At 32.6% G+C, this 72,089-nt stretch overlaps 3 long non-coding RNA genes and 1 pseudogene across 3 annotated transcripts; 2 read left to right on the forward strand and 2 right to left on the reverse strand.

Moving 5' to 3' along the window:
* The first annotated feature begins 8,795 nt into the window (after positions 1–8,795).
* LOC140863659 (uncharacterized) lies at positions 8,796–16,425 on the forward strand (annotated as a pseudogene).
* A 3,382-nt stretch (positions 16,426–19,807) lies between these two features.
* On the reverse strand, positions 19,808–21,898 carry LOC140876303 (uncharacterized). Its single transcript, XR_012148737.1, has 3 exons — positions 21,782–21,898; positions 21,046–21,223; positions 19,808–19,977 (listed from the first exon to the last, which is right to left on the reverse strand). It is a non-coding gene; the product is annotated as an uncharacterized lncRNA (long non-coding RNA).
* An 11,468-nt stretch (positions 21,899–33,366) lies between these two features.
* On the reverse strand, positions 33,367–34,768 carry LOC140865243 (uncharacterized). Its single transcript, XR_012144521.1, has 3 exons — positions 34,633–34,768; positions 34,048–34,080; positions 33,367–33,583 (listed from the first exon to the last, which is right to left on the reverse strand). It is a non-coding gene; the product is annotated as an uncharacterized lncRNA (long non-coding RNA).
* A 32,554-nt stretch (positions 34,769–67,322) lies between these two features.
* Positions 67,323–68,715, forward strand: LOC140875053 (uncharacterized). Its single transcript, XR_012148307.1, has 3 exons — positions 67,323–67,454; positions 67,857–67,970; positions 68,612–68,715. It is a non-coding gene; the product is annotated as an uncharacterized lncRNA (long non-coding RNA).
* Positions 68,716–72,089: the final 3,374 nt, after the last annotated feature.

A 72,089-nucleotide genomic window follows, 5' to 3' on the forward strand; every position in this document is an offset into this window, starting at 1 on the left:
CTGAAACACCTCACCTATATTGTCCGGTCCTCAACATACTATTGAATCAAGAAAGGAAACTTTGATTTTTTATTCAAAACAGAGGCTCGAGACCCCTATTTATAGACTGAAATATGGCGGAGATCGGTAGTATCGAACTAGGTTCGGTAGTTTCGATCTCTGCATGCTCAACACGTTTCCGATCGTCGGAGATCGGACGTTCCGATCCCACCTTCGGTGGTTTTGATCTCCGCATTCATTTACACGCGTCCAGTTTCATTGCTTAGTCATCGTGAGACATCATCGAAAGCTCCGATCTGACACTTCGGATGTTCCGAACTATGCCACGTGTTAGTTCATCTAGTGACTACTCATGAAAAACTTAGTTGACTGGGTTCGGACGTTTCGATCATGAGTTCGGATGTTCCGAACTGCACCATTGTTTCCAAAGTTGACCATGTTGACTTCGTTGCTTCCGAAATGTATAATACCATCTCGGATCAACTCCGCTGGGTACATCCACGCACTTTTCGAGGATAACCATAGTGTCAGTCTCCATCATCACGACATCTCTCGGTGTCCAACAATACAACAAAAACGTAGGGCTGAGCGACCCTACTCAAATAGCTATCTCAAAGGAGATTTGGCACAACATGAGTATGCACACACAACATAATATACAAAACAGTGAAACATGGATCATGGCACATAAAATGAAACATATAATCATGCATGCTTGTTGAAAATCTCAGTCAGTACTTACGTAATTCATTAAGGCAGTCCTAGCAATACCAGCCTAGGGTCCAAGCATACAAGCCAACAATTATCAAATACTACAGCTGGTTTAAATATCTTAACTAAACTAATAGATACTCCCTATTACTACTAGGGATCTCGGACTATACATGCGTTCATCATCAGTCCATTTTCTATCGAAGGCCCCAACTCCTGAACACCGCTCTACAGCTCCTCCGAAAGGACCTCGCTACTGCCTGGGCCCGATTATAAGGCTCGAAATTACCCAAATAACTCAAGACAAGATAGGGAAGAAGTGTTAATGAGCAAAAAATCTGAATCTCAGATGCCATATTTATAGGCGGAATTCGGAAGCTCTGAACCTCCGATCGGAAGCTCCGATCTCTGCACGCAAGCCACATTCCGAACTTCACTGATCGAAGCTCCGATCTTCACTTCAGAAGCTTTGATCTCATGCATGAGATTGTGTGTCCAAACGCTGATGACACGTCACTTAGTGCTCATGGCCTAACCTTCGGAAGCTTCGATCTCCCGTTCGGTTGTTCCGATCTCACTCTTAGCTTCTGAACTATGCATATATAGTTCGGTGGTGCTGAACCCACTTCGGAAGTTCCAAACTCAACTATGGTTTCAAAGGCCATATCTAAAATTTTGATCCAATTAAAAATCTGGCTAATTAGAATAATGATTCTTTAATCATATTTTACCATTTACTCTTGTAAAATGGGGTACGGGTTACTACATTAATCTCTCGCATCAACTGTGCTAGCAATCTCACATGAGCACTCAAAAAAGTCTTATCCACCTTGCTCAAATCAACCTCCACTTATCAAGAAAAGTTATCAGATATTCATGAATCAACCAAGGGTTTTCAAGCTCCTCGACCACTTCATACATAAAGCCCAAGAAGAAGAGTTTGACATTTTAGATATGAGGATTCAAACAGTGTTATTGTGTCTGTGATAGTTTGATAAGAACTGCAATCTTATCTTGTGGTGTACTAGGAGTTCCGATTAGGCATTGGATAGGTACAGATATTGGAGTGGGCTGTTACAGTGTCTATAAAAAAAAACTCTTCTAGCGAATTCATTCTTTTGTGGAAGAAAGGGAGATGTCGAAGGATTCAGCCTTCGAACTTCCATATCTCTTGTGTTCTTTATGTTAGGATTGATGACGTGTGTGTCGGGGGGGGGGGGGGGGGGGTTTAATACACACTTTAGACTTTTCTACTTTTTCACAACTGAGTTCGGTTTGGTTGGAAACTGAACTGCTTCTTTCTCATTTGTCGATGTTAGTTGACTAAATGATAGTGCTGAACGAAGTCAACTGACAGATTTGAACTTTACAACAAGATGGTCGACTGAATGATAGCTATGTGAGTTGACTGGATGCAATACTTTGTAAGTTAATATGACAAATTTTGTTTATGGATGTTCAGAGACTCAACTGCTTCTACGTCACCTGTTGGGGATCATGTGACCGAACGTTTGAACTGCTTTCTTGAATGAAACTTCTTTTTTACTTGGTGCAAGTAGCTCAACTGCTCTAGTGTGTCTGTTGTTGGGCAGTTGAACTGTTGTTCCTTCAAGTATGAGTCCAATTGTGATTAGCAACCAAACTCTATTATTTCTCGTGTGTCAATGTTAATCAGCCAACAGGTAGTTGTGCGGAATGAGGCCAACCAATAGATTGAATAAATATCAAATGAATTTTCGGAAGAAAATAAATAACGCAAAATTATTTATGGATGTTTGGAGATTTAATTACTCATATGTCACCCCTTCTTCCTCACGGGAAGGATACACTAGAAGACTTTGGTTTATACAACTCACTCCAATCGTAGGATTTATCCCTTGCCTAGATCGGAACTCCTAGCACAACACAAGTTAAGATATCAAATCTTAACACTAAAACAACAGTAAGAAAAGTTTATGTGGTTTGAATGAATCCTAAGATTCAAACATGTGAGCAACTCTTCTTCAATGATTTGAAACACATAGTTGAGAGTTGACTTTTGGCCCTTCGTGATCCTGAATGATCAGATAGATGGCTATTATCGGCGAGCAATGTGAGCAAGTAAGATGTATATTTGCAAAGTGCTCGAAGGATGCTTTAAAGATTTGTAGATCGTTATGCGAGTTTCTTCTTCTTGTTGTCTTTTGGTTTGCATCCCTATATATAATCTTCTCGAGAAGTGTTCGAATGATATCTTCATTAAATGCTTGTCCCAATTGCTTTAACTCTTATGCATCCCTTCATAAATATGAAATGAGACTTTTGCCAAATATGGGCAAGAGCTGTGGTAGTAGCTGTTCTGCGGAGTTTGAAGTGAGATTCTTGCAGGTTCTATTTATGATAAGCTCCTAAACATTAAATGCTTTTGCATTGATGACTCTTAATTGTCTGGATTATTGAGACGTAAATTCTTGTGACTTATCATAGCTTTTATATGAAGATATCTTGGGAAAATCAATGGAACTTTCTTCGAAACAAATCTTCCGTGATTTGTAATCGTTTGAGCAGTAAAATATCTTTAGATTCGAGAAGCAGTTATCAATATAAATATTTTTCGTGACTGTTCATACTATTTTAGGATACCAGCCTTGATTTTCTTGTTTGACTGTCTTGATACACTTTAGCTTGGAGCATTTAGATATCCAGTTGAGTTTCTCTGAGCATTTCTCTTTAGCTGTCTAACTTCTTCGAGAAGTTAGATGTCTTTAAGAAGTTCCTTTGAGCAGTTGGGCTGCTTGAGCAGTCAAGATTTGTTGTGATGATCAGAACTGGTTCTGAAACTAGTTGATGGAAGATGCAAAGCTCCTTCGATTGGTTTGTTTTCCTTTGAATAATTTGGCACGGGCGTGAGTGCTTGAATCTAACTGTTTGGACTGATTCTTCTTTTCAGCTCGTGGTAAATCATTCTCGTTGATGTCTCAACTTAGTTTGTCAAACACCAAAACTATATACTAACATCACCCCTTCTTCCACACAGGGAAAAATCCACTAGAAGAATTTGAGTATTACAACCCTTGAAACACCTCACTATAGTTAGAAATTACCTCACTAACTAACTGAAAATCCTACACTTCAATTATACAAATCAGTCCTCTACTGATAGGTTACAACTTGACTAGTTAGTCCTCGACTGAATTTACAACACTGTTTTTACAACACTCAATTGTTCTATTACAAACAATGTGATTACAACTCAATTCTTCGCACAATTTGATCCTTCACTAGATCTAATATATCTTGTAGCGTGTTCTTGAATTATTTGGCTCAAAATGATTCTTCAATGTAAGCTTGAACTTTTCAAAAATGGCTTTCAGTTTCCTCGAAAAGATAACATAGTTCTTTGTGAGCCATCAGCTTTCTCAACTGATCTTGGTCTGCTATTTATAGAAGAAGATGCATCGGTTAAGTGATTCAAAAATCTTCTTACAAAAAATCCGTTACCTTGTCTTTTCTCAATGTATATAAACTCTGAAGTCCATACTAGAATTCTGCGTCTTCAGGTTCTGCTTTGCTATAGTTTACGGGAAACTCTATCCATAAGTTTTGGGAACAAGTGATTGTCATTTTCAACTGATTGTCTCTAAGGTAGACTGATTGTACTCTACCAGTTTCAGTCAAGCTTACTTTAGTTCTGATAAGAGTGTTTTCATGCATTATTTTGTGTTAGTTTTTGAGTCCATTTTGCATGCATTCATGTTGTGTTAGTGTCATTTAAGTTTAACTTTATTCTTATTCATGCATATTGTCTTCATTTCATGTTCTCTGTTTTATTTGTGGGTATAATGCAGGAATCAAGACTTTGGAGCAAAAAAGAGCCACAAGAAGGAATTACGAAGTAACAATTTTCCATAAATTATTTATGATGCTAGATTGAACCAAATCCGATCTCCACCGTTCAAAGTAAAGTTTAACATGTTATAAAGCTTTGTCCAAATTTTGACTCGATCCGATTGCTAGAACTTCAAATATGAATTTTTCATTAATGCTGCGCATTGGAATATAAGTTGAGCGCTCGAGCGGGAATTTCTTACCACTCGAGCGTGCTCGGGGAAAAATTTCGGAGCAAACACAAAATTTTGGCGCTCGAGCGGGCACTTTTAGCCACTCGAGTGCAATTGACGAGATTTGAAAGTATTTTGACAGAACTTTTGCGCTCGAGCAGGATCTTTTGCCCGCTCGAGCGCGATCATCGGATGAAGGTTTATATTTTTTGAACTCTTTTGAAAAGGAAAGAAAGTGTGAACCCGAGGAGGCGTATATATACCTATTTTGAAGAACGACGGCTAGGGATTGGAGAATTGGAGAGCTTTTGAAGAACACTTCTTCTTCTTTTTCTTCTTCTTCTTCTTCTTCTTCTTCTTCTTCTTCTTCTTCTTCTTCTTCTTCGTTCTTTTTCTTTTTTATGATTTAAACTAATTTTTGAATCTTGTTTTCATTTATTAAGTAGTTTTTCTTCAACCAAGACCACGAGATTGAGTCGAAACTAATTTATGTTTGAGACGTGGTTACATATTTGAGTTATTTTGGATATTTTCAATTATTGATTGATGTTAGTTTAATATTTCTTGTGAATAGCTTGATCACCTAATCACATGTGTCTAGATTAATCACGAATCGAAAGAGGATTGATTAAAGATAACATAAAAGATATCAATCAATATATTGTTAAATCGATTACAAATAGTAATCGTTTTCAGTATGCAGTTTTAGGTGAAAACTGAATTTTCATAAATATTTAATGCGTTTGAGTGTGATTAGAATTAATTAGAAATAATTGATCCGTCCAACTTGAATAGGTTTAGCAAGTCTAGAAATAGATTGTTAAATAAGATAGGAAAATTCATCGTTATTGGAATAAACATGATTTTCAGTTTGTGCCACGTTGATGCATAAATTAGTTCGATACCTTCGTGTGTCTTGGTTGTCTTGCTTTAATTAAACTTATCCTTCAGCTATTTTAATTCATGTTTTTTTAGTAATTGAATTTTTATTTAACTCATCGCACCCTTTTTATTATTTTCTCTAGATTAAGTAAAATAATTAAATCTTGAGCATTAATTACAGTCTCTGTGGGATCGATACTTGGACTCGTTGTCCATTTAATATTACTTGAACTAGTTCACTTTCTAGAATTATTAATAACCGAATTTTTCGGTCAAGTTCCTTGACTGGTTCAGTTCAGTTTTGGTCATTTATTTCAGTTGAGGTTCCATCAGTGTAGCTCATATTCAGTTGATCAGTTGTGAACTTCAGTTTAATTTTCTTATATATGGTCGATTGATTCAATTTTGCTCTGCTCAACTAAATCAGTTTGGCTTGACTAGTCTAGTCGATTTTTCATCCAGTTTAGCTGTGGACTAGTTAGCTCAGTTAAGTTGACTTTCATGTCCAATTGATGTCTTCAGTTGAGTATGTGGACGAAGTCAATTCAGTTAGGTTTGTCTAGTTGATCTACTTTACTGAATCATTTGATCTTTATCCAGTTGTGAGAGTCAAGTCGAGTAAATTATCCAGTTTCAGAACTCATCTAGTTCAGTTTCTCAGATCAGTTGAGTAATTTGGTTATGTCTGATTTTTGCCTTCAGATATTTTTTTAACACCAAAACTAAATAATTAATTTACCAAAAAATTTCTCCTTTTTGTTGTTTGACAAAACTAAGCTTTAAATCAATTTAGGCAAAAATGTGTCTTGTTACTGATTTAACATGATAGATCAGTTTCCCTTTTTTTTCATGAACGCATCAGTCGTCTGTATAGAAAATAAGAATGCTGAATTGTATTGTCATAACTTGATTGTTATTGATAGCAAGACTGAATGTACTCAAGATACAAGTATAGATAAAATAAGGAATAGTCTTCAGTCTTTGTTCTTTTTGCCCTGATCAGTTACTTGTTCCTCTTGTCCCTGATCTGGCTGTACTTCCCTCTTTTCTGCAATGCTAGGGGCATCATTATTTCAATAATACTCATCATTTTTTTCATTTGTGCCGAGAAGGGCTCATGAATGAAGTCAATATTTGCATCAACTGATCGGATACTTAAGCTTAGATGTTCATGTGAGTGAGCTAACTGAGATTGAGAAGCTGCACGAGATCTATCTTGAAGTATTACCATGTTAAAATTTGAATGACTCTTTTGGATTGTACACAAGCCGTTGCCACAAATAGCATCTTGTATCACGTGTCGCTGACAAATGTCCCGAAATAGTACTATCGATGGGTGTGCGGGAGACTGACAACTCACGGTTCTCTCCTCTTTTTCTCATTACCAAAAATATTCTGAGCATCTGATTTCGTTCTCTGAATGTGTGTTTATATAGAGTAAAAAATGGTTAGGACTTAAGAGTTGTATTGGCGAGAAATCGAAGAGGTTTGATAATTCAGTAAGCCAAGAGTTAGTAGTTTCGAGTACTTGAAAGGAGATGTCATGCCGATTGATACTAGTCATTTTTCTCAATTAGATCAATCGGCAAGGTTCCATTCGACTTTGGTCAATATTTTGTAAACCAAAATTTAATTGTCCATCAGGGTGAGACCATATAACTTTTATAATCCCATATTGTTGGAGTCATAACATATCATATTCCAAAATTCTTATACCGGCCACATAAAATTTGAATCGTAATGCCCAAGCGGATCACCTTGGAATTGTTCCATATTCTATGTCAATAATCAAAATGAAACTGAACGAAGAACCCTAGATTGGTTATTAATTATAAACGTCTCAACAAATCTCTACAATGAACCAGCTATCCACTATCCTAGAAAAAGAACACCGCCAAATTTATTTCTAAATCATTTATTTCTCAATGTAATTGTTTAGTGTTTAGAATTTAAAATTCTCGTGTATATATGAATACATGATATAAGGATCTTATTCATATATAAGGATATGTTTAGGATCTAGGATAGAGCTCCCCTCCAATTTGGAAAAGAACAAGAGAAGCGTATCCAAATTTAGAGCTTGTTTGGATACACAAGTTATTGGCTTAAAAAAACACTTAAATACGTCCAGCTTTTTAAAGTGTTTTTATTAAAAAAAAATCAGAAGCAGTTTTAGTGTTTGGATAAATCTTAAAAAAGTGATTTTTTAAATAAAAACATAAGCAGAAGCCAAAAAGCCAAAATTTCTGGCTTTAAAAAAACACTTATTTGGGCTTAAATAAGTGTTTTTTTTAAAACGGCTATTGTAACCAAACACATAACTTTTTTAAAAAAGCATTTTTTAAAAAAAATAAGTGTTTTTCCTAAACTATCTACTGTTCCCAAACGGACTCTAAATTTATAATGATAAATATATTAATTTGTACGTAAATAAGTTTTAAACTCATATATATATATATATACATATATATATATATATACACACACACACACACACACTAGTAACAAACACGTGCGTTGTATATGGATGACGAACTTAGTGGAATAAGAATGATTTTAATTTTTTTTGGAAAAAAATAATTATCGTTATTTTGCAAATGAATATATGTACATATAATTTATTTTATTTCTCATCCAATAACAATATTGTTCCATAATTTATTTATGATCACAAATAACCATGATTTTAAATGTTTTCATGCTTGATTTTCACCGGTTTCATTTCTTTTCATCGGGTTTTTTCATGCTTTTTTTGATCAATTTTCAAAATTCTTTCATCATATATCGCGGTTTCCTTGTCATAATTGAATTTAATGCTGATTATTCACTTTATTTGAGTTTGTTTTTCCCATGTTGTCTTCTTCTTTTGTTTATATGAACGTTGTTCAAGCGTCGTCATGTCTTCCTCCTTTTTATTTTCTCCTTATTTTAAGAGTCATTTGGTCCTTCAACAGTTATCGCAACCATTGACAACATATCATTTTTTTCTACCACTATTTTTTTTAAAAAAAATTGAATAGAAACTTGCGTAATTTCTTGATGGTTTATAAAGAATAGTTCTTTATTTCATCTAAATTTTTCTTGAATTTTTATAATCACGATTATATGTGTTGCAAGCATAAAATATATATCTAAAATTAATATATTTCAAAATATTTCAAATGTGGAGCATATCAAGGTATGTTGAATAAAAGTCACTGGTATTTTCAGAAAATATGAGTTGAACTTTCTTGTATTGCATTTGTTTCAGGATATGGCTTCCACGAGGATGGACTAAAGGTATGTATGCATATGATATGTTGAAAAGGCCACGCTATGTGAATTAATTATCTCTAGATCCACTACTGGTCCTCATGACCCAACTTCAATAAGGGGCACGACTCATGGTGGTGTAAAGAGAACCTACTCAAATCTTAATCCATCAATTTTTGAAAAATAAACACTTTATGCGAAAGTAAGAATGATAGTTTCAGCATACGGATTCAAAATCTGTCATTCAACCCAACAAAAATACCCCTAGATGCCTCTTTTAGTTCATGATTAACTACGAAAAGAAGGTACGAAGATAGAAAGTCTTAATTCCTTGTCAGAAACAAATAAAATTTACTGGAATTGTCTTGTGGATTAACTTTTCTTATTCTTAACTTGTCTGCAAAATCTCAAGTTTCCATATTAGTAAATGCAGCTAAACATTTTGAGCAATAATTCAACTCTAATCCTCACAGGCAGGTATACTAGCTGCAAATGGCTTGCTCAGAAAGAGTTACATTCTGAGAATAACCCCAAACACATGGTACCGTCTTGGCTAGAAACAGGAGCTCGTCTTCTTGTAACTAGGTTCCTCGATCATTTTATTGCTACGGGCTGCCTTATGTAAGTTTCTAATACAAAAAACTGTCTTTTATGTTTTTTGCTTGCTGTACAAACTTGATTGAGAAGTTGGGCATATTGGGTTATATACTGAGTGGGAATATAATTTAGAGATTTTAAGGTTCATCTGCGAAGAGACTGACAGTCACACGGATATCTTGAATCCATTATGTTGTGTTCCAAATTAAAGTCTTGTACCGTATTTGAAATGAAATCTAAATATTTCGTATTGAATTCATCTTCTTCGAGTCTATTTTTCACATCTCCTCCTATTTTTTTGCAAAACCCTTAAATTATCAATATTGAATGTATTCAATTGCCTTTAAAAAATGTCTATAGTCGTACCATGATTGCCGTGATCTCAACCTCTATTTCTTTTATGATTACTTCTGGTGCAAAATGTGCTTGCGTGATAGCTTATGGACCTCAACATTTGATAATCATCTACACTCATCACAAGAATATGTCGTATTTTTTGGTTTCCAAATTTGTAACTTTCTTTGTTCTAAATTTTTTATATTTATCGTGCAATAGGATAATAACCGCTCTTATAAATTGTTGTCATCGAACTTGGGGTGCAACAGATTATTGGAAGATGGTGGCACAATTTTTACCTTTGAAGGCACTAGGAAAAATAACATCTTTAAAGTTTCTCTGCGAGTTCACACTCCCCAGTTCTATTGGAAGGTAATAATTGGATACCCTAAATACTACCTTATATTTGACATTGTGTAAAAGTTTTTGCTACAATTACAGTTCTACTATATTACCTAAATATTCGTCACGAGTTCTATTTAGTGGTTGAAAGTGCACCATTAGTAGCATGGATTTAATTGGAATTTTCCTATATATGTATCCAATTCTTGCACGTATGCAGGTTGCAACTGAAGCAGATTTCGGCCTTGCTGATGCCTATATTAACGGATATTTTTCTTTTGTTGACAAGAATGAAGGTCTGCTCAACCTTTTCATGGTAAGAAAGTGGAGTTGTGTTCATTATTTGTTCCTGTTGTGAATGGATCACAAACTTGAATTGAATTCAAGGATATTGTTTTATCTAAAGAATACATAATATTTTTCCTTTCCAACCAATTTTTCAATTTTGAACTACACAACATTTGGGTTGGTTTTTTTTTTTTAGCTGTATGGCACTAGTTTATTATGTCTGGATTATCTTATTACTGATATTTAAAAAGTTTAGCATAAACATTTCATCTCTTACACGAATTTCAATCTTTACAATCACGAAGTAAAAATCTACTCCGTGTTTTTGTTGTTCGTTTAGTTCATATTTATGATTTTCATACTCTAATAATGGTCTTTCTCTATGTTTCCTATGCAGATCTTTGTTGCAAATAGAGATTTAAACACTGCTTCAAAGTTAAACAATAGAAGGTGAGGACTAGCAAACTTTTTTCCATCAAATTCACTCGAGATTCGTATAAATATGTGAAAGCATATCTTACATGTGTCTAGGGGATGGTGGACACCGTGGCTTTTCACTTCCGCTGTAGCATCTGCAAAATACTTCTATCAACACATTTCAAGACAAAATACACTAACACAAGCACGCCGAAACATCTCAAGGCACTATGACTTAGTAAGTGTATAAACTGATAAACAAGAGAGTCCACCCTTTGGCTCGTGGATTGAGATGATGTATGATGCATAATATAAAGATAATAAATCAACATACTTCGATGAAATAATGATGCATGACACTAATTAATCTTTTATAATACTTGAGCAAAACATTGGACAAAGTAAAGATGATTTATCTATAATTGTAGAATTTATCTTGCACAAGTGAAAGTTTCCATTTACCTTGATACATTGAACATTGAAAGTAGAGGATTATGTCATAATTTATGTGCATGATATTTGTTGTTCAGAGCAATGAACTATTCTCTCTATTCTTGGATGAGACAATGACATACTCTTGCGCAATATTTAAGGTTAGAGATCACAGTTTTAATGTTCTATTTTGCATAAAAGTTCTATGAAAAGTAATAAAACCACCATTATTTTCTTTCGAAGACTCAATGTGAAGACTTGAAGACTGCACAGCTAAGGAAAATATCTCTTTTGATTGAAAAGGTCTAAACCTTTTCTCTAGATGATGCATTAATTCAGTATCACCCTGAGGATTTTGTCCGGAAGCTGAATTTTTTGTTATTTTAAAGGCGAAAATCAGCAAGGAACATCACATTCTAGAGATCGGTAGCGGCTGGGGCACTTTAGCTATTGAAGCTGTTAAACAAACTGGATGCAAATATACGGGCATCACTCTATCAGAAAAGCAACTTCAGTATGCTGAACTGAAAGTAAAAGAAGTTGGTCTACAGGTGCGCGTATTATTTTGATGTGTTTGACTTGTAGTACAAATTCTCAAAAAACTGTTACGAGAAATTTTTTATGGTTTGTTGTAATATTGGATATAGAAGCAGATAGAGACATTCAAGCTATCACTTTTTAACATAGGCTAGCACGAAGAATGTGTCTGGCACGTAGATGTCCGTTATATATTATATAAACTAGAGAGATGCACGTGCGTTGCACGTGACAAATCATGAACGAGGAATTTTATAGAAGAAATATATATAAATATCGAATAATGTTTGAAGAATACAAATAATATTAAAAAACGTGATATTACATGTACGCTAATATCTGTATATAAATTTTTTACATCACAAAAAATTCAACACAAAATTTTCATTTGTCAAATCTTATATAAATTGAAAACAAAATCTGTGATATAATAGTAAAATCAAACGATATAATCGATGTACAAATATCAATGTACACGATATTGGATCTTGATCATATAAGTTACTTAAATACACAAATAGTATAGTTACACTGACGTCATATCCAATAAAACATTTTTTTGTTTCCAATTATACTTTATTTCTTTGTGAAATCAAACAATGACGTGACTTTTTTCAGCACATTTATTACATCTTAAATAAATGAAAACGTTAAGAGGTGGTTTGATAATCTTATCTTGATTTTTCAAACCAAGATATCCATGAATAGGGATCTTAATTGATGCATATAGATACAAATGGTCAAATTGGGGTAAGAATTTCCATGAAAATTTGGTATATTTCAGTTTCTATGAAAAATTACTGTTTTTAATAGTGTCAATTCAATTGATTATGTATTAATCAATATTCGATTGATTGGTTTGTGGCTATTGAAAAAAAGTATTTGTGTAATTCACTTTGTTTTTTTTATCCAAGTTAAATATTTTTTCCAAGTAATCTAAATTAATAATAACAGAACGATTATCTTTATTTTCACTCAGGTGAATGTAATCTCATTACATCTTTTGGAAGCCAAATTTAGTCACGATATTGTTAGTTTCTCTGGTAGTTCTGTAACGGGCTTACCTCGTTGGAATGTTAGCTCAAAACTCGAGTTAATATTTGCATAATTCAATTTGATGGTTTTGACAAGGGAATTATATACGATATAATCTTTATTTGTTTCTAATAATTATTGAAAATATGATTTATTATTTTTAGGAAAATAAATTAATGAATCAATAATGGGAGAGTCAACCAATGGTGACATTTAGAGTATAACGAGGTAATTAATTCAGATTCAGAATAACATACCACCATAATGAAAATCATCGTAAATCACGAGTATAAAATAAATTGATAAAAAATAGTATAAAACATCAAGTAAGAAACAAGTTTCATTTCTCGAATTGACTTCATTCAATGATTGGTGGATATGTACTTTGTAACTTTGCCGAAGAACAAGAACCTCAACTTATTTATTGTCCAATTTGAGTTGTCAGGGGTTCAAAACTTTTATTTCTAGCTTATAGTTGTAGCTGAAGAGGACAACAACGTAAAAATACAAAAAAACATATATATACATATTTTAAAGGGCACTTATGGACATTTTTTAAGTGTTTTTAATTTAATTTTTTAAATAAAAATAAATTAATTCACAATTCAAATCATATATTTATAGTAGTAACACTACAAAAAAATACCTCTTTTAGAAGCGGTTTTTTAAGAGCGGCTCCAACACCGCTCTTGAAAGTTGCATAGTAGGATCGGTTTTGAGCGAACCATTTGTGTTGTCCGACCTTTTAAGAGCGTTTTTGAAACCGCTACTACAGAGTGTGTGTAGAATCGGTTTACACAAACCGCTGCTATCAATCATTTTTATTGATATAATATTTAGGAGCACTCCTTATACTGGTCTTATCGAATAGTTATAGCAACAATTATTTGTAAACCGTTGCTATCATTCGCTCCTATTGTGCTAACCTTTAGGTACAATTTTGAGCCCGCTTCTAATGAGTACTTTTAGCAACGATTTATTCAGTTGTTGCTATATACAGTTTCTATTGCATTATTTTGTTAGATCGCTTTTTATACCACTCTTATAAAATACTTTTAGGTGCGGTTTATACAAATCGTTCTCTAAACCGTTCGTAAAAGTTCAGGCAATAGAATCGATTTCTACTATCTTTTAATTTGTATTGCCTTAACTTTTAGAAACGGTCATAAAAGCACTCATATTGGACACTTTGACCATTGTTTCATGTGAACCGATGCCATAAAACACTTCTATAGGTTTACTTCAAAGAGCACTTTTACAAAACACTGATATTAAATATTTTTTGTATCAATTTGTATGTACCTTATTGTAAACCAGTTCTATTTATTCATTTTTAATTTAAAAAAGTGTTTAAATAACACTCCTATTAAATGCTTTTATTAATTTTGATGGTTTTCTTAGCTTTAATTTATAGTTGAAAGTCAAAGCCTACTTAGGAGTTACAACGGAACATATTTGGCTATACTCGGAATCCATCTCGTCAAAGAAAATTAGGACCCAGACACAATCGAACACGTCTCGTTGTTAGACTTGACCCACCTAAAAATCCATAGGTGGATTCGCTATACATTTAAATAAAAAAACTTATATAAATTATTAATAATAATAATAATAATAATAATAATATTAATATTAACATACATACATATAATATATGTATATATAGCGTATATATATAGGTATTTTACTATACTCAAAAAATAAAACAATTAGCATCTAGGCCCTTTGTGTTTGGGCTTGAACGGTTAAACCTCTTTGTCTCTTTCTCCTCTCCCTTCCCTCCAGAAGCAAACCACTTGCCGCCACCGTTCCACCTCCAACCGTCTGCACAACAAAAGGGCTTGGAAATATTCGCAAAAATCAAAATCAAGATAATCTACCATTTTTTTGTTTCTTTTTTTAAAAATCTCAACTTCGTTTCACCTTATTTTTTGGTATTCTTTCCCCTCCCTAAATAGAATCAGATTTCCCTAACCACCCATTTTGGTAAGTTCTTCTTACAGTTCTCTGTTTTGTTCTTTCCTTCACTCTTGCAGAGTTGTTATTTTGTTTATCTCTAATCTAAGCATAAACTAAAATAGGTGTTCAGATTATGTATAGGTTGCTGCTTTTGTAGTTTTTTTTCTTTGCGTAGTATGTATATAATGTTCAAAATCAGTTTCGGAACGACAATAATGATTCAGATATTGTGTTTAATGTCTTTATGATAGACGATGTAGTGCCTGATAGTACTGGACGTAAAGGTTTCATGGGCTACAGTTTATGCTTTTAACTTGTTTGATAATATGTCAATAAGTGTGCCAGTAGATATCATGGTGTTTTTTACTCATTCACATGATTTTTAGAAATCAGATTCTACATTATTTTATTTTCTGTTGACATTGACAGCGATAAAAAGGACCTAAACACACTTTGGAAGAACAAAAATAGCAACAACCCTATCGTCCGTTAAATCATCAGATTTCTACCAAGTTTGAATGCCCTTCTATTACCCACATCAAGGTTAGTTTATATTTCTGTTTGTTGTTATTTTGATTTGCATATATTCCATGGGTATTGATGTTAGAAATATAAGTGATGGATATATGAAAATTTATGTGATTTGGTATGATGATAAGATTTTATTGTAGTGAATTCAGCTAAAAAATTATTGTCTTGAGTACTTTCTCTTCGTTTGTTTTCTTCCAAAAAGAAAATAATGGAACGTATTGTTTATTCTTTGTTCACTATACTATAGAATGTTCTTTTAATATGTATCTTGATATTGTAAATTTATATAAAATTGCGATTTCAAAAGCTTTTAGACATTGTGATTTTGTCGAATTCAAGCTTATGCACTTATCTGTATGTCTGGTTTTAATCAAATATTTGTAGTATGGACATGATTTGCTAATTTAAAATAATCTTCAAGGTTTAGGTTCTTTGTGTAACAAATTAGAATTTGGATATTTGATTTTTGATTGTGAATACGAGTTTGACTGGGTTTAATTATTGATATTATTTTAAATTAAAATTTGAAAATTCTTCTCTTTATTTGTACGTTTTCACTTATTCGAAATATTTTTTATGATATTTTTATTTTAGTGCTTGATGAGTTCTTCGTTATTATATAAGTACTTATATTTTTCAAAAAATAATTGAGCAGGATCTGATAATGCAAAAGGCGTGGATGAACTGCCCCCGTGCTAGTCTTGAGTATCGAGTGGGAGTCTTACATTTTTTACGTTATTCATTTGCAGACACAACTGATGAAGTCAAGAAACCGTGTCCTTGTTGCAAATGCATTAACTCGTCGAATCATGATCGTGCGACAATATATGAGCATCTAACCATAAATGGTATGCTACAAGATTATCATATTTGGGATTTTCATGGGGAAAAGCCATTTGTACAATTTCGTGATGACATAAACGTGTTCCAGCCTTTGTCTAAGGAGAAAGAGGTTTCTGAGAATACTAAGCATGAATTGGTGATGCAAGAATTGTTACATGAAGCATTTGGGATGCATGATGAACCATATATGAATGATGAAAATGACATTGTTAATATATCTTAAATAAATGAATAGGCTTAATTAATTATGAATGACTAATATATAAAATGACATAAAACACATTTAAAATTATTGGAAATGACAAAAATATTAATTATTAAATGAAATAAATAAGGATAAAATTAATTATATAATTTATATTAAGAATTATTAGCTTAATTAATTAACTAAATAATAATGGTAAAAAAACACGTGAAAAGACTTAATTAATAATTATTAACTAATAAATAAAAGGACATAAAATACATTAAAAATTATTGGAAATAGAAAATATTAATGAGCTATATAAAATGAAATAAAACACACTAAAAATTATTAAAAATAACAAATATTATATTTATAGTAGTAATAATAGATAATATAATTGTTAATATATTTTAAATAAATGAATAGGCTTAATTATTTATGAATGACTAATATATAAAATGACATAACACATTAAAAATTATTGAAAATGACAACAATATTAATTATTAAATGAAATAAATAAGGATTAAATTAATTATATAATTTATATTAAGAATTATTTGCTTAATTAATTAACTAAATAATAATGGTAAAAAACACGTGAATAGACTTAATTAATTATTATTGAATAATATAAAAAAGGACATAAAACACATTCAAATTATTGGAAATAACAAATATTAATGAGCTATATAAAATGAAATAAAACACACTAAAAATTATTGGAAATAACAAATATTAATGAGAAGAAATTTGAGTAAAGTCACAAAATAACATAAAATACATTAAAAATTATTGGAAATAACAAATATTAATGAGAGGACATTTGAGTTTGACTAATATATAAAATGACATAAAACACATTAAAAATTATTGGAAATGACAACAATATTAATTATTAAATGAAATAAATAAGGATAAAATTAATTATATAATTTATATTAAGAATTATTTGCTTAATTAATTAACTAAATAATAATGGTAAAAAAGCACGTGAATAGACTTAATTAATTATTATTGAATAATATATAAAAGGGCATAAAACAAATTAAAATTATTGGAAATAAAAAATATTAATGAGCTATATAAAATGAAATAAAACACATTAAAAATTATTGGAAATAACAAATATTAATGAGAAGAAATTTGAGTAAAGTTACAAAATAACATAAAATACATTAAAAAATTGGAAATAACAAATATTAATGAGAGGACATTTGAGTTTGACTAATATATAAAATGACATAAAACACATTAAAAATTATTGGAAATGACAACAATATTAATTATTAAATGAAATAAATAAGGATAAAATTAATTATATAATTTATATTAATAATTATTTGCGTAATTAATTAACTAAATAATAATGGTAAAAAAACACGTGAATAGACTTAATTAATTATTATTGAATAATATATAAAAGGGCATAAAACACATTAAAAATTATTGGAAATAACAAATATTAATGAGCTATATAAAATGAAATAAAACACACTAAAAATTATTGGAAATAACAAATATTAATGAGAAGAAATTTGAGTAAAGTCACAAAATAACATAAAATACATTAAAAATTATTGGAAATAACAAATATTAATGAGAGGACATTTGAGTTTGACTAATATATAAAATGACATAAAACACATTAAAAATTATTGGAAATGACAACAATATTAATTATTAAATGAAATAAATAAGGATAAAATTAATTATATAATTTATATTAAGAATTATTTGTTAATTAATTAACTAAATAAAAATGGTAAAAAAGCACGTGAATATACTTAATTAATTATTATTGAATAATATATAGAAGGGCATAAAACACATTAAAAATTATTGGAAATAACAAATATTAATGATCTATATAAAATGAAATAAAACACACTAAAAATTATTGGAAATAACAAATATTAATGAGAAAAAATTTGAATAAAGTCACAAAATAACATAAAATACATTTAAAATTATTGGAAATAACAAATATTAATGAGAGGACATTTGAGTTTGACTAATATATAAAATGACATAAAACACATTAAAAATTATTGGAAATGACAACAATATTAATTATTAAATAAAATAAATAAGGATAAAATTAATTATATAATTTATATTAAGAATTATTTGCGTAATTAATTAACTAAATAATAATGGTAAAAAAGCACGTGAATAGACTTAATTAATTATTATTGAATAATATATAAAAGGGCATAAAACACATTAAAAATTATTGGAAATAACAAATATTAATGAGCTATATAAAATGAAATAAAACACACTAAAAATTATTGGAAATAACAAATATTAATGAGAAGAAATTTGAGTAAAGTCACAAAATAACATAAAATACATTAAAAATTATTGGAAATAACAAATATTAATGAGAGGACATTTGAGTTTGACTAATATATAAAATAACATAAAACACATTAAAATTTATTGAAAATGACAACAATATTAATTATTAAATGAAATAAATAAGGATAAAATTAATTATATAATTTATATTAAGAATTATTTGCTTAATTAATTAACTAAATAATAATGGTAAAAAAGCACGTAAATAGACTTAATTAATTATTATTGAATAATATATAAAAAGGCATAAAACACATTAAAAATTATTGGAAATAACAAATATTAATGAGCTATATAAAATGAAATAAAACACACTAAAAATTATTGGAAATAACAAATATTAATGAGAAGAAATTTGAATAAAGTCACAAAATAACATAAAATACATTAAAAATTATTGGAAATAACAAATATTAATGAGAGGACATTTGAGTAAATTCACAATTTAACTCATATATTTATAGTAGTATATTGTGAGGACTCGGGCACTAATATCTCAAATCATTACGATTAATCCAAGATCAAGTAATAACATATAATCCAATACATGAATTAAGATCAAGCAATCAAAGGCTAATTTTTTTTTTTTATATATATAATGAGCCGCGCTCGAGCGGCTTAAAAGCACCGCTCGGGCGCGCCCTGAATTTTCCTAAACAGAACGCACAGCTCGGGGCTGCGCTCGGGCTGCTCTTTTCTGCTGCTCGGGCGCTGCCCTGGGCAGAAAAACTGACTTCGATTTTTCCACTCCTTATCTGAGTCTTGAAGTCACTACAAACATCTCATAAGCCAAGCGTATGCTAACATAATCATATCCCAGAGAATATAAACAAGTTCATGCTAACTCCACCAAGATATATCAAAGCTAAAAGCATAAATTGAACAAGTATTTTCATAACCAAGAGAGCATGATGCTACAAGAAGTAGAGTTCCAACTCTTCACATAAACAATCTCAAGTTTACATGTAGAACCTACAAAAAGTAAATCAACTAGATTTCAAGCTAGTAACATCATACATCTAGATTAAAGTCTAGTCTCAAACCTTTAATACAAACATCAAACATGAAAGGATAAACTAAACCAATGAATTTAACATATCAACATTGGATTCTAATCTAACATGCTTGACATTACAAAAGAACATAGACTTCTATCACCCGAGTCTCCACTCTAATCTCTCAATCTCTCGCTTCCATGTCAAGTCCGACTCGCTACTCTTCAACCTGATGCAATGCACACATACAAGCAAAACAACAGCCGGATAACTCCGGTGAGAATAAATCTCAGTATGAAAGACATCTATATAAATCAAATAGATATAACTCATCAAGTAATTTACTATTACAATCAACAATTTCCTTATACCTTACCTGCCGAATGTCTTTCAAATAAACTCATTCAATATCATAAAGACTCGAATACGGTTGAAGGTTAAAGGATTCAAGTCTTACAGAATCGATAATTTAAAAATTCATATCGTTGGGATCCCGGGAATATAATCAGGCTATAAAAATATCAAGCCTTCCACCTACGCTCCCGCTCGGGGTGGTAAAATCTGATATTCCCTGGACTGCCTCATCTGAGATCCCTGGGGAAGAGGATCAAGTTGGCCCTTGCGAACAGCTTGATGCACTATCTCCATTCAACCCTTTGAGCGAAATGCGGCAAAAGAAAAGGAAGGAAAATCCATGGACCGACCCCATCATCTCCACCCCGTAGGAACTACGAGATCACCCCAAGGGCGCCTTCGGCATCCAGGGGTCACGGACCGACCATAGAACCCTGTTCAATAAGTGGAACGCATTAGCTGTCCGTTCCCAGGTTGGGCAGTAAGGGTCGGAGAAGGGCAATCACTCATTCTTAAAACCAGCGGTCTTAAGAAAACACTATATTGAGAACCGTGGCAAAAGAAATCAAGTCAGATCCCTAGCCTCTCGCATATAAGTTCACCACGTCCAATATTTTCTTTTCGATTCTGTTTTCAAGGTTTCGAAAGAATTGTGGCTCAAAGGGTTTACTCTCAACTCTATAATCAATCTACCACAACTCAACACTTCAAAATAATCTAAACCAACAATCTCAAATAAATTATCTATCATATATCTCAACAAGAAATCATGTTGAAAGCAAACAACTCATATATCAATTAACTCAATCAACTAAGTCAAGTATTTCATAGAATCATATAAGATTAAGTAAAACACCTAATCATGCATGTATGTGATTTAATAAACTCGAAAACCACCACGTCTTCGAGTTATACTACCTGTCGAATTAATGTCGAATCATACCTTGATCTTGATCTTTACTTCTCAAAACTCTTGTAACTTCTAAACAACAACAACAAGGTTCCACAAAAATCTGCTCAAACCTTCTTGCTATTCCAAGATCTAGTTGTCTTCAACTTGTAGCTCATGTCAATTCCATTTTGGACTCGTCGAATAGACTTCGATACCTTTCAACTTAAATCTGAATTGAAGTGTTTTCAAGTAATATATTAGTATTCAATTTCATCTAATCTCACAATTGCTTAAACACTTCAAAACTTGCCAAGATAACCGACATTCAAACCGATATCGTATCGGTTACAAATCGGCACCGAAAAGTCCTATCTATTAATTCTAACAACTTACACAACCTTCAAACATTGATATCTACTTCATATCAATATCATTCCATCGCTACAATTTCGAAATCAACATCTCAATTTTTCAGAAATTCATCAAACTAAAATCGACGGCGTAACGGCTCGAATTCGGTAATTCCAAAAGCATAAACACCATCAATACTATACTTCAAACCCATTTCCATACTCATTAAAATCTAATATACACTAAATCAGTAGCCTAAAAATTCCAGAAATTTCAGAAAATATTTCATAATTCAAAAACATGTCCAAACGATGATCTTTTCTAAATCCGACTTAGATACGCTATCGTCGTATATACTAGAACACGTTTATACAATCAAATCATAATTTTAACAACATCTTAAAATTACAAGATGGTAGAATTTAGCCAAACTTACGTCAAAGTGTAGCACTCGAAGCCGTAATCGCAAATATACGATCAATTTAAAATTCTACCGGCCGGATTGAGTTCTATGAATTTTTGAAAACAAGAATCGACCATGGTTCTTCTTTTCTCCTCTCTCTCGGTCTTGATTGGAAATTCTGATGAATTCCATGCCTTATACACGTTTTCATGTATACAAGTACCATGTGTCATCCACTTGCATAAGGAATTGCACTTTGGCCCTTAAGCTTTTGGACAATTGCAAATCAATCCTTGGAACCTTAATTAATCTCTCTCTCATTTTTGATGCTGCTGAAGGGAACATATATACGTGGAAAGTGTAATATAAATATTGTGTTGACAAGTCAAATCCCATTTTCGCAGTTTAGCCCCTGAAACTTTGATATTTGCAATTCAGTCCCTGCTCGAGTTTCTTCTTTAAATTTAATTCTTTTAATTCTCGGAACATGGAATTTAAATCTTAAATCCCATAAATATTCAATTATAATATTTATTCTTTTAATTTAAGAATCCCGAAATTTAATTCTCAAAACCCGTAAATTCTCAAATTAAATATTTTCGGCTCGGAAATTAAATCTCTAATTTCCATAAATTCCCAATTGAATATTTTCCAAATACGAAATTTAAATCTCTAATTTCGTAATTAATATTCATATTTTCAGGGCCTTACAAGTATAGATAAGAAAAATTACTGTTTTTAATAGTGTCAATTCAATTGATTACGTATTAATCAATATTCGATTGATTGGTTTGTGGTTATTGAAAAAAAGTATTTGTGTAATTCACTTAATTTTTTTTATCCAAGTTAAATATTTTTTCCAAGTAATCTAAATTAATAATAATAGTACGATTATCTTTATTTTCACTCAGGTGAATGTAATCTCACTACATCTTTTGGAAGCCAAATTTAGTCACGATATTGTTAGTTTCTCTAGTAGTTCTGTAACGGGTTTACCTCGTTGGAATGTTAGCTCAAAACTCGAGTTAATATTTGCATAATTCGATTTGATGGTTTTGACAAGGGAATTATATACGATATAATCTTTATTTGTTTCTAATAATTATTGAAAATATGATTTATTATTTTTAGGAAAATAAATTAATGAATCAATAATGGGAGAGTCAACCAATGGTGACATTTAGCGTATAACGAGGTAATTAATTCAGATTCAGAATAACATACCACCATGATGAAAATCATCGTAAATCACGAGTATAAAATATATTGATAAAAAATAGTATAAAACATCAAGTAAGAAACAAGTTTCATTTCTCGAATTGACTTCATTCAATGATTGGTGGATATGTACTTTGTAACTTTGCCGAAGAACAAGAACCTCAACTTATTTATTGTCCAGTTTGAGTTGTCAGGGGTTCAAAACTTTTATTTCTAGCTTATAGTTGTAGCTGAAGAGGACAACAACGTAAAAACACAAAAAAACATATATATACATATTTTAAAGGGCACTTATGGACATTTTTTTTAAGTGTTTTTAATTTAATTTTTAAAATGAAAATAAATTAATTCACAATTCAAATCATATATTTATAGTAGTAACACTACAAAAAAATACCTCTTTTAGAAGCGGTTTTTTAAGAGCAGCTCCAACACCGCTCTTGAAAGTTGCATAGTAGGATCGGTTTTGAGTGAACCGTTTGTGTTGTCCGACCTTTAAGAGCATTTTTGAAACCGCTACTATAGAGTGTGTGTAGCATCGGTTTACACAAACCGCTGCTATCAACCGTTTCTATTTATATAATATTTAGGAGCACTCCTTATACTGGTCTTATCGAATAGTTATAGCAACAATTATTTGTAAACCGTTGCTATCATTCGCTCCTATTGTGCTAACCTTTAGGTACAATTTTGAGCCCGCTTCTAATGAGTACTTTTAGCAACGATTTATTCAGTTGTTGCTATATACAGTTTCTATTGCATTATTTTGTTAGATCGCTTTTTATATCACTCTTATAAAATACTTTTAGGTGCGGTTTATACAAATCGTTCTCTAAACCATTCGTAAAAGTTCAGGCAATAGAATCGATTTCTACTATCGTTTACTTTGTATTGCCTTAACTTTTAGAAACGGTCATAAAAGCACTCATATTGGACACTTTGACCATTGTTTCATGTGAACCGATGCCATAAAACACTTCTATAGGTTAACTTCAAAGAGCACTTTTACAAAACACTGATATTAAATATTTTTTGTATCAATTTGTATGTACCTTATTGTAAACCAGTTCTATTTATTCATTTTTAATTTAAAAAAATGTTTAAATAACACTCCTATTAAATGCTTTTATTAATTTTGATGTTTTTCTTAGCTTTAATTTATAGTTGAAAGTCAAAGCCTACTTAGGAGTTACAACGGAACATATTTGGCTATACTCGGAATCCATCTCGTCAAAGAAAATTAAGACCCAGACACAATCGAACACGCCTCATTGTTAGACTTGACCCACCTAAAAATCCATAGGTGGATTCGCTATACATTTAAATAAAAAAACTTATATAATTTATTAATAATAATAATAATAATAATAATAATAATAATAATAATAATAATAATATAAACATACATACATATAATATATGTATATATAGCGTATATATATAGGTATTTTACTATACTCAAAAAATAAAACAATTAGCATCTAGGCCCTTTGTGTTTGGGCTTGAACGGTTAAACCTCTTTGGCTCTTTCTCCTCTCCCTTCCCTCCAGAAGCAAACCACTTGCCGCCACCATTCCACCTCCAACCGTCTGCACAACAAAAGGGCTTGGAAATATTCGCAAAAATCAAAATCAAGATCATCAACCATTTTTTTGTTTCTTTTTTTAAAAATCTCAACTTCGTTTCACCTTATTTTTTGGTATTCTTTCCCCTCCCTAAATAGAGTCAGATTTCCCTAACCACCCATTCTGGTAAGTTCTTCTTACAGTTCTCTGTTCTGTTCTTTCCTTCACTCTTGCAGAGTTGTTATTTTGTTTATCTCTAATCTAAGCACAAACTAAAATAGGTGTTCAGATTATGTATAGGTTGCTGCTTTTGTAGTTTTTTTTCTTTGCGTAGTATGAATATAATGTTCAAAATCAGTTTCGAAACGACAATAATGATTCAAATATTGTGTTTAATGTCTTTATGATAGACGATGTAGTGCCTGATAGTACTGGACGTAAAGGTTTCATGGGCTACATTTTATGCTTTTAACTTGTTTGATAATATGTCAATAAGTGTACCAGTATATATCATGGTGTTTTTTACTCAATCACATGATTTTTAGAAAACAAATTCTACATTATTTTATTTTTTGTTGACACTGGCAGCGGTAAAAAGGACCTAAACATGCTATGGAAGAACAAAAATAGCAACAGCCCTATCGTCCGTTAAATCATCAGATTTCTACCAATTTTGAATGCCCTTCTATTACCCACATCAAGGTTAGTTTATATTTCTGTTTGTTGTTATTTTGATTTGCATATATTCCATGGGTATTGATGTTAGAAATATAAGTGATGGATATATGAAAATTTATGTGATTTGGTATGATGATAAGATTTTATTGTAGTGAATTCAGCTAAAAAATTATTGTCTTGAGTACTTTCTCTTCGTTTGTTTTCTTCCAAAAAGAAAATAATGGAACGTATTGTTTATTCTTTGTTCACTATACTATAGAATGTTCTTTTAATATGTATCTTGATATTGTAAATTTATATAAAATTACGATTTCAAAAGCTTTTAGACATTGTGATTTTGTCGAATTCAAGCTTATGCACTTATCTGTATGTCTTGTTTTAATCAAATATTTGTAGTATGGACATGATTTGCTAATTTAAAATAATCTTCAAGGTTTAGGTTCTTTGTGTAACAAATTAGAATTTGGATATTTGATTTTTGATTGTGAATACGAGTTTGACTGGGTTTAATTATTGATATTATTTTAAATTAAAATTTGAAAATTCTTCTTTTTATTTGTACGTTTTCACTTATTCGAAATATTTTTTATGATATTTTTATTTTAGTGCTTGATGAGTTCTTCATTATTATATAAGTACTTATATTTTTCAAAATAATTGAGCAGGATCTGATAATGCAAAAGGCGTGGATGAACTGCCCCCGTGCTAGTCTTGAGTATCGAGTGGAAGTCTTACATTTTTTACGTTATGCATTTGCAGACACAACTGATGAAGTCAAGAAACCGTGTCCTTGTTGCAAATGCATTAACTCGTCGAATCATGATCGTGCGACAATATATGAGCATATGACCATAAATGGTATGCTACAAGTGTGAGGACCTCGGGTCGCTAATCTACTCGTAGGGCAACTAATGATTACTAAAACAAAATTAATCAAAAAATTACAATAATCAATAATCCAAGAGCAGAATTTTTTTTTTTTTTTTTAAAAAACTAAGAGCCTCGCTCGATCCGGCAAAGTTAGCCGATCGAGCGAGCCATGCATTCAACACTTTCGGGTTTGCTCATAACAAGGCCTCGCTCGATCGGGCAAATTCCGCCGATCGAGCGAGCAAGACAAGTCCAGTTTACTGCCCAAGCAACACAGGCCTCGCTCGATCGGTGAATTTCACCCGATCGAGCGAGCAACATTTTCCAGAAATCTGTCCCTTACATTTTGCAATTCACCGATCGAGCGAGCAACATTTTCCAGAAATCTGTCCCTTACATTTTGCTGTCAAAAACTTAGAACAATGGCAAAATCCTTCATATAAATCCTTCATAAGCATGTTATCATATCTAAGAACATGCATATATACATATAGCCAAGCTCAAGCATCAAATCTTATGATTATTACATCAAATAGATAGCATAGAGGCATGAAACAATAAGCTACACTAAATCTTCACATGTGAGCTTCTAAATCTCAAATTTCATATCAAATCAAGGCTATCAAACTACCATTCTTTCTCTTAAAACCCGAGTCCACACTTGCTAAGTCTCATTCCCGAGCTGTCCATGTCATCTCAGACTAGCTCCTGCCCCACCTGTTGTGATGCACACATACAAAACAAAACAACAGCCGGATAAACTCCGGTGAGAAAACAATCTCAGTATAAGCAACATATATAAAGCGTTAAATAAATCATATCGACTCTATTTAACTCAACTCAACAAATAGAGTAAATAACGCATATCTCGATTCAGAATTGATTCATAACTCATCGTTGCCATCAAGATTCGTATCCGATCTTGACATGGATATCCATCTATCAAAATCATTCCGGATTCGAAAATAAAGTCGTCCTCCGACATTGGCATAGAATCAATTCGTATCATCATCATATCAAAATCATATCGACTCAAAATCAAAGATCCACTACCTGGAATGGATCGACAACATCAAAATAAAATTAAAACAATAAATACGTATGTGATTTTGGCGAAAGAACTCAAAAAGAATCATTCTTGAGTTTCAAAATTCCTGACTCTCGATGTCGTCATTATACCTTCGTATTTCTTCTGTTTTGAACGCTCCAAATCTGAAACATAGCATCAAAACATTCATATCAATCTTCATTCTATTCAATCAGTACAAATTCGTTTCAAATTCATCAATCTAACTTCATTCAAAATCATTTCAAAACTCAACATCTTCTTATTCGGTACAACTCGTAGTCATGAGACGTTAACCTTCAAACGTCATCTGAAACTGAGAAATAAATTGCTATATCGTCAATAACATCTAGACGAACATCTTATCTCAGTTATAGACTATCAAAACGATCCAAAAACACGAATCAAAGGCGTAGCGATTCAAAATCGGTAACCGACTTAATACTGACTTCGAAGCTAACTTCAAGTCACTTCATACGTAACTTCAATTCAATTCATAAGCTATAAAAACCATCATAATCATGCTCTATATAAATCGAAACACTGCTGGAGATTATAATCAACACAAACGATAGCCGTTCATCAATTTAGTTTCGATATCAAAGTGCATACGAATTCAAGAACATCAATACAAACTCATAATCTGATCTCTGCCAAATTTCGTTCTTCAAAACATGCTGAGAGAATTAAATACTTACATCAAATCAAAGGCCTCGTTGCAAGGATTCCAGAACATCTTTCGGAATTGAAATCGGACTAGCGTATCAAAAGTTACGGCGATTTGAAACCGCAAAATCAAAAGGAAAGGGAAGAAGCTCGGCTCCCTGTTCGAACCTCTGCTCTCAATTCTGAATTTGATCATGTTAATCCACGTAGCTTTGCTGATAATCAATTAAAATTGGATAGCTTTAGCCAAAATTGCAAATTAGTCCCTGAAACTTCATAAATTGCAATTCAGTCCTCGTCCTCTTTTTAATTCAATTTCAATACAAAATAATTTAAGAATATTAGAATTTAAATCAAAACTCTAAATATTCCCAAATTAAATATACTCGGATTAAAATTAAATAAATTCGGATTAAATTCAATAATCCTGGCCATTTGCACTTTAGTCCTCAAAACGTCGATAATTCCAATTCAGTCTCTGATCGATTTGCATCGTCTAAATAAATCATATTAATTTCCGAAACGTGGAATTTAATTTCAAATTTCATAAATATTCAATTCGAATATTTATTCTTTTAATTTAAGAATTCTTGAAATTTAATTCTCAAAATCCATAAATTCTCAAATTAAATATTCTCGACTCGGAAATTAATTCTATAACTTCCTTAGCTTCTCAAATCAATATTAGCCCATAATATGAAATTTAATTCTCAAATCCCATAATTAATAATTTAATATTTTCGGGCCTTACAATTCCTCTCCTCTAAGGAATGATTTCGTCCTCGAAATCGTAGTCATTCGAACTATTCAATCTGATAGACTGAATGATTATCTGAAGTAATTCCTACTTCAATCATTCAACTCTAATCTTCGTAACTCATCTTATCATCTTGAATCAGATTGGTTCTTCGAATCTATTTCTATTCTCTTGTACTTTAATGAACTAAAAAGAATACTCTTTGAGTTGTTTTATCCTAACTCGAGGATCTGTCGAATATTCGACTGAACTCAGAATCTCTTCAATATCTAATTCATCTGATTAAAGTACATAGGAAAACATCTAACTGATATTTACTTAATTTAAATATGTGGAACAAATCAGATCCATCATATTAATCTGAAAAGAATAAATCTATCAATCAAATCATCAATTCGGTCGGACATCTCAGTCAGTGAAATTCAGCATTAGTGACGACTTGTTTCTTTTCTAGAGAATTCTATGCTCTATGATCTATATCATTCCATGCTCCGCATAGAACATATATCAAGTCTACACTATCATTCTGTTCATCGCTTCAAGATTTGTATTCACATTCATAATATGAATCTGTAATTCAACTTCGTTCTTTCTCAATGAGGAAGTGAATGATATTTCAAGAATAACTTTTTCGTTTAACTCATCAGTGTCACCGTTCAAAGTTATATCTATCAGTCAATTATTAACTCTGTTTCTTCATCTCTGTTCTCATTTCATACAGATTCATATTCATAATCTTTGTGTATCTCAAAACACATCTGATCTGATTTGATATCGGTTACTTCTGTAAGGTCATATCAACACAAATAAATCTGATTTCTTTCTCCTTATATCATAAAATCATCTAATCTCAATATCGATTCGATAGCTGTTATAGGAATCATAGTTATTCAGTGGCAATACTTCAACTTAATTAATACCAAATCAAGTATTAAAGTTCTGAGAATATTCTCAAAATCTAGAAAATCTACTCGGATAATCTATCGATTAGAGAATGGTATAATGTAATCATATATAACCAAACACTCAGAACATCAATCAATCAATGTCACAATTCGATCAAATAATCTAACATCTTTCTCATAACACGAGATTGTACTCATTCCTGTTATTTCATCATATCATTATCGTCAAAATAGCTAACAGCTCTCTATATCACAGCTTAAGCAGCGTATTTTGAAATCTGATTAATCTATGTGGACCATTTCTTCATCAAGGAATAATATGTTGTATTCACAGACATCAAATTATTCAGAGTTGTTGATAATCGATATCATGTCAGATATACTTCATTCTCAAAATTCGTTCATCTGCTCTGATCATTCTTCAATTCAAAGATAACCTATGTACTTTCACATCAAAAAGTACTCAGAGCCTTCTGATTGTCTGTATTATCATACAATAGTAAACCTAATGTCTCAATTGAAACAATATTTCTTGGTTTACTGTGACATCTCGCACAATTCTAATCACAATTCAGTGATTTAATCATACAGACAGATCATCTTATTCAAGACCTTCAAGCAATCAGATCATAACTACCATCGGTTCACATCATCTACACTGCTTCATCTTGGTAGTTTCGAAATCTATTCTTTCCAATCCTAATCTTGTTCGGATTCTAGAGTTTCTAAACTATTAAAGAACTCATCTGGTCAATGATTTACAACTTCATCAGAAACTCTCCTTACGTTTAACTTCAAAAACGTACTACTTTTGTGTTTATCTTCTGATAAAACAATTATTGACGAATATGAAATTCATCGTTGTGCCATTCTTCAAATTCTGATATCTCTTTTCAAAAATATCAAGCACAATCATAATATTAGTCACAAAAGCATTCATATATTCTGATCTGAGGATTCAATTCATACTTCAATCTGGCATTATTCACCGAATTTTCATCGCTTCGGTTTACTTTCTATGGTTCCTTCATCTTCTGAACATTTTTGACTTACATCCAATCGAAAATCATTCTGATTGGTGACATATTTATCTGAATATTCACATCAGAACACACAGAATTCTGAAATCAATTCATCGAATGCCTATTTCATTCCTTATTTCTATCTCCAAAAACCAACAATTCATATCATCTAACCCAAAAATCATGGATCAAAATCTAATTCGTCTATCAGTTACGAGTCAAAAATCTCAAAATACGCTGAAATAACCATCAAAGAATCAATAATTCTTAAAATAAAAAGAAATAAATCAAGATTGAGAAAATCCCTCAATCAAGGTCATCCAAAAATCAAAGTTTCTGGATAACAAACTCTGCACAGTGAAAACAACTCACTTGCATCTCATAACTCCGAATGAGTGAAATAAGTCAGGCGCCATGAATCCTCAATATCAAATATTTCAAGAATCATATTTCCATTTAATGTAATCGATTCAGCATAATCAAAGAAAAGACTCTACTGTAACTGATTTTCTTATCATCATCGATTTTATAAACCTCAAAAGCAGTATTCAATTCATCATCTCTTCAGCATCCATGTCATAATCTCATCAAGTCGGGAATTCACAAATTCATCCATTCTTACATCCACTATAGAATTCCAGTTCACAACTTAAACTAAAGTCGAAATCTTACTGGAATATACCTGTTATCTCTATTCCTCGATCTATCTAATTCATCGGCATATCTATCAATGCTAATTTAGATCTTGAACATATCTAGTGCATCGAATATATTTATTTCGGAATATTTCTGTAATCAACATCATATATCAATCCAAAATCAAAGAATCTGAAATTCTGGATCCCTTATCATAACATCATATTCAGATGCACATTATGTTCTTGCCGATCTAATTTAACCGCTTCTTTTCATCAGTCTTCTGATAATCTGTATTAGGTTATTGTATCATCGTCTATCATGCAACCTAAACAGATATCTCAAAACTAACACAATCATATTCAGTTCCATTTCTTTGAAGCAAAATCATGTGCAATCTCATTTCATCAATTCAGTAGTTCCATTCGTCAGTTCAATTCACAATTTCTCTTTTCTGATACAGAGATGAAAATATAATATGCTTTCAGCTATCATATATCTGTTGCACCAATCTTAAATAGATTAAAACAAAATAAATCTGTTACCTGCAATTTCATTCTCAGGTGCAATTTCATTCTGATTCTCTGTATACATCTGGAACTATTCGTCATTCAAATCATCTCTAAATCGGATTTGCTTCTAACATAAACAAGCACCTCGGCTTGAAATGTCTTTGCACTAATTGTTCAGATATCTTTCTCAACAATAAATATAGTCATCTCGGACATATTCTTCATTCACACCTATTTGGTTCGCTAGAGATAGAGACTAGTTTCATAATGTTCACTTCATATCTGTCTTGGAATAGAAATTGTAACTAAAGTTGTGCATATCTCACACACTATGGTCCTAATACAATTTCCCTTCCTTCTAATGCTCATTCAGTTTTGATTCTCTTTGCTCTGTCTATGTCTTTCACAAAATGTTTTAGTCGTCAACATTTATTCAGACATAATCTTCGAATTCAAGCCATAATTAAACAACTCAATCTTGAGCTGCTTCATCATCATCGACAATTCAAAGAATTGTAATAGTCTTGAACCTAACAAAGCCTACTTCAATATTCAAATTGATCTGCTTCTAGTTGATATATTCTTCTTTTCTCATCATTTTTATTTGTTGTGGCAAAGAACCATTAAATCAAATTCTATTCTAAGCACTTACCAACAAATAAATATACCTCTATTCAGTCAGAATTTCTTCATCAAAATCTATCAGCTAGTTGCTAGGTATTGAAGTTACTAGACAGTCAATCTGATACATCATTTATCTGTATCTTTAAGGTATCTGAACCCCTGATCAAGTTCTTCAAACCAACTTCTACCTGCAATCACATCTATTTATTTGTTGATATTATATTCTATTCAATTCAGAAATACTTCATTCAGCTAAGCAACTACTATTCTGTTCAATCTGACCAAATAATTCTGTTCAGTCTCTGTTCAGTCTGGCCATATCATTTTATCATTCGGGGGTTCTTACGTCACCCAAAGAACACTGTTCTATTCATTTCTGGGTGCTTACATCACCCGGGTAAAATCTTATACTAAAATCAATAAGAAATTCAGAAATTTACTTACAAATCAGTAAGAAATTTAAAAATTTACAAATCAGTAAATCAGGCAATCTCATTTTCAACGGTAGCACATGTTCACATGCAATTAATCAAACCATCATGTTAAAGTAAAGCATAATCCTGCAATACTATAAATGCATGTGACTCATTCTACCCCGCTCAGCTTCTATCTCAGTCCAGAAACTTACGCTCTGATACCACCTGTTGTGAGGACCTCGGTTCGCTAATCTACTCGTAGGGCAACTAATGATTACTAAAAAAAAATTAATCAAACAATTACAAGAATCAATAATCCAAGACCAGAAAAATTTTTTATTTTTTATTTTTTTAAAAAAACTAAGAGCCTCGCTCGATCCGGCAAAGTTAGTCGATCGAGCGAGCCATGCATTCAACACTCTCGGGTCTTCTCATAACAAGGCCTCGCTCGATCAGGCAAATTCCGTCGATCGAGCGAGCAAGACAAGTCCAGTTTACTGCCCAAGCAACACAGGCCTCGCTCGATCGGTGAATTTCACCCGATCGAGTGAGCAACATTTTCCAGAAATCTGTCCCTTACATTTTGCTGTCAAAAACTTAGAACAATGGCAAAATCCTTCATATAAATCCTTCATAAGCATGTTATCATATCTAAGAACATGCATATATACATATAGCCAAGCTCAAGCATCAAATCTAATGATTATTACATCAAATAGATAGCATAGAGGCATGAAACAATAAGCTACACTAAATCTTCACATGTGAGCTTCTAAATCTCAAGTTTCATATCAAATCAAGGCTATCAAACTACCATTCTTTCTCTTAAAACCCGAGTCCACACTTGCTAAGTCTCACTCCCGAGCTGTCCATGTCATCTCAGACTAGCTCCTGCCCCACCTGTTGTGATGCACACATACAAAACAAAACAACAGTCGGATAAACTCCGGTGAGAAAACAATCTCAGTATAAGCAACATATATAAAGCGTTAAATAAATTCTTATCGACTCTATTTAATTCAACTCAACAAATAGAGTAAATAACACATATCTCGATTCAGAATTGATTCATAACTCATCGTTGCCATCAAGATTCGTATCCGATCTTGACATGGGTATCCATCTATCAAAATCATTCCGGATTCGAAAATAAAGTCGTCCTCCGACATTGGCATAGAATCAATTCGTATCATCATCATATCAAAATCATATCGACTCAAAATCAAAAGATCCACTACCTGGGATGGATCGACAACATCAAAATAAAATTAAAACAATAAATACGTATGTGATTTTGGCGGAAGAACTAAAAAAGAATCATTCTTGAGTTTCAAAATTCCTGACTCTCGATGTCGTCATTATACCTTCGTATTTCTTCTGTTTTGAACGCTCCAAATCTGAAACATAGCATCAAAACATTCATATCAATTTTCATTCTATTCAATCAGTACAAATTCGTTTCAAATTCATCAATCTAACTTCATTCAAAATCATTTCAAAACTCAACATCTTCTTATTCGGTACAACTCGTAGTCATGAGTTGTTAACCTTCAAACGTCATCTGAAACTGAGAAATAAATTGCTATATCGTAAATAACATCTAGACAAACATCTTATCTCAGTTATAGACTATCAAAACGATCCAAAAACACGAATCAAAGGCGTAGCGGTTCAAAATCGGTAACCGACTTAATACCGACTTCGAAGCTAACTTCAACTCACTTCATACGTAACTTCAATTCAATTCATAAGCTATAAAAACAATCATAATCATGCTCTATATAAATCGAAACACTGCTGGAGATTATAATCAACACAAACGATAGTCGTTCATCAATTTAGTTTCGATATCAAAGTGCATACGAATTCAAGAACATCAATACAAACTCATAATCTGATCTCTGCAAAATTTCGTTCTTCAAAACATGCCGAGAGAATTAAATACTTACATCAAATCGAAGGCCTCGTTTCAAGGATTCCAGAACATCTTTCGAAATTGAAATCGGACGAGCGGATCAAATGTTACGGCGATTTGAAACCGCAAAATCAAAAGGAAAGAGAAGAAGCCCGGCTCCCTGTTCGAACCTCAGCTCTCAATTCTGAATTTGATCATGTTAATCCACGTAGCTTTGCTGATAATCAATTAAAATTGGATAGCTTTAGCCAAAATTGCAAATTAGTCCCTGAAACTTCATAAATTACAATTCAGTCCTCGTCCTCTTTTTAATTCAATTTCAATCCAAAATAATTTAATAATATTAGAATTTAAATCGAAACTCTAAATATTCCCAAATTAAATATACTCGGATTAAAATTAAATAAATTCGGATTAAATTCAATAATCCTGGCCGTTTCCACTTTAGTCCTCAAAACGTCGATAATTCCAATTCAGTCTCTGATCGATTTGCATCGTCAAAATAAATCATATTAATTTCCGAAACGTGGAATTTAATTTCAAATTCCATAAATATTCAATTCGAATATTTATTCTTTTAATTTAAGAATTCTCGAAAATAACAAATATTAATGAGCTATATAAAATGAAATGAAACACACTAAAAATTATTGAAAATAATAAATATTATATTTAAAGTAGTAATAATAGATAATATAATTGTTAATATATCTTAAATAAATGAATAGGCTTAATTATTTATGAATGACTAATATATAAAATGACATAACACATTAAAAATTATTGAAAATGACAACAATATTAATTATTAAATGAAATAAATAAGGATAAAATTAATTATATAATTTATATTAAGAATTATTTGCTTAATTAATTAACTAAATAATAATGGTAAAAAACACGTGAATAGACTTAATTAATTATTATTGAATAATATATAAAAGGACATAAAACACATTAAAAATTATTGGAAATAACAAATATTAATGAGCTATATAAAATGAAATAAAACACACTAAAAATTATTGGAAATAACAAATATTAATGAGAAGAAATTTGAGTAAAGTCACAAAATAACATAAAATACATTAAAAATTATTGGAAATAACAAATATTAATGAGAGGACATTTGAGTTTGACTAATATATAAAATGACATAAAACACATTAAAAATTATTGGAAATGACAACAATATTAATTATTAAATGAAATAAATAAGGATTAAATTAATTATATAATTTATATTAAGAATTATTTGATTAATTAATTAACTAAATAATAATGGTAAAAAAGCACGTGAATATACTTAATTAATTATTATTGAATAATATATAAAAGGGCATGAAACACATTAAAAATTATTGGAAATAACAAATATTAATGAGCTATATAAAATGAAATAAAACACACTAAAAATTATTGGAAATAACAAATATTAATGAGAAGAAATTTGAGTAAAGTCACAAAATAACATAAAATACATTAAAAATTATTGGAAATAACAAATATTAATGAGAGGACATTTGAGTTTGACTAATATATAAAATGACATAAAACACATTAAAAATTATTAGAAATGACAACAATATTAATTATTAAATGAAATAAATAAGGATAAAATTAATTATGTAATTTATATTAAGAACTATTTGCGTAATTAATTAACTAAATAATAATGGTAAAAAAGCACGTGAATAGACTTATTTAATTATTATTGAATAATATATAAAGGGCATAAAACACATTAAAAATTATTGGAAATAACAAATATTAATGAGCTATATAAAATAAAATAAAACACACTAATAATTATTGAAAATAACAAATATTAATGAGAAGAAATTTGATTAAAGTCACAAAATAACATAAAATACATTAAAAATTATTGGAAATAACAAATATTAATGAGAGGACATTTGAGTTTGACTAATATATAAAATGAAATAAAACACTTTAAAAATTATTGAAAATGACAACAATATTAATTATTAAATGAAATAAATAAGGATAAAATTAATTATATAATTTATATTAAGAATTATTTGCTTAATTAATTAACTAAATAATAATGGTAAAAAAGCACGTGAATATACTTAATTATTTATTATTGAATAATATATAAAAAGGCATAAAACACATTAAAAATTATTGGAAATAACAAATATTAATGAGCTATATAAAATAAAATAAAACACATTAAAAGTATTGGAAATAACAAATATTAATGAGAAGAAATTTGAGTAAAGTCACAAAATAACATAAAATACATTAAAAATTATTGGAAATAACAAATATTAATGAGATGATATTTGAGTTTGACTAATATATAAAATGACATAAAACACATTAAAAATTATTGGAAATGACAACAATATTAATTATTAAATGAAATAAATAAGGATAATATAAAATTTATATTAAGAACTATTTGCGTAATTAATTAACTAAATAATAATGGTAAAATAGAACTTGAATAGACTTAATTAATTATTATTGAATAATATATAAAATGGCATAAAACACATTAAAAATTATTGGAAATAACAAATATTAATGAGATATATAAAATGAAATAAAACACACTAAAAATTATTGGAAATAACAAATATTAATGAGAAGAAATTTGAGTAAAGTCACAAAATAACATAAAATACATTAAAAATTATTGAAAATAACAAATATTAATGAGAGGACATTTGAGTTTGACTAATATATAAAATGACATAAAACACATTAAAAATTATTGGAATGACAACAATATTAATTATTAAATGATATAAATAAGGATTAAATTAATTATATAATTTATATTAAGAATTATTTGCTTAATTAATTAACTAAATAATAATGGTAAAAAAAGCACGTGAATAGACTTAATTAATTATTATTGAATAATATATAAAAGGGCATGAAACACATTAAAAATTATTGGAAATAACAAATATTAATGAGATATATAAAATGAAATAAAACACACTAAAAATTATTGGAAATAACAAATATTAATGAGAAGAGATTTGAGTAAAGTCACAAAATAACATAAAATACATTAAAAATTATTGAAAATAACAAATATTAATGAGAGGACATTTGAGTTTGACTAATATATAAAATGACATAAAACACATTAAAAATTATTGGAATGACAACAATATTAATTATTAAATGAAATAAATAAGGATTAAATTAATTATATAATTTATATTAAGAATTATTTGATTAATTAATTAACTAAATAATAATGGTAAAAAAGCACGTGAATATACTTAATTAATTATTATTGAATAATATATAAAAGGGCATGAAACACATTAAAAATTATTGGAAATAACAAATATTAATGAGATATATAAAATGAAATAAAACACACTAAAAATTATTGGAAATAACAAATATTAATGAGAAGAAATTTGAGTAAAGTCACAAAATAACATAAAATACATTAAAAATTATTGGAAATAACAAATATTAATGAGAGGACATTTGAGTTTGACTAATATATAAAATGATATAAAACACATTAAAAATTATTAGAAATGACAACAATATTAATTATTAAATGAAATAAATAAGGATAAAATTAATTATATAATTAATATTAAAACTATTTGCGTTATTAATTAACTAAATAATAATGGTAAAAAAGAACGTGAATAGACTTAATTAATTATTATTGAATAATATATAAAGGGCATAAAACACATTAAAAATTATTGGAAATAACAAATATTAATGAGCTATATAAAATAAAATAAAACACACTAAAAATTATTGAATATAACAAATATTAATGAGAAGAAATTTGATTAAAGTCACAAAATAACATAAAATACATTAAAAATTATTGGAAATAACAAATATTAATGAGAGGACATTTGAGTTTGACTAATATATAAAATGACATAAAACACTTTAAAAATTATTGAAAATGACAACAATATTAATTATTAAATGAAATAAATAGGGATAAAATTAATTATATAATTTATATTAAGAATTATTTGCTTAATTAATTAACTAAATAATAATGGTAAAAAAGCACGTGAATATACTTAATTATTTATTATTGAATAATATATAAAAGGCATAAAACACATTAAAAATTATTGGAAATAACAAATATTAATGAGCTATATAAAATAAAATAAAACACATTAAAAGTATTGGAAATAACAAATATTAATGAGAAGAAATTTGAGTAAAGTCACAAAATAACATAAAATACATTAAAAATTATTGGAAATAACAAATATTAATGAGATGATATTTGAGTTTGACTAATATATAAAATGACATAAAACACATTAAAAATTATTGGAAATGACAACAATATTAATTATTAAATGAAATAAATAAGGATAATATATAATTTATATTAAGAACTATTTGCGTAATTAATTAACTAAATAATAATGGTAAAAAAGAACTTGAATAGACTTAATTAATTATTATTGAATAATATATAAAAGGGCATAAAACACATTAAAAATTATTGGAAATAACAAATATTAATGAGATATATAAAATGAAATAAAACACACTAAAAATTATTGGAAATAACAAATATTAATGAGAAGAAATTTGAGTAAAGTCACAAAATAACATAAAATACATTAAAAATTATTGAAAATAACAAATATTAATGAGAGGACATTTGAGTTTGACTAATATATAAAATGACATAAAACACATTAAAAATTATTGGAATGACAACAATATTAATTATTAAATGAAATAAATAAGGATTAAATTAATTATATAATTTATATTAAGAATTATTTGCTTAATTAATTAACTAAATAATAATGGTAAAAAAGCACGTGAATATACTTAATTAATTATTATTGAATAATATATAAAAAGGCATAAAACACATTAAAAATTATTGGAAATAACAAATATTAATGAGCTATATAAAATGAAATAAAACACACTAAAAATTATTGGAAATAACAAATATTAATGAGAAGAAATTTGAGTAAGTCACAAAATAACATAAAATACATTAAAAATTATTGGAAATAACAAATATTAATGAGAGGATATTTGAGTTTGACTAATATATAAAATGACATAAAACACATTATAAATTATTGGAAATGACAACAATATTAATTATTAAATAAAATAAATAAGGATAAAATTAATTATATAATTTATATTAAGAATTATTTGTGTAATTAATTAACTAAATAATAATGGTAAAAAAGCACGTGAATAGACTTAATAAATTATTATTGAATAATATATAAAAGGGCATAAAACACATTAAAAATTATTGGAAATAACAAATATTAATGAGCTATATAAAATGAAATATAACACACTAAAAATTATTGGAAATAACAAATATTAATGAGAAGAAATTTGAGTAAAGTCACAAAATAACATAAAATACATTAAAAATTATTGGAAATAACAAATATTAATGAGAGGACATTTGAGTTTGACTAATATATAAAATGACATAAAACACATTAAAAATTATTGGAAATGACAACAATATTAATTATTAAATGAAATAAATAAGGATAAAATTAATTATATAATTTATATTAAGAATTATTTTCTTAATTAATTAACTAAATAATAATGGTAAAAAAGCACATGAATAGACTTAATTAATTATTATTGAATAATATATAAAAGGGCATAAAACACATTAAAAATTATTGGAAATAACAAATATTAATGAGCTATATAAAATGAAATAAAACACACTAAAAATTATTGGAAATAACAAATATTAATGAGAAGAAATTTGAGTAAAGTCACAAAATAACATAAAATACATTAAAAATTATTGAAAATAACAAATATTAATGAGAGGACATTTGAGTAAATTCAAAATTTAACTCATATATTTATAGTAGTATAGATAAGAAAAATGACTGTTTTTAATAGTGTCAATTCAATTGATTACGTATTAATCAATATTCGATTGATTGGTTTGTGGTTATTGAAAAAAATTATTTGTGTAATTCACTTCATTTTTTTTATCCAAGTTAAATATTTTTTCCAAGTAATCTAAATTAATAATAACAGTATGATTATCTTTATTTTCACTCAGGTGAATGTAATCTCACTACATCTTTTGGAAGCCAAATTTAGTCACGATATTGTTAGTTTCTCTGGTAGTTCTGTAACGGGCTTACCTCGTTGGAATGTTAGCTCAAAACTCGAGTTAATATTTGCATAATTCGATTTGATGGTTTTGACAAGGGAATTATATACGATATAATCTTTATTTGTTTCTAATAATTATTGAAAATATGATTTGTTATTTTTAGGAAAATAAATTAATGAATCAATAATGGGAGAATCAACCAATGGTGACATTTAGCGTATAACGAGGTAATTAATTCAGATTCAGAATAACATACCACCATGATAAAAATCATCGTAAATCACGAGTATAAAATAAATTGATAAAAAATAGTATAAAACATCAAGTAAGAAACAAGTTTCATTTCTCGAATTGACTTCATTCAATGATTGGTGGTTATGTACTTTGTAACTTTGCCGAAGAACAAGAACCTCAACTTATTTATTGTCCAGTTTGAGTTGTCAGGGGTTCAAAACTTTTATTTCTAGCTTATAGTTGTAGCTGAAGAGGACAACAACGTAAAAACACAAAAAAACATATATACATATTTTAAAGGGCACTTATGGACATTTTTTTAAGTGTTTTTAATTTAATTTTTTAAATGAAAATAAATTAATTCACAATTCAAATCATATATTTATAGTAGTAACACTACAAAAAAATATGTAGTGACCCTGCATGGAATCACCTACTAACTGGCAACTAATAGCATGCATTAAACTTAATACAGCAAAATACTTAACAGAGTAAAAACGTGCGGAAATATAATCCATAATTTACATATAAGCTTAGTAAAAAAAATCCAGGCTTAATACTGTAGTGATACAACCAAATCGAAATTCTTAAAAGTAAACATTATACAGCTATAACGGATCCTGCTGTATAATAAACTCCTCAAGGCTCCTGCTCCCTAATCCTGCCTTGAACTACCAGCTCCGTCCATCCTGCGGCCTGCCCCGTGGAATAGGATGTCCAAGATAACAACTAGGACGTGAGTGCTAACGCCCAGTACATAGACATGAGTAAACATATGTATATAATGCATGCAACATGATGACAGACGAAGGGTCATCTGAAAAGTCATGCTCAGAACCGGCGCCACATGAGTGCTGCCATCGCACGGATCAACCTCTGGGTGCAACCACACTCGTCTAGTACACCAGAGTAGACAGACATAAATGCCTCCGCCGTCGCGGTACTCTCAGTGACAGACTATCGAGTATAGAGCTGAGCGGCTCTATAATCAGGTATAACAAGTGTGACGACCCAAGTTCTAATCTCTCAATAAACATTAATCAACAATAATAGACAACAATCAATGTTTAAACAAAAGAATAAAAATTTTTTTTTTTTAAAAATAAATTGCCCTGCGCACGCGCGGGCATCACCCCTCGCGCGCGCGCCGGCCAATGAGACCGAGATCTCAAGAGCTGGCTCGCGCGCACGCGAGTACTTGCTCGCCCGTGCGCCGGCCACTGCACCAGAAAAATGCTCAGCTGCTGTCAAAATTGAGTTCATGCATTCCTTTGATTCAAGATCATCTCCTACCAAGGTATAGACATGGTATAATCAATAGCAACATCTATCATGCTATACAAGGAATACAATTAGATCACTCCAAGGCCTTAAAACATAACCAAGATGCATCAAGATACACAAGAAGCTATATACAATTCAAGTTCAAGATACATCATATTGTTTTCAAAGGACTTACAACATCTCTCATGTTCTAAATACAATAACAAGATCATAATATCATCATCAACAAGTCTTGATACTATAACTATAACATGATTATGTTCAAGGCTCAAATATACATCATGACAGCTCATACAACTTCTAACTCGGATCATCACGCTATGTTCAACTCATCCCTTGTTTGTTAAGCACGCCTTTGCCCGGTTCCACTCCCTCCTATTGCAATGACACATACAACAAAACAATAGCCGGATAACTCCGGTGAGAAATAGATTTCCCAGTAAAAGCAACTAAACATGCATAACAACCTATATCAAGATCATGATATAAAAGTAAGTACAATGCATGTTTTCAAAACAAGGTTCATTTCGTCATTCATCGGTTGGGATCCCGAGAAGTAGATATCATAACGAATCCACCGACTCTCCCGATCGAGGTGGGGCTACTTATCTCACTTCTCTAGACTTTGAAGCCATTATATATGTAGATCAGACGCTAGGCTAAACAACCACCCAGACCATACATATACAATTCCTCAAATCGTCTATTCGAACGTTTCCGTTCATTTCAAAATCAAGGAACAAGTCTCGCAAGATGAATGCAATACATATCAATCAAAACACATTCATTATCATCAAGACTCATTCAAACATTCATAGGAAACATATAAAAGCATATAAGCAAATAAGTATGTGATTTAGGGAAACTCGATACAAACCATCTCGAGTTATAGTCCCATTCAAACCATAGTTCACTTTTACCTTTCAAATATGATGTTTGGGATGTCTTCTAACTTGTCAAAGTCTGTACAAAATCAATCACCAAACACATCTCACAATCTGCTCAATATCCATTCAAACTTCAACAAGAACTTCAAGGCAAACTCTACCAACCTTGTTCTATTGTTTTTCGGTTTTGGAGTTGACGTTCTTGAGTTGATATGCCTTGTTCAACCACTGAAATGATAGCATAACAATCAAGGAACCATTAACTAATAGCTCAACAACTTCTAAATGCAAGAACAGTAGCAAAACACTTCAATTCACGAGTTTAACGGCATATCGGTAGTACTTCGGCGATTCCGAACTCAATTACAACATGTCTAACATGAACATCAGCTGTTAAAGCTTCAAGATCAACAGAACAGCAGATATATATAGATTGAATCATAATTGGGAATGACAAGAACATGATATACAACTCAATCTTCAACCCAACTTCAAGATTATCAAAGATAGAAGCTCAACAATCACAACTCATATACAACATCTGATATCTGCTATTTTCGAATGACCAAACCCTGATGAACAAAGAAGAAACTTACATCAAATCGAAGGTCGTCTTGCAAGGATTCCAGAACATCTTTCGGAATCGAAAACGGATAGCCGGATCAAAAGATACGACAATTTGAATATGAAAATTGCAAAGAAAAGAAAAGGGATCGATTTGCTCTGTTCTTCTTTCTCTCAACTTGTCTGAATTGATGCACATAATCCACGTACACCTGCTAACTAAGCACTTAAAATTCTGACAATTGCACTTTAATCCCTCAACTATGCAATATTTGCAATTCAGTCCTCAAATTCTCAATTCATTCAATTTCAATCCTACATAATTTAAGAATATTAGAATTTAAATCAAAACTCAAATATTCCCAAATTAAATATACTCGGATTAAAATTAAATAATTCTGGGCGTTACAATTCTCCCCCACTAAGACACGATTTCGTCCTCGAAATCCGACAGTAATATCAACAGATCATATAACATATATCAGATAACAGAAAACAAAAGGAAACTCACATCATTGAAACATCTCTGGATATCGTTGTCGCATATCTGATTCTGTTTCCCAAGTAGCTTCTTCAACACCATGACGACTCCACTAAACTTTCACAAGTGGAATAGTCTTGGTTTGTAGTTGCTTCTCTTTTCGATCAAGGATCTGAATTGGCTTTTCAAAATAACTCAAGGTCTCGTCGAGTTCAGCCTCATCAGATTGAAGCACATGAGATTCATCAGCAAGGTATTTTCGAAGCATCGATACATGAAAGACATCATGTATTCCAGATAACGATGGAGGAAGAGCTAATCGATAGGCAAGATTGCCTATTTTTTCCAGAATTTCATAAGGACCGATGTAGCGTGGAGACAATTTCCCTCGCTTGCCAAATCTGAAAATGCCTCTGAACGGAGAAATCTTAAAAAATACACGATCCCCCTGTTCAAAAGACAAAGGTCGACGTCGAATGTTGGCATATTTCGTCTGTCTATCTTGAGCTGTCTTCATTTGTTTCTGAATAAGCTTCACCTGATCATTCATATTACGTATCATATCAGGACCAGTATCAGGTACTTCAGAAATATCATCCCAATACAAAGGAGATCGACATTTTCTTCCGTATAAAGCTTCAAAAGGAGCCATTCCTATACTCGATTGATAGCTGTTGTTGTACGAGAATTCACAAAGAGGTAGTGATTCTTGCCAACTAATGCCAAAATCAAGCACTACAGCTCTCAACATGTCCTCCAATGTCTGAATAGTACGCTCTGACTGTCCGTCAGTCTGTGGATGATAAGCTGTGCTCAAGTGTAACTGAGTACCCATAGCACTCTGTAAGCTGTGCCAAAAATGTGATGTGAATCGAGGATCACGATCCGATACAATAGATTTCGGCACTCCGTGCAATCTGACAACTTCACGGACATAAATCTCTGTCATCTGGTCGTGTCTATACGTCATACGATAAGGAATAAAACACGCTGATTTCGTCAATCTGTCAATAATGACCCAGATAGCATCACAGCCTCTAGAAGATCGAGGTAATCTAGTCACAAAGTCCATGGAAATATGATCCCATTTCCAAATATAATATGTCCAAGAAAAACAACCTGTTTCAGCCAAAACTCGCATTTCGACAGTTTAGCATACAATTTATCAGCTCTTAAAATCTTCAATACTGTTCTCAGATGTTCAGAATGATCAATCAAATTCTTTGAATATATCAGAATATCATCAATAAAGATAATCACAAAATCATCTAGATACTTCTGAAATACACGGTTCATCAAAGCCATAAATACAGCTGGAGCATTCGTCAAACCAAACGGCATAACTATGAACTCATAATGGCCATACCTGGTTCTGAACGCAGTCTTAGGAATATCAGAATCCCTAACTCTCAGCTGATGGTATCCAGATCTCAGATCGATCTTGGAATACACAGAAGAACCCTGCAACTGATCAAATAAGTCATCAATACGAGGCAAAGGGTATTTGTTCTTTACCGTAGCCTTGTTCAGTTGCCGGTAGTCAATGCACAATCTCATTGAACCGTTTTTCTTTCTAACAAACAGTACTGGAGCTCCCCAAGGAGAAACACTGGGTCGAATGTATCCCTTGGCCAGTAAATCTTCTAACTGTTCCTTCAATTCTTTCAGTTCAACTGATGCCATTCGATAAGGTGCTTTCGAAATCGGTGCAGTTCCTGGCATCAGTTCTATGTTGAAATCAATCTCTCGATACGGAGGTAATCCTGGAATCTCATCAGGGAAAACATCCGCAAACTCACTAACCACTGGCAAATCAGCCAGATTCGGGCTAGTTTTCAACACATCAACTGCATAAACAAGAAATCCCTCTGCTCCTTTCTGCAAAAGTCGGGTCATAGATAATACAGAAATAAGAGGAATTTTGGCACGTGAACCCTTACCATAGAACTTCCATTCTCCAGCCATTTCAGGTCTGAATCTTACTATCTTCTGGAAACAGTCTATGGTAGCTCTATACTTATTCAGCATATCAATCCCCATAATACAATCGAAATCAGACATACCAAGTACGAAGCAATCTATCTCAATTTCATTACCCTCATATTGTAGTAAACAATTCTTAACTATCTGAATTGAGATAAGACCCCTCCCCAAAGGAGAAGAAACAGATACTACAACAGGTAATGTTTCAACAGGCAAAACATGCAATGCAACAAATTTGGCAGATATAAACGTATGGGATGCACCTGTATCAATCAAGACATATGCGGGATAACCATAAAGAGAACAGTTACCTGCAATTACGTCATCTGGTGCTCCCTGTGCCTGTTCCTCTGTCAGTGCATAGACATGAGCCTGCTGTCTCTGTGGCTGACTGCCTGCCTGCCTGACTTCCTCCTGGCCTCGACTGTTGCTGAGGTGGTGATGGTTGAAAGGAATGGACAGAGGAGGCTTGCCTCGCGGGTTGAGCCACTGATCATGATGACTCTGTACCTCGTGCCTGTCCAGCACCTCTCTGAGGACATACTCTCGCAAAATGGCCAGTCTGATGGCATATATGGCATCTCCCAGATACACCTCGACACTGATCAGTTGGATGTCCTCCACCACAAGTGTTACAGAATACCCCAGACTTCTGTTTCGTACCACTGGAACTTGAAGAACTGCTTCCAGATTTCTTAAATTGTTTTCCTCTAGCTTGCAAATATCCCATCTTGCCACTGCTACTGCCACCACTGTCAAATCGAGACGACTGTTGCTGTGTTGAAGCTGAAGGTTGTGACTGTCTCAGAGGCTGTGCAATATACGAAGCTCCTCGCTGCTGTATCAAGCCAGCTTCTGCTCCTTTGGCACTGTTCAAGGCATCAGCAAAATTATTCGGTCGCCTTGTATTCACCAGTGTAAAAACATTAGGATTCAGTCCATTAATGAACTGATCAGCCATAGCTTCGTCACTGTCTGCAACATGTGGAGCAAAACGTAGCAATGTAGTGAATTTTGCAACATAATCTTCAATATTCAAGTTTCCCTGCCTCAGGTTAGCAAATTCGGCACCCTTGTCTTTACGATAAGATACCGGAAAGAAACATTGATAAAACTCTGTCTTGAAGACATTCCAGGTCAAAACAGTTCCTCTACGCTCCAGAGATTTCTTTGTTGTGAACCACCAGCTTTTAGCAACTTCATGCAACTGATGACCAACAAGTCTGACTCTTCGTTCATCACCGTAGTCAAGTGAATCAAATAACATTTCCATGTCATCAAGCCATCCTTCACATTCAATTGCATTCTCAGTACCTTTCAGAGTTGGCGGCTTGTAGGATTGAAAACGTTTCAGTAGTGTTTCCATGGGAGTTGCAGTCATATCTGTCATATCTCGTGATGTACTGCCCTGTTCATTACTCGGGACTGCAGTTGCAGGCACTATCGGTGTGACAACTGTCGGTGGAGTATGAACTGTCTGTTCTAGTAGAGAAATAGGAACATGGGGTCTCAGAGGAGGTCGGCCTGGTCTTCGAGACATATCTAATTATCAAAATGGTTAGAATACCAAATCATCAAATTATCTCAGTCCTCCTCTGATCATCTTACCTGTGATCAAAACTCGGTTCTGATTCAATCTTAAATAAATAATCACAATCTTCAAATAAAACATGCTTCCAATCAATTCAGATAATCAGGTAGCATGTCATAATTCATCAGGATACATGCCTCTATCAGTTCAGATATTCCAATAAGCATGCATCTTTAATCATCGTAATCATACTTTCAAATAAAATAAATACAACATCTTGTAATAAAATACTTGAAAGTAAATCATGCTAGCATTTAAAACATGTAATTCAATCACGTAATTAAATCATAGCATGATGAAAACAAAACATAAATAAGTAAGGCAGAAGACTCGATCTACCCCACTCACTGTCTATCTAAGTGCAGAATGTTCTTGCTCTGATACCACCTGTTATGACGACCCGAGTTCTAATCTCTCAATAAACATTAATCAACAATAATAGACAACAATCAATGTTTAAACAAAAGAATAAAAAAAAAATTTTTTTTTAAAAATAAATTGCCCTGCGCACGCGTGGGCATCACCCCTCGCGCGTGCGCCGGCCAATGAGACCGAGATCTCAAGAGCTGGCTCGCGCGCGCGCGAGTACTTGCTCGCCCGTGCGCCGGCCACTGCACCAAAAAAATGCTCAGCTGCTGTCAAAATTGAGTTCATGCATTCATTTGATTCAAGATCATCTCCTACCAAGGTATAGACATGGTATAATCAATAGCAACATCTATCATGCTATACAAGGAATACAATTAGATCACTCCAAGGCCTTAAAACATAACCAAGATGCATCAAGATACACAAGAAGCTATATACAATTCAAGTTCAAGATACATCATATTGTTTTCAAAGGACTTACAACATCTCTCATGTTCTAAATACAATAACAAGATCATAATATCATCATCAACAAGTCTTGATACTATAACTATAACATGATTATGTTCAAGGCTCAAATATACATCATGACAGCTCATACAACTTCTAACTCGGATCATCACGCTATGTTCAACTCATCCCTTGTTTGTTAAGCACGCCTTTGCCCGGTTCCACTCCCTCCTATTGCAATGACACATACAACAAAACAATAGCCGGATAACTCCGGTGAGAAATAGATTTCCCAGTAAAAGCAACTAAACATGCATAACAACCTATATCAAGATCATGATATAAAAGTAAGTACAATGCATGTTTTCAAAACATGGTTCATTTCATCATTCATCGGTTGGGATCCCGAGAAGTAGAAATCATAACGAATCCACCGACTCTCCCGATCGAGGTGGGGCTACTTAACTCACTTCTCTAGACTTTGAAGCCATTATATATGTAGATCAGACGCTAGGCTAAACAACCACCCAGACCATACATATACAATTCCTCAAATCGTCTATTTGAACGTTTCCGTTCATTTCAAAATCAAGGAACAAGTCTCGCAAGATGAATGCAATACATATCAATAAAAACACATTCATTATCATCAAGACTCATTCAAACATTCATAGGAAACATATAAAAGCATATAAGCAAATAAGTATGTGATTTAGGGAAACTCGATACAAACCATCTCGAGTTATAGTCCCATTCAAACCATAGTTCACTTTTACCTTTCAAATATGATGTTTGGGATGTCTTCTAACTTGTCAAAGTCTGTACAAAATCAATCACCAAACACATCTCACAATCTGCTCAATATCCATTCAAACTTCAACAAGAACTTCAAGGAAAACTCTACCAACCTTGTTCTATTGTTTTTCGGTTTCGGAGTTGACGTTCCTGAGTTGATATGACTTGTTCAACCACTGAAATGATAGCATAACAATAAAGGAACCATTAACTAATAGCTCAACAACTTCTAAATGCAAGAACAGTAGCAAAACACTTCAATTCACGAGTTTAACGGCATATCGGTAGTACTTCGGCGATTCCGAACTCAATTACAACATGTCTAACATGAACATCAGCTGTTAAAGCTTCAAGATCAACAGAACAGCAGATATATATAGATCGAATCATAATTGGGAATCACAAGAACATGATATACAACTCAATCTTCAACCCAACTTCAAGATTATCAAAGATAGAAGCTCAACAATCACAACTCATATACAACATCTGATATCTGGTATTTTCGAATGACCAAACCCTGATGAACAAAGAAGAAACTTACATCAAATCGAAGGTCGTCTTGCAAGGATTCCAGAACATCTTTCGGAATCGAAAACGGATAGCCGGATCAAAAGATACGGCGATTTGATATGAAAATTGCAAAGAAAAGCAAAGGGATCGATTTGCTCTGTTCTTCTTTCTCTCAACTTGTCTGAATTGATGCACATAATCCACGTACACCTGCTAACTAAGCACTTCAAATTCTGACAATTGCACTTTAATCCCTCAACTATGCAATATTTGCAATTCAGTCCTCAAATTCTCAATTCATTCAATTTCAATCCTACATAATTTAAGAATATTAGAATTTAAATCAAAACTCAAATATTCCCAAATTAAATATACTCGGATTAAAATTAAATAATTCTGGGCGTTACAACAAGGTATAGGCTCAACGTGTATATGCACATGACATATGAGTATAGAAAGCGATAAATCATACATCATGCCATATAATAATGCCAAATAAATGCAACATATAAACATGTATACTCGCTGACAATCTCAGTCAATGTGTACGTACCTCTAGGCTAGTTCAAGTAAAGTAGAATCCTAGGTTCCAAGCCTATATTCAAAAGTTCACCGTATCATTACACAAGTTCTATAAGCCTTAACTAAGCTAATAAGTACTCCCAAAACTTAAATAGATTCCCGGACCATACCTTCGTCCATCGATAGCCCTTTGAAGTCGTTAGTCCCGGATGACTATAACCACTCCTTGGTTATTCCAGAACCTCTATTATAACCGATAGGCCCTCTGTATAACGCTTACTATAAACTGAACACTCGGAATACTTGATTTATATCTAATTTCTCGTCCGAATGGCCCTATTTATAGGCAAAATATGCCGGAGTTCGGAGCCTCCGAACTGGGGTTCGGACCCTCCGAACCTGCATGCCCGACACTTGTCAAAAATCGTGGATTAGTCATCTAGCATTGCTGTTTGGGGAAGTTCGGAGCCTCCTAAGTGCTGGGTTTGGATCCTCCGAACCCAAGTTCGGATGGTCCGAACTTGGTATCCGAACTCATTTCGGTGCCTCCGAACTGTCTGAGACCCCCGGGACCCTTCCTACCATTTTCGGACGTTTCGGAGCTGATTTTCCACTTATTTTTACCAAATAAGGACTCCTTAATCATGTTTTGGCACTTTTAAAATTATATGCCAAATCGTAGCATGGAAAGTGGAACTTGGCTACTACCTTTAGATGTAGCGATCCATCTGGTAATTCTGAAGCTTGATTAAACCCCGGAATTGGTTAATTACTAACCTTTAATCATGTTTAACATATTATTATCTTAAAATGGTATCTGGGTTACTACATTCTCCCCACCTTTAGATATTTCGTCCGCGAAATAAAATCTAAAGACAAATCAAGATAACAATATGAAACATCAAACCATGTTTTATTACAACAACTGTAATTACATCTTACATGATAATAAAAAATACAAAGCAAACAACTCAGGATATTCTGCTCGCATATGACTCTCAGTTTCCCAAGTTGCTTCTTCAACGCCTCGGCGCTGCCACTGTACCATCACAAGTGGTATAGTCTTGTTCCGAAGAACTTTCTCCTTCCTGTCTGGGATATGGATTGGTCGTTCAACAAAAGATAGATCTGGCTCTAGCTGAATATCAGAAGACTGAATCACATGAGATTCATCAGCTATGTACTGTCGAAGCAACGACACATGAAAAAAATTATGTATACTGGAAAGAGATGGTGGTAAAGCCAAACGATAAGCAACATCTCCAATCTTCTCCAGTACCTCGAAAGGCCCAATGTAACGAGGAGACAACTTACCTTTCACACCGAATCTCATCACCTTCCTGAAAGGTGATACCCGTAGAAACACATATTCACCAGGCTCGAACTGTAGTGGCCTGCGGTGAATATTAGCATAACTGGCTTGTCGATCTTGAGCAACTTTGATCCTATGTTTGATCAAATCTACCTTGTCTACAATCTGTTGCACCAACACAGGGCCCTCGACTTGTCGTTCCCCTACTTCATCCCAAAATAACGGAGTACGACACCGTCGACCGTACAATGCCTCGAAAGGTGCCATATCAATACTACGATGATAACTGTTATTGTAGGCAATTCGATCAAAGGTAATTGATCCTGCCAAGATAAGCCAAAGTCCATGACAAAAGAACGTAGCATATCTTCCAATGTACGAATCGTCCGCTCTGACTTCCCATCAGTTTCCGGATGATATGCAGTGCTCAAATTCAGAGTGGTACCCATCGCCTGCTGAAAACTACCCCAGAAACGTGAGGTAAATCACGGGTCTCTATCAATAACTATGCTCACTGGAATCCCATGCAATCGCACTATCTCGTGGACATATAAGCGTGCCATGCGATCATAAGAATACTCCCAGTTATAAGGAATAAAGTGTGCAGATTTCGTCAAACGGTCAACAATGACCCAGATAGCATCACACTGACGCGAAGTCATAGGCAAGTGGATAACAAAGTCCATAGTCACATGCTCCCACTTCCATTCGAGAATCTCTAGATTCTGCAGTAATCCACCTGGTCGTCGGTGTTCAGCCTTGACCTGTTGACAAACCAAACATCTCGAAACAAATTGATACACACTTCGCTTCATCCCTTTCCACCAGAATCTAGTTCGCAAATCCTTATACATTTTCATACTTCCAGGATGAACAGATAATTGACTCCTGTGAGCTTGAGATAGAATATCGTTCATGAGCTCCGCAATATTAGGTACAACCACTCGATTAGATAAGCACAATAATCCATCTGCCTGAAAATGGAATCCAGATGTACCAACTCCATTGGCTAGACGTGCCAAACGCTGAGTCTTAACATCAGATATCTGAGCATCTCTGATCCGAGAATACAATGCTGGCTCAGATAAAATAGTATACAATCGAATCCCATTTCTCCCTTTCTTGTGCTTGAGCGTAAAACTCAAAGAACAGCACTCTTGAATCATATGAGATATTTTATTAGTTTGAAGTGCAGACAGTCTCACCTGCCGACTCAAGGCATCAGCAGTAAGATTAGCAGAACCTGGATGATATTTGTTTTCACAATCATAATCCTTCAGAAGATCCATCCAACGTCTCTGTCGCATATTCAAATCCGCCTGAGTGAATAAATACTTCAAACTCTTGTGATCCGTAAATATCTCAAATTTCTCGCCATAAAGATAATGCCTCCAGATCTTGAGTGCAAATACAATGGCAGCTAACTCGAGATCATGCACTGGATAATTATTCTCATGCTTCTTCAACTGTCGAGAAGCATAGGCAATAACATGTCCATGCTGTGTTAGAACACAACCTAACCCCTGACAAGAGGCATCAGTATAAACAACAAAACCTCCCGATCCAGAAGGTAGAGCTAGCACAGGTGCAGTAGTAAGACGTCTCCGCAGCTCGTGAAATGACTCCTCACAATCCGAGGACCATATGAAGGTACCATCTTTTTGAGTAAGCTGAGTCAAAGGCCTGGCCAACTGTGAAAAATTCTCGATGAACCGACGGTAATATCCCGCTAGACCCAAGAAACTACGAATCTCAGCAACCGTCGTCGGTCGAGACCAGTTCAGCACTTCCTCTATCTTACTTGGATCAACAGATATTCCTTCACTAGAAATTACATGACCGAGAAACACTACTCGATCAAGCCAAAATTCACACTTGCTCAATTTCGCATACAACTGCTTATCTCGTAACGTCTGCAAAACAATCCTCAGATGCTGTGCATGCTCATTCTTGTCATGAGAATAGACAAGAATATCATCAATGAAGACGATGACAAATCTATCCAGATATTCTCGAAATACTTGATTCATCAGATTCATAAAGACTACCGGTGCATTCGTCAAACCGAATGGCATTACCAGAAATTCATAATGCCCGTATCTGGTTCTAAAAGCAGTCGTAGAAATATCTGAGTCTCGTACCCTCATCTGGTGGTATCCCGATCTCAGATCTATCTTCGAGTAGACAGAATTACCCTGTAATTGATCGAACAGATCATCAATCCGCGGCAAAGGATACTTATTCTTGATGGTTACACGATTCAACTGCCTGTAGTCAATACATAGTCGCATCGATCCATCCTTCTTCTTGACAAATAACACAGGTGCTCCCCACGGAGAAACACTCGGACGAATATATCCCTTATCAAGCAGATCCTGCAACTGCTGTTTCAATTCCCTCATCTCTGACGGTGCCAGTCGATAAGGTGCTCGGGATATAGGCATAGTTCCTGGTACTAGATCAATACCAAATTCAACCTCTCAAACTGGAGGAAAACCAGGAATCTCATCAGGGAATACGTCAGGAAACTCGCTGACAATCGGTAACTGATCAATACCCAGACTACTCGCGGACATGTCAACTGCATAGATGAGGTAGCCCTCCCCACCTGACTCCAAGACATGACATGCCTTCAGAGCCGAAACAAGTGGCATCGGAGGTCGCGCACCCTCACCATAAAAATACCAGCTATCACCCTCAGCAGGATGAAACTGTACCAGACGTTGATAAAAATCCACAGTAGCGTGATACAAAGTCAGCATATCTATTCCCAAAATACAATCAAAATCTGCCATCGCTAATATCATTAAATTAGCAGATAACATATTACCCTCAAACTCCAGAAGACAACCCATCACTAGATGCTTAGTTACTACCTCCTGCTCCAGCGGAGTAGATACAACTAAATCCATATCTAATGATACATAAGGTAATCTATATCTCTTAACAAAGCGAATAGAAATAAAGGAATGCGATGCTCCAGTATCAATTAATACAAGTGCAGGAATACCACATAACAAAAAGGTACCTGCCAACATACGATCGCTTCCCTTAGTAGCCTGCTCCTGAGACAGAGCAAACACCTGCCCTTGAGTCTGTGGATGATACCAGAAGAACTCTGTGGTGCTGGCTGCTGACGTGGAAAAGTAAAAGCCTGAGATCCAACCTGTGATCCCGATCCACTAGCAGAACCCATACGCTGAGGACAATCTCTCCGCAGATGTCCCTGTTGACCACAAATATAACAAGCACCAGTAGCTCTCCAACATGAAGCTGTAGGATGCTTCCCTCCACAATGGCTACAGAATTCCTCTTTCTTCTTCTTCTTTCCGAAACGGAATGTACCTCGTGAACCATGAGAACCAGACAAAGTACTAGGAGTAAAAGAAGACGTAGGTACAGATTGCACAACAGATTGAGCTCTAGGCTCAATAGATCCACTAGGCTGTCCTGGAATCATCAACTGTGCCCGCCTGTTGCTAGTATCCACAAGACGGCAACGGTTCACTAAAGTCTCAAAAGATACCGGGTCATCACAGACGACAACCTGTGAGTAGATATCTGAAAGAGTTGATGCCCCGCTAGCCAACTTGTTGCTAAGGGCTTTGAGAGTTTCTTTTTGTAAACAGTCTTTGTTTAATATAATATACGTTCTTTAAATGGCGTTCACTTTATCTTATTATTATATAATCATATACTAATGCTATTTTGATAAAGACATTGAATATACTAAAGTAAGATGTGGTAGCACATGAGGATGGCTATCATGAAACACATCTTATAGTCAATGTATATTCTAAATAGTTCCTAGTCGATTGAGCCATCCGTAAATAAGGATAAGGATCGCTCAAGATTGAGACTAGCATTTGCGATGCCGAGTACCACGTTTCATTGGTATGGAACATAAAGATGTTTGAAGCATGCAAATGGATATTCATATGATGAATGATCGAACTACCCTATCAGGACTTTCCAAGTGGTTATCACTTATCGAGTGGATAGAGTCCGCGGTTTTGGTTGTACACCATTAGTCCTTACTACTTGAAATATCATTGAGACTTTATATGCTAGTACTGTACTTTGACTCGTTTACCGACTCTATTGGGGTCATCAGGTGTCGGGATTGGGTACAGTTACGACACATATAGGAGTCGATGCTTTGTTGTCAAGGATTCACCGCACACTTGCGAGTGTGGATATCCTATGTAATCTGAGGAGATATTAGTGTGACGAATCTCTGGCTAGAGTACATGATGTGTTTTAGGTTACTTGGTTTTCTAGTAGCACATGTGATGTCACTATTTGATCTTCAAGATGCATTGCATAGTTATCGAATCTCGAACGACTCTCGATTTACCAATGGTTGTTGATTCGATCGGGATATATGGATGAAGGGACCGTACTGTACGCTAACCAAAATCTATTGGTTCTTGCAGGCAATATCAGTGATACCTAGGGAATCATAGGGCGATGTTGCTAGGCGCTCTTACCATGATTCGTTGGGTAAGTCGGAAATTGTTGTTCCGAGTCACAAGGAGTTGTGAGCCCACGGCTAGCTGTATCCCTGAACCATTGAGGGTTACACAAGTAATGGATTTTTAATACCCGTTGAGATAATTAAATTTAAAGAGTTAAATTTAGTGAATAAAGAAGTTGGACTTCTTATTTACGAGAAGAGGGAGTAAGATTTCTTAAAATGACATAGTGATGGACATTTTTGGAAATCACTGAATTTGGATTCAGAAAATTTATCTTGACTTTAAAAGATGCAGAATTGGTTTCCTTACACATTGGTGAAATTGTTTTATCAATCTGAGTCACGATGAATTTTATATTAATTTCTGAACATGCGGGCTTTGCTTGTCAGGCTTGAACTTATGACTAATGGGCCCTAAGCTGTTAGCAGCTCACATTATAAATAAGTTATTGAAGTGCAGAAATTACAAAATACAAGGTCATAAATTTTCGAAAACCCTAGAGAGTTTCTCTCTAGTTTCGGCCGCCCCCCTTCCCTCTGTCTTTGAGATTTTTCAGTCTGCAAATTTCGAATTTGCAGTCTGAATTAGCAGATCAAATCTGTTACTTCTCTTCGTAGAAACTTCTGATAGACTTTCTAGTGCAGTCTATCAGAGGGATTAAACTTCTGTTCGTGGACCTGATTGAAGAAACGTTCGTTCATCAGTACCTGGGATATACAACAAGAGCAGTTTAATCTGTTGGTGTCCATAATCTCGTTTCGAGATTTTAAGGTAAAATTTACATTGTTTAAATTTTATGTTATCAATTTTAATCATAGGAATTTGATACCCATATGGAATCGTTCCATATAAAAATTTAAAACTTCCGCTGCAACGGGTATCACTTTCTTTTTCGATCCGGAGAACGACCGTGTTTCAACAGTGGTATCAGAGACAGGTTGTTCTCGGATTTTACGATTAAAATTTATTCGATTGTACCGGCCTCGATTTTTCAAAAAAATAAAACGAAAATTTTAAATTAAATTCAAGGGCAATCGGGAAGCGAGTGTCGCTGCCCGGGGCAGCGCCATCGCTGCCCACGGGAAGCGATTGGCTGCCCACCTCCACATGGGCAGCTCTGTCCCACGTGGATGCCGGGCTGCCCGGGATTGTCCCAGGCAGTTCGGAAATTTTAAAATATAATTTTTGATTTTTTGAAATTTTTGAAATTTTAGTTTTTGGTCCGATTGAAAATTGTTTTTGATTGGTCTACGAGGCATCGGATCAAATTGTTTGAGTCCAAAATTTTAAAAATTGATTTTTGGATAAATTTGAATTTTTTGAAAATTTATAAATTTTATTCATTAAATTAGATTTTATAAAATTAATAATTATGGTACAATTGATAATAAAATGTGATTTTATGTATAAATTGGATTTTATATGTAAAATATGATTTAATGGATAAATTAGATAAAATATGATTTTATATATAAAATAAGATTTTATGTATGAAATATGATTTTATCTATTTATATTTATTGCCATTGCATGATATCCAATAAATTAATTTTTGAATTAAATATTATTGGATAAGGATTATCGATTGCCATGACCAATGTTATATGTGTATGTTAGGTTGTTTACATTTGATTTTAATTATTGTTGTTGGATTTATTAATGGGCCTGGTTTATGGCCCAATATGAATTGTCATATGTAATAAAAGTGGGCCTGGTTTATGGCCCGTTCCCACCCCTTAAATATGTATCCCCTGCTTGTCATCGAAATTTATTGTAAATTTTAGACTTAGTGGGAGATGAAGATTTGAAGACAAAGGTGGGCCCAGCAGACAATAAAGACCGAAAAAATGTAAATTGGAAGCTCAATGTAATAGGATTGCATTGCATACTTGCATATTACCTAGGATTGGACTTAGACTCGTGATTGGCAACCACGGGTCAATTAGTAATGGAATCGATCATCCTAAAATAATATATGATATTATTGTTGTATGCATGTTTAGACTAAATTGTATGAATCCCGCAAGCATACAAATTTTAAATGATGAGACAAATTTTCGAAATTAAAATCCTTCATTTTAAATATGATTTAAAATTGATATCAAGATAAACAAAAGGGCATTTAAATATTGTTTAAATGTTCCTACCTTCCATCAACGATCAATGTATGAGATGCTACCCGCGGATACGGTCCGGCTCATATTATTGGGGGGCCCGTTCGTCGGAAAGCTGTACATTGGATCGACACATGTTGTAAGTTGGATGGAACTCCCATGGGATTGGCTCATATTATTGGGGATCCACATGGCGACCGTCCATCACAACTTAATATTGATGGGTCATCTTGATGTGTCACAATAAACGGCGTCATATTATTGGGCCCTTATTGGACATGAGGTAAAAATATGGAGGTTTCTTTGGAAGCAATTGGGCTCTACCATTTGAAAATTATGGTTGGCTGATATTATTCGGGACTATAGTTTGTCAATTGGACTCCATGTTCCCACTAAAGAAAATGTTTCTCGTTTTCACTAGAGGGTAGTGAAATCGTTAAAATAGTGGGAGTGAGATTCGTAAAATAAATTTTGCCTTATTTTATGTCTTAGTAAATTAATTAAACAATCACTGATTATTGTCTGTTTCTTTTCAGTATTTCATTAAGATGAATTCGCGCAATCCACTATTCTTTATTCTCAAACAAAACAAACTGACTGGCGCAAACTATACGGAATGGTTTCGTAAGTTGAAGATTGTCTTGACCTCGGAGAAGAAGTTCTACGTGTTAGAAAAATCTCCTCCGAAGGAAGCACCAGCTGATATAAGTCCGGAAGAGTTGGCCAAACTTGATAAATGGGGGGACCATGATATCAAGGCCAAATGCTATATGCCAGCTTCGATGTCTGATGAACTCCAGAGGTGATTTGAGGATACCGTGAATGCTGCTGACATTCACGCACAACTCAAGGAACTTTTTGGGGCTCAATCGAGAGCTGAAAGGTTCGCTACTGTAAAATATTTAATGACGTGTCGCATGTGTGAAGGGACTTCGGTCCGTGATCATGGGGTACGCGTGATTTGGCTCATTCAGAAGTTGGTAACGCTTGAATTGGTGTTGGAGCATGAACTCAATGTGGACTTATTACTTCTCTCTCTTCCTTCATCGTTTGACGGTTTTGTGGTGAATTTCAATATGAACAAGATAGAGGCCTCCCTTGAAGAGATGGTCAATATGCTTGTAACTTATGAAGCCACTTTAAAGAAGGATAAACCGGTTCTCTTGGTGGGCTCCTCTTCTTCTGCTAAGAAGGGGCCAAGTACAAAGGGTAAGAAACGTTTTGCCCCATCCAAGAAAACCGGACCCGAGAAGAAGAACAAGACAAAGGCTTCAAACATGGAAAAATCCAAAGATGTTTGCCATCACTGCAAGAAACCCGGTCATTGGAAATGTAACTGCAAGGAATATCTCGAGCAGTTGTGAACTGCAAAGGGTATGTTTTATATTGAAATAAATGTTTCACTTAATACTACTTCTTGGGTATTGGATACCGGATGTGGATCTCACATTTGCAATGATTTGCAGGTGATGACAAGAAGTCGCAAGCTTAGGATGGGTGAGACCCAGATGAGGCTCGAAAATGGTTCTCGAGTTGAAGCCAAAGCTGTGGGAGACATTTGTTTAATTTTGCAGAATCATTTTAAGTTATTTTTTAGAGATGTTTTATATGTGCCAGATTTGGTTAAAAACATTATTTCTATTTCTATGCTTGATAGAGATGGTTTTTCTTGCAATTTTGTGAATGAGATTTGCAATATTTACAAGAATGAATGTTTAATTGGATGTGGACAACTTAAAAACGATCTATATAACTTAAAATTAAAAGACGTTCCAATTAATTATGTTGATAAACCGGTAACAACAAATAAAAGAAAAATTGATAATCAAAACCCGACAAACCTTTGGCATGCTAGGCTAGGTCATATTTCTTCAAGGAGGATGAACAAGCTAGTGGGAGAGGGCATGTTTGATATGTCTGATATTAACTCTCTACCTACTTGTGAGTCCTGCCTCAAAGGAAAAATGACTAAATATCCTTTCAAAGGGAAGCCAGAGTGTAGTCAAAATCTATTGGATTTGATCCATATAGATGTTTGCGGACCATTTAGTATTGGTACAAAATTTGGTCACACCTACTTCATTACCTTTACTGATGATTATTCTAGGTATGAGGACTTATATTTGATGAAATTAAAGTCTGAATCATTTGAAAAGTTCAAAGAATTCAAGGCTGAAGTAGAAAACAAACTAGGTAAGAGTATTAAAGCACTTCGATCAGATCGAGGTGGAGAATACTTAAGTACCGAGTTCTTGGATTATCTAAAAGAAAATGAGATTCTCTCAGTGGACTCCTCCTATGACACCTCAGCTGAATGGTGTTTTGGAGCGTCGCACTCGAACCTTGTTGGACATGGTTCGATCTATGATGAGCTCCACTGAGCTCCCACCTTCGTTTTGGGGCTATGCTCTTGAAACGGCGGTATTGTTGTTAAACAACGTCCACACTAAAGCAGTGGACAAAACACCATACGAGTTATGGAATGGCAAAGCTCCTAAGTATTCGTACTTAAGGATTTGGGGATGTCCTGCTTACGTGAAGCAGACAGTGGGAGATAAGTTGGATAGTCGATCCACCTTATGTTATTTTGTAGGGTATCCGAAGAATTCAATCGGATATCATTTCTATCATCCTACTGAAACAAAAGTGTTTGTTTCAAGGAATGCCACCTTCTTGGAGAAGGAGTTCTTATTGGATAAGAAAGGCAAGATGATGGAACTCGAAGAAATTCGAGAAGAACCCGAGATACAAAATAACGATCCTATACCTCAAGAATCATCACAAGACACGACTATTACTAGAAGATTCGAGAGGACTTCTAGGCCTCCTATTTGATATGGTCTTCTTCTTGAAGGGGATCAAAGTGAACCCGACATTGGATGTGATCCAAGAAACTTCAAGGAAGCAATTTCTGATGCGGATTCGAATTTATGGCTTGAAGCTATGCAGTCGGAAATAGATTCGATGCATAAAAACCAAGTTTGGTCTTTAGTAGATCCTCCCGATGAAATTGTTCAAATAGGGTGTAAATGGATCTACAAGAGAAAACTTGGGCCTGATGGAAAGGTACTAACCTACAAGGCACGATTGGTGGCAAAAGGTTATACTCAAAGACAAGGAGTTGACTATGATGAAACTTTTTCACCAGTCGCAATGTTCAAGTCCATAAGAATCCTTATTGCCATAGCAGCTTGGTATGACTATGAGATATGGCAAATGGATGTGAAGACTGCATTTCTTAATGGAAACATTAAGGAAGATATCTATATGATGCAGCCTGAGGGATACACATCCATGGGAAGCGAGCATAAGGTATGCAAGCTTCAGAGATCAATTTATGGTCTCAAACAAGCATCAAGAAGTTGGAACCAGAAATTTGATGAAACAATAAAGGATTTTGGTTTCATCAAGACCTCGGAGGAACCGTGCATGTACAAGAAAGTAGTTAAGAATGCTGTGACATTCTTAGTACTTTATGTTGATGACATCCTACTCATTGGGAATGATGTAGGGATGTTGCAGTCAACAAAGATATGGTTGTCAGGTATATTCTCGATGAAGGATTTGGGTGAGGCATCCTATATTCTAGGGATACAGATCTATAGAGATAGATCTAAGAGAATGATAGGACTTACTCAAGCTACCTACATCGACACTATATTGAAAAAGTTTTCAATGGATGAGTCCAAGAGAGGACATCTACCTATGTGTCATGGAGTCTCTCTATCTAAGTCTATGTGTCCCAAGACTGACGAAGAGATAGAGAAAATGACACACATACCATATGCGTCAGCCATAGGGAGTATCATGTATGAAATGATATCTACCAGACCGGATGTGGCATTTGCTTTGAGTGTCATGAGCAGATATCAAGCCAATCCCGGTCAAATGCATTGGAAAGCCGTGAAGGATATTCTTAAGTACTTGAGAAGAACTAAGAATGTATTCATGGTTTATGGAGGAAGAGAACTGAAATTGGAAGGCTATACCGACTCTAGCTTCCAAAGTGACGTGGATGACTCGAAGTCAACCTCTGGATTTGTGTTCATGCTCAATGGCGGTGCTGTCTCTTGGAAGAGTTCCAAGCAGGACACCACAGCGGATTCCACCACTGAGGCAGAATACATTGCGGCATCAGCTGCTGCTGAAGAGGCCGTTTGGATGAGGAATTTCGTCCAAGAGTTGGGCGTTATTCCTGAAGCTGTTGGTCCAGTCCCGGTGTACTGTGACAACACGGGTGCCGTTGCTCAGGCAAAGGAACCAAGGTCTCATCAAAGATCCAAACACGAACTGGGAAATATCACATCATCCGGGAGATCGTGGAAAGAGGAGACATCACTGTCGAGAGAGTGGCCTCTGCAGACAATATCGCTGATCCACACTACTAACCCTTTCCAGGACCATTATTTGACAAACATCGCGAAGCAATGGGACTACGTAGTATGACTAGTTGGCTTTAGGGCAAGTGGGAGATTGAAAGAGTTGATGCCCCACTATCCAACTTGTGGCTAAGCGTTTTGAGAGTCTCTTTTTGTAAACAGTCTTTGTTTAATATAATATACGTTCTTTAAATGGCGTTCACTTTATCTTATTATTATATAATGATATACTATTGCTATTTTGATAAAGACCTCGAATATACTAAAGTAAGATGTGGTAGCACATGGGGATGGCTATCATGAAACACATCTTATAGTCACTGTATATTCTAAACAGTTCCTAGTCGATTGAGCCGTCCGTAAATAAGGATAAGGATCGCTCGAGATTGAGACTAGCATTTGCGATGCCGAGTACCACGTTTCATTGGTATGGAACATAAAGATGTTCGAAGCATGCAAATGGATATTCATATGATGAATGATCGAACTACCCTATCCGGACTTTCCAAGTGGTTATCACTTATCAAGTGGATAGAGTCCGCGGTTTTGGTTGTACACCATTAGTCCTTACTACTTGAAACATCATTGAGACTCTATATGCTAGTACTATACTTTGACTCGTTTACCGACTTTATTGGGGTCATCAGTTGTCGGGATTGGGTACAGTTACGACACATATAGGAGTCGATGCTTTGTTGTCAAGGATTCACCGCACACTTGCGAGTGTGGATATCCTATGCAATCTGAGGAGATATTAGTGTGACGAATCTCTGGCCAGAGTACATGATGTGTTTTAGGTTACTTGGTTTCCTAGTAGCACATGCGATGTCACTATTTGATCTTCAAGATGCATTGCATAGTTATCAAATCTCGAACAACTCTCGATTTACCAATGGTTGTTGATTCGATCGGGATATATGGATGAAGGGACCGTACTGTACGCTAACCAAAATCTATTGGTTCTTGCAGGCACTATCAGTGATACCTAGGGAATCATGGGGCGATGTTGCTAGGCGCTCTTACCATGATTCGTTGGGTAAGTCGGAAATTGTTGTTCCGAGTCACAAGAAGTTGTGAGCCCACGGCTAGCTGTATCCCTGAACCATTGAGGGTTACACAAGTAATGGATTTTTAATACCCGTTGAGATAATTAAATTTAAAGAGTTAAATTTAGTGAATAAATAAGTTGGACTTCTTATTTAAGAGAAGAGGGAGTAAGATTTCCTAAAATGACATAGTGATGGACATTTTTGGAAATCACTGAATTCGGATTCAGAAAATTTATCTTGACTTTAAAAGATGCAGAAATGGTTTCTTTACACATTGGTGAAATTGGTTTATCAATCTGAGTCACGATGAATTTTATATTAATTTCTGAACATGCGGGCTTTGCTTGTCAAGCTTGAACTTATGACTAATGGTCCCTAAGCTGTTAGCATCCCACATTATAAATAAGTTATTGCAGTGCAGAAATTACACAACACAAGGTCATAAATTTTCGAAAACCCTAGAGAGTTTCTCTCTAGTTTCGTCCGCCCCCCTTCCCTCTGTCTTTGAGATTTTTCAGTCTGCAAATTTCGAATTTGCAGTCTGAATTAGCAGATCAAATCTGTTATTTCTCTTCGTAGAAACTTCTGATAGACTTTCTAGTGCAGTCTATCAGAGGGATTAAACTTCTGTTCGTGGACCTGATTGAAGAAACGTTCGTTCATCAGTTCCTGGGATATACAACAAGAGCAGTTTAATCTGTTGGTGTCCATAATCTCATTTCGAGATTTTAAGGTAAAATTTACATTGTTTAAATTTTATGTTATCAATTTTAATCGTAGGAATTTGATACCCATATGGAATCGTTCCATATAAAAATTTAAAACTTCCGCTGCAACGGGTATCAATTTCTTTTTCGATCCGGAGAACGACCGTGTTCCAACAATATCCTCGTTCAAACCTTGTAGAAAGATATCATACTTCGACGCATCACTCTCATTGATATGAGGACTGAAAGGTAGCAGATCAAGAAATCGTTGCTGATATTGATCAATAGTCATTGATGCTTGCCTCAAAGTAAGCAACTCCATAGATCGTGTTTGGCGAACAGCCGGAGGAAAATACAGTTTCTGAAACTCCAGACAGAAATCCCCCCAAGTCACCTGTCCTCTCTCAGTACGTGCCTGAGCAGCCTTGGCATCCCACCAAAAACGTGCTCGATCCTCTAGAACAAATTCTAGAACTTCCAGTTTCTGCTCCTCAGTGCAATCGAAAGCTCGGAAAGTACTCTCGAGTTTAGACATCCAGCTTCTAGCTTGTTCAGGATTCTCGCCTCCCACCAAGGGTTTCGGTCCTACCTGCATGAACTTATTGATAGAATAGCGACTTCTACCCTCATGAGGACGATAATGATCATCACGATGACGATGATGACGATGATGACCACCTCCCTGGCCAACACTACCGTGACTCTCATCAGCCATATCCTGAAAAGAATTGCACATTAAAATCCCAAATGCGCAAGAATTACTCATGACTAGACTAAATCCCAAGTACTAATCCCAAAATCTATGCATGCTCTGATAATAGCATGCATTAAACTTAATACAGCAAAATACTTAACAGAGTAAAAACGTGCGGAAACATAATCCATAATTTACATATCAGCTTAGTAAAAAAAATCGAGGCTTAATACTGTAGTGATACAACCAAATCGAAATTCTTAAAAGTAAACATTATACAGCTAAACGGATTCTGCTGTATAATAAACTCCTCAAGGCTCCTGCTCCCTAATCCTGCCTTGAACTACCAGCTCCGTCCATCCTGCGGCCTGCCCCGTGGAATAGGGTGTCCAAGATAACAACTAGGACGTGAGTGCTAATGCCCAGTACATAGACATGAGTAAACATAAGTATATAATTCATGAAACACTGGGGTTCGGACCCTCCGAACCTGCATGCCCGACACTTGTCAAAAATCGCGGATTAGTCATCTAGCATTGCTGTCTGGGGGAGTTCGGAGCCTCCAAAATGGCTGAGTTCGGAGCCTCCTAAGTGCTGGGTTCGGATCCTTCGAACCCAGGTTCGGATGGTCCGAACTTGGTATTTGAGTTCGGATGTTCCGAACTCATTTCGGTGCCTCGGAACTGTCCGAGACCCCCGGGACCCTTCCTACTATTTTCAGACGTTCCGGAGCTGATTTTCCACTTATTTTTACCAAATAAGGACTCTTTAATCATGTTTTGCCACTTTTAAAATTATATGCCAAATCGTAGCATGGAAAGTGGAACTTGGCTACTACCTTTAGATGTAGCGATCCATCTGGTAATTCTGAAGCTTGATTAAACCCCGAAATTGGTTAATTACTAACCTTTAATCATGTTTAACATATTATTATCTTAAAATGGTATCTGGGTTACTACAAAATACCTCTTTTAGAAGCGGTTTTTTAAGAGCGGCTCCAACACCGCTCTTGAAAGTTGCATAGTAGGATCGGTTTTGAGCGAACCGTTTGTGTTGTCCGACCTTTTAAGAGAGTTTTTGAAACCGCTACTACAGAGTGTGTGTAGCATCGGTTTACACAAACCTCTGCTATCAACCGTTTCTATTGATATAATATTTAGGAGCACTTCTTATACTGGTCTTATCGAATAGTTATAGCAACAATTATTTGTAAACCGTTGCTATCATTCGCTCCTATTGTGCTAACATTTAGGTACAATTTTGAGCCCGCTTCTAATGAATACTTTTAGCAACGATTTATTCAGTTGTTGCTATATACAGTTTCTATTGCATTATTTTGTTAGATCGTTTTTTATACCACTCTTATAAAATACTTTTAGGTGAGGTTTAAACAAATCGTTCTCTAAACCGTTCGTAAAAGTTCAGGCAATAGAATCGATTTCTACTATCGTTTAATTTGTATTGTCTTAACTTTTAGAAACGGTCATAAAAGCACTCATATTGGGCACTTTGACCATTGTTTCATGTGAACCGATGCCATAAAACTCTTCTATAGGTTAACTTCAAAGAGAACTTTTACAAAACACTGATATTAAATATTTTTTGTATCAATTTGTATGTACCTTATTGTAAACCAGTTCTATTTATTTATTTTTAATTTTAAAAAGTGTTTAAATAACACTCCTATTAAATGCTTTTATTAATTTTGATGGTTTTCTTAGCTTTAATTTATAGTTGAAAGTCAAAGCCTACTTAGGAGTTACAACGGAACATATTTGGCTATACTCGGAATCCATCTCGTCAAAGAAAATTAGGACCCAGACACAATCGAACACGCCTCGTTGTTAGACTTGACCCGCCTAAAAATCCATAGGTGGATTCACTATACATTTAAATAAAAAAACTTATATAAATTATTAATAATAATAATAATAATAATAATAATAATAATAATAATAATAATAATATTAACATATATACATATAATATATGTATATATAGCATATATATATATAGGTATTTTACTATACTCAAAAAATAAAACAATTAGCATCTAGGCCCTTTGTGTTTGGGCTTGAACGGTTAAACCTCTTTGGCTCTTTCTCCTCTCCCTTCCCAAAAGAAGCAAACCACTTGCCGCAACCGTTCCACCTCCAACCGTCTGCACAACAAAAAGGCTTGGAAATATTCGCAAAAATCAAAATCAAGATCATCTACCATTTTTTTGTTTCTTTTTTTAAAAATCTCAACTTCGTTTCACCTTATTTTTTGGTATTCTTTCCCCTCCCTAAATAGAATCAGATTTCCCTAACCACCCATTCTGGTAAGTTCTTCTTACAGTTCTCTGTTTTGTTCTTTCCTTCACTCTTGCAGAGTTGTTATTTTGTTTATCTCTAATCTAAGCACAAACTAAAATAGGTGTTCAGATTATGTATAGGTTGCTGCTTTTGTAGTTTTTTTTCTTTGCGTAGTATGTATATAATGTTCAAAATCAGTTTCGGAACGACAATAATGATTCAGATATTGTGTTTAATGTCTTTATGATAGACGATGTAGTGCCTGATAGTACTGGACGTAAAGGTTTCATGGGCTACAGTTTATGCTTTTAACTTGTTTGATAATATGTCAATAAGTGTGCCAGTAGATATCATGGTATTTTTTACTCATTCACATGATTTTTAGAAAACAGATTCTACATTATTTTATTTTCTGTTGACACTGGCAGCGGTAAAAAGGACCTAAACACGCTTTGGAAGAACAAAAATAGCAACAGCCCTATCGTCCGTTAAATCATCAGATTTCTACCAAGTTTGAATGCCCTTCTATTACCCACATCAAGGTTAGTTTATATTTCTGTTTGTTGTTATTTTGATTTGCATATAGTCCATGGGTATTGATGTTAGAAATATAAGTGATGGATATATGAAAATTTATGTGATTTGGTATGATGATAAGATTTTATTGTAGTGAATTCAGCTAAAAAATTATTGTCTGGAGTACTTTCTCTTCATTTTTTTTCTTCCAAAAAGAAAATAATGGAATGTATTGTTTATTCTTTGTTCACTATACTATAGAATGTTCTTTTAATATGTATCTTGATATTGTAAATTTATATAAAATTGCGATTTCAAAAGCATTTAGACATTGTGATTTTGTCGAATTCAAGCTTATGCACTTATCTGTATGTCTTGTTTTAATCAAATATTTGTAGTATGGACATGATTTGCTAATTTAAAATAATCTTCAAGGTTTAGGTTCTTTGTGTAACAAATTAGAATTTGGATATTTGATTTTTGACTGTGAATACGAGTTTGACTGGGTTTAATTATTGATATTATTTTAAATTAAAATTTGAAAATTCTTCTCTTTATTTGTACGTTTTCACTTATTCGAAATATTTTTTATGATATTTTTATTTTAGTGCTTGATGAGTTCTTCGTTATTATATAAGTACTTATATTTTTCAAAATAATTGAGCAGGATCTGATAATGCAAAAGGCGTGGATGAACTGCCCCCGTACTAGTCTTGAGTATCGAGTGGGAGTCTTACATTTTTTACGTTATGCATTTGCAGACACAACTGATGAAGTCAAGAAACCGTGTCCTTGTTGCAAATGCATTAACTCGTCGAATCATGATCGTGCGACAATATATGAGCATCTGACCATAAATGGTATGCTACAAGATTATCATATTTGGGATTTTCATGGGGAAAAGCCAATTGTACAATTTCGTGATGACATAAACGTGTTCCAGCCTTTGTCCAAGGAGAAAGAGGTTTCTGAGAATACTAAGCATGAATTGGTGATGCAAGGATTGTTACATGAAGCATTTGGGATGCATGATGAACCATATATGAATGATGAAAATGACATTGTTAATATATCTTAAATAAATGAATAGGCTTAATTAATTATGAAACTCATATATTTATAGTAGTAATAATAGATAATATAATTGTTAATATATCTTAAATAAATGAATAGGCTTAATTAATTATGAATGACTGATATATAAAATGACATAAAACACATTTAAAATTATTGGAAATGACAACAATATTAATTATTAAATGAAATAAATAAGGATAAAATTAATTATATAATTTATATTAAGAATTATTAGCTTAATTAATTAACTAAAAAATAATGGTAAAAAAACACGTGAAAAGACTTAATTAATAATTATTAACTAATAAATAAAAGGACATAAAATACATTAAAAATTATTGGAAATAACAAATATTAATGAGCTATATAAAATGAAATAAAACACACAAAAAATTATTGAAAATAACAAATATTATATTTATAGTAGTAATAATAGATAATAAAATTGTTAATATATCTTAAATAAATGAATAGGCTTAATTATTTATGAATGACTAATATATAAAATGACATAACACATTAAAAATTATTGAAAATGACAACAATATTAATTATTAAATGAAATAAATAAGGATAAAATTAATTATATAATTTATATTAAGAATTATTTGCTTAATTAATTAACTAAATAATAATGGTAAAAAACACGTGAATAGACTTAATTAATTATTATTGAATAATATATAAAAGGACATAAAACACATTAAAAATTATTGGAAATAACAAATATTAATGAGCTATATAAAATGAAATAAAACAAACTAAAAATTATTGGAAATAACAAATATTAATGAGAAGAAATTTGAGAAAAGTCACAAAATAACATAAAATACATTAAAAATTATTGGAAATAACAAATATTAATGAGAGGACATTTGAGTTTGACTAATATATAAAATGACATAAAACACATTAAAAATTATTGGAAATGACAACAATATTAATTATTAAATGAAATAAATAGGGTAAAATTAATTATATAATTTATATTAAGAATTATTTGCTTAATTAATTAACTAAATAATAATGGTAAAAAAGCACGTGAATAGACTTAATTAATTATTATTGAATAATATATAAAAGGGCATAAAACAAATTAAAAATTATTGGAAATAACAAATATTAATGAGCTATATAAAATGAAATAAAACACACTAAAAATTATTGGAAATAACAAATATTAATGAGAAGAAATTTGAGTAAAGTCACAAAATAACATAAAATACATTAAAAATTATTGGAAATAACAAATATTAATGAGAGGACATTTGAGTTTGACTAATATATAAAATGACATAAAACACATTAAAAATTATTGGAAATGACAACAATATTAATTATTAAATTAAATAAATAAGGATAAAATTAATTATATAATTTATATTAATAATTATTTGCATAATTAATTAACTAAATAATAATGGTAAAAAAACACGTGAATAGACTTAATTAATTATTATTGAATAATATATAAAAGGGCATAAAACACATTAAAAATTATTGGAAATAACAAATATTAATGAGCTATATAAAATGAAATAAAACACACTAAAAATTATTGGAAATAACAAATATTAATGAGAAGAAATTTGAGTAAAGTCACAAAATAACATAAAATACATTAAAAATTATTGGAAATAACAAATATTAATGAGAGGACATTTGAGTTTGACTAATATATAAAATGACATAAAACACATTAAAAATTATTGGAAATGACAACAATATTAATTATTAAATGAAATAAATAAGGGTAAAATTAATTATATAATTTATATTAAGAATTATTTGCTTAATTAATTAACTAAATAATAATGGTAAAAAAGCACGTGAATAGACTTAATTAATTATTATTGAATAATATATAAAAGGGCATAAAACAAATTAAAAATTATTGGAAATAACAAATATTAATGAGCTATATAAAATGAAATAAAACACACTAAAAATTATTGGAAATAACAAATATTAATGAGAAGAAATTTGAATAAAGTCAAAAAATAACATAAAATACATTAAAAATTATTGGAAATAACAAATATTAATGAGAGGACATTTGAGTTTGACTAATATATAAAATGACATAAAACACATTAAAAATTATTGGAAATAACAACAATATTAATTATTAAATTAAATAAATAAGGATAAAATTAATTATATAATTTATATTAAAAATTATTTGCGTAATTAATTAACTAAATAATAATGGTAAAAAAACACGTGAATAGACTTAATTAATTATTATTGAATAATATATAAAAGGGCATAAAACACATTAAAAATTATTGGAAATAACAAATATTAATGAGCTATATAAAATGAAATAAAACACACTAAAAATTATTGGAAATAACAAATATTAATGAGAAGAAATTTGAGTAAAGTCACAAAATAACATAAAATACAATAAAAATTATTGGAAATAACAAATATTAATGAGAGGACAGTTGAGTTTGACTAATATATAAAATGACATAAAACACATTAAAAATTATTGGAAATGACAACAATATTAATTATTAAATGAAATAAATAAGGGTAAAATTAATTATATAATTTATATTAAGAATTATTTGCTTAATTAATTAACTAAATAATAATGGTAAAAAAGCACGTGAATAGACTTAATTAATTATTATTGAATAATATATAAAAGGGCATAAAACAAATTAAAAATTATTGGAAATAACAAATATTAATGAGCTATATAAAATGAAATAAAACACACTAAAAATTATTGGAAATAACAAATATTAATGAGAAGAAATTTGAGTAAAGTCACAAAATAACATAAAATACATTAAAAATTATTGGAAATAACAAATATTAATGAGAGGACATTTGAGTTTGACTAATATATAAAATAAAATAAAACACATTAAAAATTATTGGAAATGACAACAATATTAATTATTAAATTAAATAAATAAGGATAAAATTAATTATATAATTTATATTAATAATTATTTGCGTAATTAATTAACTAAATAATAATGGTAAAAAAACACGTGAATAGACTTAATTAATTATTATTGAATAATATATAAAAGGGCATAAAACACATT

This window comes from Henckelia pumila, chromosome 1 (genome assembly GCF_033568475.1).
Source record: "Henckelia pumila isolate YLH828 chromosome 1, ASM3356847v2, whole genome shotgun sequence".
In the NCBI taxonomy this organism is placed as follows: Eukaryota; Viridiplantae; Streptophyta; class Magnoliopsida; order Lamiales; family Gesneriaceae; genus Henckelia; species Henckelia pumila.